The sequence below is a fragment of the Helianthus annuus genome, chromosome 8, assembly GCF_002127325.2.
Source record: "Helianthus annuus cultivar XRQ/B chromosome 8, HanXRQr2.0-SUNRISE, whole genome shotgun sequence".
Lineage (NCBI taxonomy): Eukaryota > Viridiplantae > Streptophyta > Magnoliopsida > Asterales > Asteraceae > Helianthus > Helianthus annuus.
This window is the reverse complement of record NC_035440.2, coordinates 1305816-1377904: the sequence shown is the minus strand read 5'-3', so window position 1 is coordinate 1377904 and position 72089 is coordinate 1305816. Positions and strand designations below refer to the sequence as shown.

General features: G+C 33.7%; 3 protein-coding genes, 3 long non-coding RNA genes and 1 other non-coding gene across 17 annotated transcripts; 1 reads left to right on the top strand and 6 right to left on the bottom strand.

Moving 5' to 3' along the window:
- Positions 1-6378: 6378 nt before the first annotated feature.
- LOC118481140 lies at positions 6379-8641 on the bottom strand. The gene is made up of 3 exons (XR_004864556.1): positions 7165-8641; positions 6677-6723; positions 6379-6565 (listed from the first exon to the last, which is right to left on the bottom strand). It is a non-coding gene; the product is annotated as an uncharacterized LOC118481140 (long non-coding RNA).
- Positions 8642-27275: 18634 nt separating this feature from the next.
- LOC110871651 lies at positions 27276-31772 on the bottom strand. Of its 3 annotated transcripts, none has more exons than XM_022120368.2 (15): positions 31668-31772; positions 30933-31045; positions 30733-30838; positions 30436-30573; positions 29764-29868; positions 29587-29670; positions 29382-29497; positions 29203-29304; positions 29006-29122; positions 28835-28891; positions 28473-28539; positions 28337-28390; positions 27895-27969; positions 27776-27811; positions 27276-27709 (listed from the first exon to the last, which is right to left on the bottom strand). In XM_022120368.2, exons 2-15 carry the CDS (start codon positions 30989-30991, stop codon positions 27572-27574), a joined length of 1254 nt encoding a protein of 417 aa, XP_021976060.1. In that variant the 5' UTR covers positions 30992-31045; positions 31668-31772; the 3' UTR covers positions 27276-27571. The 3 variants fall into 3 exon arrangements, with proteins under 3 accessions (XP_021976060.1, XP_021976061.1, XP_021976062.1); XM_022120369.1 differs by lacking the exon at positions 31668-31772 and adding an exon at positions 31578-31662; XM_022120370.2 differs by lacking the exon at positions 28835-28891.
- A 3339-nt stretch (positions 31773-35111) lies between these two features.
- Positions 35112-39356, bottom strand: LOC110871652. The gene is made up of 14 exons (XM_022120371.2): positions 39176-39356; positions 38971-39076; positions 38489-38626; positions 38287-38391; positions 38103-38186; positions 37898-38013; positions 37725-37826; positions 37522-37638; positions 37340-37396; positions 36819-36885; positions 36682-36735; positions 36251-36325; positions 35630-35665; positions 35112-35546 (listed from the first exon to the last, which is right to left on the bottom strand). Exons 1-14 carry the CDS (start codon positions 39214-39216, stop codon positions 35409-35411), a joined length of 1236 nt encoding a protein of 411 aa, XP_021976063.1. The 5' UTR covers positions 39217-39356; the 3' UTR covers positions 35112-35408.
- A 1207-nt stretch (positions 39357-40563) lies between these two features.
- Positions 40564-46913, top strand: LOC110871654. 7 transcript variants are annotated; one of them, XR_004864551.1, is made up of 7 exons: positions 40565-40876; positions 40960-41053; positions 44569-45069; positions 45172-45207; positions 45386-45702; positions 46422-46546; positions 46683-46913. It is a non-coding gene; the product is annotated as an uncharacterized LOC110871654 (long non-coding RNA). The 7 variants fall into 7 exon arrangements; XR_004864552.1 differs by having other exon boundaries at positions 45386-45460; positions 45547-46913; XR_004864553.1 differs by lacking the exon at positions 46422-46546.
- Positions 41850-44738, bottom strand: LOC110871653. 2 transcript variants are annotated; one of them, XR_004864555.1, is made up of 6 exons: positions 44026-44587; positions 43855-43911; positions 43314-43683; positions 43126-43197; positions 42992-43054; positions 41850-42323 (listed from the first exon to the last, which is right to left on the bottom strand). It is a non-coding gene; the product is annotated as an uncharacterized LOC110871653 (long non-coding RNA). The 2 variants fall into 2 exon arrangements; XR_004864554.1 differs by having other exon boundaries at positions 43314-43911; positions 44026-44738.
- Positions 46914-53765: 6852 nt separating the features above from the next.
- LOC110871649 lies at positions 53766-59168 on the bottom strand. Of its 2 annotated transcripts, XM_022120365.2 has the most exons (15): positions 59030-59167; positions 58300-58412; positions 58103-58202; positions 57134-57271; positions 56403-56507; positions 56242-56325; positions 56053-56168; positions 55880-55981; positions 55695-55811; positions 55514-55579; positions 55297-55363; positions 55168-55221; positions 54276-54350; positions 54152-54187; positions 53766-54025 (listed from the first exon to the last, which is right to left on the bottom strand). In XM_022120365.2, the coding sequence occupies exons 2-15, from the start codon at positions 58356-58358 to the stop codon at positions 53888-53890; spliced, it is 1257 nt and encodes a 418-aa protein (XP_021976057.1). In that variant the 5' UTR covers positions 58359-58412; positions 59030-59167; the 3' UTR covers positions 53766-53887. The 2 variants fall into 2 exon arrangements, with proteins under 2 accessions (XP_021976057.1, XP_021976059.1); XM_022120367.2 differs by lacking the exons at positions 53766-54025; positions 54152-54187; positions 54276-54350 and adding an exon at positions 54366-54477 and having other exon boundaries at positions 59030-59168.
- An 8108-nt stretch (positions 59169-67276) lies between these two features.
- TRNAH-GUG lies at positions 67277-67348 on the bottom strand. Its single transcript has one exon. It is a non-coding gene; the product is annotated as a tRNA-His (tRNA).
- Positions 67349-72089: the final 4741 nt, after the last annotated feature.

Below are 72089 nucleotides of genomic sequence, written 5' to 3'. Positions count from 1 at the left end.
CTAGTTTTTTTACGCAGCGCGTTGCGGCGACCGAGCAAATGATAATGTAAAACAAACGTGATTCGAAAATAAAGCATGTTGTCTAGAAAGTCAAACCGTTAGAGCAGTTTAGTTTATCATCGTACCTTTTTGTGATACCAAATAAATACTTTATTTTGAGTACAACTTCGTTTTTAACAAAACTTCTAACAGAATGTCAAGGGGAAAAATCAAGCACAACTACGTACTTAAGTTTTTAGAAAAAAGTTACATACATAAATTATTAAAGAAGTATCAAATTAATTGATAAATTAATATATATTCTAAAAAAAGAATTATTAAAAAATGGAAAATGAAATGTATGTATTTAGAAAGAGAAAAAATTAAAAATATGTTATTAAAAGCAAATATAATAATAAACTATTATAATATACTAAATAAAAATAATAATAAAAAACTATATATTATTATAAAAATAAAGTTACTATTCATCGAGCTTTATCAACAATATATATATATATATATATATATATATATATATATATAATGGCTTTATCCTTTCTTAACCAATATTTTATTCATGTTATTTATACATAAATTTATATTTTGTTTTTATGTCTAACTAGTAAAAAATTTAATAGGTTAAAAACGTTCGTAAAACCGTGCCAAGTAGCACCAATGCCACAACGGCATCGACTCTCAACATCGTAAAAATAAAACAGATAAAATGGTAAAAATTACACTGAACGAAAAGGAGAATAAAATCGTTGAACCACGCACACCCGTTACAGTGTCTTAATGCGAAGAAATTAACCAGAAACGTAAAACGTACAAAATAATGACTTAGTCGATTAGGACCCGCCCGTTGCGGGGAAGTTTTCAAAAGGGAAAAAATGGACGCGTTGCGAGGGGTCTGTCAAGTATGAAAAAATTGAGCAAAAACGTTGAACCTCACTTGCACGCTACAACATGTTAACTCGCAAAATTTAGAACGAAACGTAACGAAAACTTGCGAAAGATAAAAAGTATGGAGGACCAAAGTTGTAAATAATAAAGCGTTGTGTTAAAATTACAAAAGATGAAAAAGTTTGAGTTAAAAGTAAAAATTTCAAATGGGTTAAAATGTAAAAGAAAAAACTTTAAGGTTGAAAGTGAAAAATCAAGTTTTTTTTTTTTTTTTTTTTTGAAAAAGTCCCCAAGCATGAAGTACAAGTCATGATACACAAAAGACTTGCTAATTTATATATGGAATAACTAGTTTAGTTATATTTGTTGTGTTTCATTTACAAGTAGATTATAACTAGTCAACATTTATACAACCCTTCAACCCATTTAATCTGTTTAGATAATTAGGTCAAGATGGTTGTGTGTGAGTTACATAGTTTATAGCGGCGTCGATAATTTAAAATTTAGGTTCAACACTTCTTGTTTTGCTCCGCATTTTGTTATGGATTGGAATAGGTGGATCTCGGAAAAGGTCAACTTCTTTATGTGGAAAGCAGAAATGGATCGGATTCCAACTCTTGTGGCATTAAGGAAAAGAGCATTAACATGGGCTCGGTGGCTTATAGGTTGTGTGGTGATTATGACGAGTCGAGGGACCATCTTCCTACATCTTGCTATTTTGCGTAGTTAGTATGGCACTTTGTATGTAATTGATGTGGTATTCCTCCTATATTTGCATTCTCGGTCTGGGATTTGCTTTTTTTGCATAAACATGCTAACTTGGGTTGTCGAAAGAATAAAGTGTTTCAATGGGTTGTTCTCACGACTGGTTGATGTATCTGGAAAGCGAGGAATGTTCAATTTTTTTTTTCGAACAAGATGGCTCTAGTCTCCAAAATAATGGAAGGCATAAAATCGCTAGCCTATCTTTGGATTAAAAAGATCCTCATTTAAGTCTTTGGCGTGGAAAGATTGGTATAAATTCAATTTGTAATCTTTATTGTTGTTTGTCTCTAGCGTCTTGCAAGTTCTTTTTAATGAAAGTTGTCGATCAAATATATATGGTTTGGATATATATATATATATATATATATATATATATATATATATATATTGAAAACCATAGTGAGGTACGAAACCTACAAACTTATTACTAACCATTGATATCTCATCAAAACATCTTATACAACTTTGACCTTTAGATTTACTTTTATTGTTTGAAGTAATAGAAGGGTATATTAAGAAAATCATGCACCCAGGGCCGTCCTCCAGAAACCTAGAAACCTCGAAATGTATTGAGCATGGGGCGAGTAAAAATAGCGGGCCCTCATGAACATTCAACTTTTAACTTTCAATTTTCAAACATCAATAATTCAAATTCAACTTTCAAGTATCAAATATCAATACCTAAAAGATAAGAAAATATCAAAATTAAAATAAAATAAATCATTTATGATTATAGTTTATATATAAAAATATATTAGTTATTTTTCAATTTAAACAAAGTACATGACAAAATTTAAATCGTATATTAAAAGTAAATAAAATAAATGGGACAAAATAAACAATAATCTCAATGCTTTATAAGGTTATTTTTTCTATGATGTTAACGAGATAAATTACTAAGTATTTTATATTTCTTTTATACACCTAGGGTTGTAAACGAATTGAACGAACACGAATAAGGTCTTGTTCGTGTTCGTTTGTTAAGGAAAAATAAACGTGTTCACGAACAGTTCATGAACACTTACCGAACAAGATTTTATGTTCGTGTTCGTTCATTAGGAAATGAGTGTGTTCACGAACACAAATAAATTTGGCGAACGCGACGAAGGATAATTATAAAGGTATGGCCCAGAGAGTAGCACTAGAACTTGAATCCCTTATTGTGGAACGGATGTCGATCGTATTCGTCGATGTAAATAATGAGAAAGGAAAGGGAAATGGTACATCGTATTCGTCGATGTAAAGAATGAGAAAGGAAAGGGAAATGGTACATAAACAAGGTGAAATAGAGTTTCCTAGTTTAATTGATAGGGTAATAAAATAAATAAAAGTTTAATAATATAAAAAGTATAGATAAAATATATGAAAGTACAAAAGTCTTTAATTAAAACACAAACATACGAACATAAACGAACGCAAATGAACGAATGTTCACGGACACGTTCACGAACACCTTACCGAACGTTCACGAACACAGTTGAACGAACGAGACCCCTGTTCATGTTCGTTCATTTAACTAATCAAACGAAATTTTTTGTTCATGTTCGTTTGTTTATTAAACAAACGAACATAAACGAACTTCCCGCCGAACGGTACACGAACTGTTCGCTGAACGTTCGGTTCGTTTACAGCCCTGTATACACCCCCATGTAGTACACAGGATTCTATCTTAGTTGGCAGGGGCGGACCTACCTTGTAACAAGGGGTAACCTCCGTTACCCCTTGACAGAGGCTCTGACGGTAATGTAAATTTTTGGAATAATTTGACGTTTTTCGATCTCGTTACCCCTTTTTTGAAACGTTGTCTCTATAAGGGATTCTTAGACCCGCCACTACTAGTTGGAATTTGATTTTTAATCTAGGTTGGTGATGTTTCTTGATTGTGTGATCACAGTCATTAAAGCGGATTAATCCGTTTAAATAAATTAGTTATATGGGTTATATACATTTTATATATTTTTAAGTGTGTTCGGGTTATGATTGATGTACGTTTTTTGACACAAATAAATATATAGTCATATTCGAATTCAATAATTTCAACCCGCCAACCTAATGAACTTTCTATCACTAATTATTACAAATCTCAAAACATTATATTCATGTAATATTGATATAATATAATTTAAACTTACATTAATTATATCAAAAAACCTAAAACAAAATTGACATGCAAAGACAAAAATTTATAAGGTTAGTAGAATCCCGCCAAACGACAGGGAATTAAAGAAATTAGCTGTTCAGAAAAAAAAAAAAAAAAAAGTAGATTCCCGCCAAACTAATATGTTGCTTCAAAAACGTGTTTTAACTTTCAATTATGTAGGCTGGCCAAACAAACCAAAGCCACAACCCTTAAAATAATTAAAAGGTTGGCAGCCGAAACCTTCAATCATATTAATCTAGAATATCAAATACAAGAGTTATAATATATATCAATTGATAAATACTAAAAGAATATTAGAATCAGATTCAATGACTCTTTTTCATCATTCATCAACATAAACCTTCACAAACTCGTATTACGTATATAAATACGTATCATGAGTTTAACATAACTTCATTTAATTCATCAACCAACTATTTACAAAGGAACACCATCGATATGTTGAATACTCACAACAAACACCATCCTCACCACCATCATGACTCATCAAAGAAGATATTGAAGGAAATGCCACACAAGTTACGCGACACACCTCCTTATTCTGACATCTTTTTCAATGGAAATTGGTTCGAGAGATACTCAAACCGGCCTCAAACGAACACTAGAGTCGCAAATTACCATGGTCGTAAGCACACGTACGAGTTTATGCAAAAGGAAGAGGATATAGATGCGCAAGCTGCGGAATTCATTGAGTCTAGACATAGAAAGTTTGAACTAAGCAAAACAATGTCTATGATGGGAGACTAGGCCTTACATATTTTACTTTATCTATGTTTATTACTTGTATATTTTGGGAAATATTTGTTGAATAAGTTTGTATCTTTCATTTAATTGGATATATGTTTTTGTGGTGTGAAATTAAATAAAAAATTGTTATTGTCGCATCTTTTTATATAGTCTAATTTAGTTTGTTGAAGGTGGATTAGATTTTACAAATCACACGAACCTAATTTTTTTCTTTGAACAGCTAAATTTCACCTAAATAATACCTTACCCTGTCTTCTCCAAAGAAGCTTTGCCTTTTAACACTGGGCTATAACCCAAGTGGCATCACACAAACCTAATTGAGTTTAACAATGTAATGTAAAAATGTTAAATGGTAATTAATGTGCAATAATAATTCTACTCTTAACTTATATAATAACTAGTGGGTAGGCCCGTGCGATGCACGGCATGACCAACAGTTAGTGTCCTTCATTTTGTGGTGCGTTCGGGAAAAATGTTTATGCATGGATAAAAAGTAATTAGCCAAAAGACAATGTAAGAGAAGCCATACAAAACGTCATAAGAGCTTGTACCATAAGCCGGCCACACAAAATTTAAGGCGTGCATAGCACAGGAAACTTTGTTTGCGGAATGTGTTTAAGAACAAACATGTATGCCAAGTCTAAAAACATACATTACAGAAAAAAAACTTAAAGGAGTTCATAAAGTTTCCGGTTTTATTCAATAATTCACGAAGTCTTCTGCCGCTAATGCATGCCCATGTAGTCGCCCTTCCCCTTAGTAGTTTCTTGTCTACAACAGGTTTAAGCAAGTAAACATAAGCAACGGCTATGAGTTAGTCAAATCAAATATCTTAACATATGTGCACGCATGACTCTCCATACATGACTAACCCATAAAAATCATTGAGAGAACTCACTACCATATGAAAACCTTAAATCATATTACAATATGCAACAATAAATTAAATAAAACCAGACTAAATTGTAACTGCCTAAACGCAATCAATCAATCACTTCTTAGCCACCTATCTATATGTATGGGAATAACGATAACGATAACGACCCACGCGTTGGGAGGGTTTATAAATTCTTTAAACCAATCTTACCGAATTAACTAACTGAATAGCAGCACATGCCAACTGAAGCAACTCGTCTTTATTCAACACAGAATTTTCCGAAAGCAATGTCGACAAACTATCCAGCATATCCTCGAGCCTAGAACAGACTCCATTAAACGATCTACAATCAAAACATCAACCCGTTAAACCAAACAATCAAAAACCTCATTAATCAAATCAGTCATTATACATCTTACTTATTCGCATCATTAACCGTTGTACCCTCTAACCCGATCCGAATCACATCAATCCACTTCTCAACATCACCCCCTGCAACAGAACTATCATTGAGGGTAAACTAAAAAAATTCCCATAGTAAAACCTTTCTTTAATCTAACATAAGAGAATTCTAATCAGTCAGAATTTACAAATTATCTTTCTACGTGAAAGGTGTGATTTTTTGGTCATATTATCAATTAACTTCTTAAATAATATTAATATTTTTTTGATAAACCCTCAAAAATCTGATTGTTACAACCTCAAACACCAGAAACACATCAAAAACACTATCTTGTTAATTATCCATATCACTTTATCCCTTTCAAACCATAAATCCAAACACCCTTTACGCGCTATGCTCACAAAAAAAAAAGATAAGAAACCAAAACCAAACCCACATAAACACACACACATATATAGAGAGAGAGAGTGAGATGACTTGGGCGTTTACTGCTAACTCTCCGAACTGAAGATCGAACTCTTGCAGCTCTTGTCATCCAAAGTCTCGCCTGACAAACAAAGTTGCGAAGTAATAGTAAATCAACAAACAGATATGAAACGAAAAACCAAAGAACAAAATAGAATAAAGTGCATAAAGGGGTAACGACCATGAAGTGGGAGTGGTAAATTAGTGTTATCCGGTCAAACGTAACAGTAGCCGGAACAAAAATCAAGGGCCGTCGGAATACCTGTATCACCGGTTTTATGACCGGATGTTCAAGGAAGAGTAGGGATATCAAGGATCAGTTTAGGGTTAGAAATTGAAATAATAAATAATAGCTATGTCACAGAAAACCGACCTGATTAAAAGTGTGGTCGCCAGTCACCGGAGCACCAAACGCAAATACTGATTTCAAACATCAGAACGCCGATTAGCGAATTTAGATACAAATTTCGATTAAATATCTACAGATTCAGATCAAATATAAGTTGTAATCATCTGTATTGAAATCACAAACACCATCAAAATACGGAATTGCTTCCGAATATACACTCAACATGGGTAAAAAAAATCAAACGGTGGTTACCTAAAGATGCGATAGAGAGAGAGTTCTGGCTATCGATACGAAAAGGAGAGCGAGCGGCTTTGGCTTGAGAGGATGCACGCGCCGCTGTAAACTCCTTAAATAAACGGCCAAAACTACCACATGTATTGAAAATTATGTGTGATACTGAAAACATGACTTTTTTCTATTGATGATGAAATAATATTTGTTGTACACTTGTACAACTTAGTCTAATTTTAAATTTTAAATAAGCAAAAGCTTAAATACGGTGATGAGATTACCAGAAGACTAACAAACTTCTTCCCGCCTTCTTCACTTCATTTTCATCATGGTTTTGTTGCACGTGTGGGCTCAATCTCGGCCCTTGATCACCGTTTTTATCTAACGGTGGTTCTTGTGGTGGGCCACGAGACGATTCTATAACAGCATCCTCTCGTTCACGAAGAGTTTTCGTGATGAGCGTCTTCATAAAGTTCATTACTTGAACTGCGTACATCAATGCAGTCAACGGATCCGCCATCCACAAAAAAAAGTCAACTAAATTTATACAGTTCCCTTAGTTCTTTCTTCACACACACATCGCAATCTTCTCGGCCTTAGCAATAACCTCATCGATTCCACCAACCATGTAAAACAATTGTTCGGGTAGATCATCGTACTTTCCATCCAAAACTCGCTGAAAAAGACCGACACGATTTTGAGCAAAATATTAAAAGCAAATCACAAGAAAATGCAATGTACTGTGCACTTTTTACGGATATATAACATACTTTTTGTTAACTAATTAATGTGACATACTTTACCATTTATAACCAAATATGCCAGTTTTAACCATTTAATAAGCAACATACTGGCAACATGCTATGTTTTAGCATTTCCTGTCGTTCAAGACTCAAGAGCTTCTTCATATCAAAATATTTTTCTGGTGGTGTTCAAAATATATTTATTACATTTTTATGAAAATCAAGCTGATACTAACACCTAAGATTTAAAGACTGGCCCAAACCAAATCTCACTGACTTTCTTCTCTTAAGCTTGTTTAGGTTCAAGTTTAGACTCGTATAACTTAAGAGAGTTATCGACTTGTTTCGAACTTTATATTTAAAGCAAGGGGAGATGGCAACAATTTGCATAGACAATATACAAAAGTGAAATACACACTGAAGTTTTTTTTTTTTTGGTAAAATAGTTTTTTTATTTATACCAAACACTAATTGACGATATTTGCTAGTTATCTAAAAAACTGAAAACGGAAATCATATATGGATATCACCTGGGAAGTATCGCTAACAATCTGAACCTTCAGCCTATCACAAACAGATATGAAACGAAAAACCAAAGAACAACGATATTTGCAAGTTATCTAAAAAACTGAAAACGGAAATCATATATGGATATCACCTGGGAATTATCGCTAACAATCTGAACCTTCAGCCTATCACAAACAGATATGAAACGAAAAACCAAAGAACAAAATCAAATAAAGTGCATAAAGGTGTAACGACCATGAAAAGGGAGTGGTAAATCAGTGTTATCCGGTCAAACGCAATAGCAGTCGGAACAAAAATCAAGGGTCGTTGGAATTCCTGTATCACCGGTTTCTTAATCGGATGTTCAAGGAGAGTAGCGATATCATGGATCAGTTTAGGGTTAGAAATTGAAATAATAAATCATAGTTATATCACATAAAAAGTTTATCTACCGTCATATCACCAACCTGATTAAAAGCGTGGTCGCCAGTCATCGGAGCACCAGACGTGATTACTGAATTCAAACATTAAAACACCAATTAGAGAACTTAGATACAAATTTTGATTTACATAGGATATGGGGTCACTTAGATTAGAACATAAAATTGAAAAATTAGGGTTTAGGAAAACGGACCGACGACTGAGCTTTGATCAAGTGAACAACCACCACACACGTGACCCATCGAGCAACGACACAATCGATACAGATCCACCCAACAACACTGATAAACAAATCCAAAAACTCAGCAACCTGTAAATGTAATTCAAAACCAATCGATTAACCGTATAATAACAGATCCAGGAACTCAGCAACCATTTGTAGAAAGCGAATTACGTGATTCAGCCAAAAAAATCACGAAGAGGAATCATGGGCCGATTGTAGGTCTCTGATTTGGATTCAAACGCAACTGAGAGGATGATTGATTAAGGTAGGAAACCCTAGATCGATATATAATGGGGATGGGAGTGGAAACGAAGGGGACGTCTTCAATTTACAGGCTTTAATGAATTTGCATTGGTGAAATCCCTATACTAACCCTGAAGTGTCTTAAAACTTTGATTCCACCCCCTCTCAAATGGCTTGATGTATCTTGTATATAATGCTTTAAAGTTTGTACATGTGATGAAATTACATCCATGTCCATCACTTTTCCTTTTTATAATAGTATAGATTATTGATTATAGATTATTTTAATTAATATTATTTTAAGTATTGCATTTAAAACATCATAAATGTTGATTTTAAAATAGAACATGTAACTAAATTTTAGATTATATATAGATAACTGCATTTACTTAAGAAATCCAAATGTGGCTCGCCACTCTTCAAGTAATTGTGACTCGTTACCCATTTGTTTCTATTATTATTGATTTTATATCATTCTGATCTTTTTTGTTTGTTTCTTTTGGCTTTATTATTATTACTATCATTATTGTTTTGTTATAATAACTATTTCTAATGTTTTTTTATTTACGTTAATAGAAGCCCTTATTGCCTAGCACGGGTCGATATGCTGCTACAACTTTATCTTTTGGTTACCCGGAGCTCATTTTTTATAATGAAATTTAATATTTCATAAGTTTTCTGTTGCAACACGTTTTTGGTTACCTGGAACACATTTTTTATAATTAAATATAATATTTCTTTAAATATTTTTTATATAAGTTTTCCGTTGCAATGCGTAGAGGAAATCACCTAGTTATGAATATATAATGCATAACATTATATCATATAATACATGATATCATTAAGTTGTAGGTAAACAGTGAAGATGACTTATAGTCATGTACGTTACATAAGCTCAACTAGTTGTCAATAGAAAAGTGAAGTCGTCTTAGAATTTTAAAAGTGGCTACAAAAATGTACTTAATTACCAAGACCACAAAAGAGGGCATGAATACATTTTTTTTTGAAAAAGGGCGGTATATTATAAAAACCTTAAGCAAGATGCTCAAGCATAGTACAAACAAGAGAAAATAAAAGTACGAAAATACAATACGATTACTCTACAAGACTAAAACTTCTCCATTTATCCCATGATATATCCGAGAGCCTTGACCGATTACTAGCCCAAGTGTACGAAGTTGCTTTAATATCTCCAATCAATTTTGCAAATACAGGAGATTTGTTTTTGAATATGACTTCATTCCTCGTCAGCCAAATGATCCAACAAGTTGCCGCCACCACTGTGTACACTGACCTTTTGAATTTCATTACGCCTTTATAAGAGTCGATGAATTCCAGCAATTGCACCACACTCAGAATATACCGCGGTAAGAGAATCTTCATCCATTGAAAAACCACTAACCAAATCTGTTAAGCCAAATCGCATGTAATAAGTAGATGATTGATCGATTCCAACTCCCAGTTGCAAAGAACGCAGTTCGTGGAGGTAAGGTGAATACGTGAATCTGGAGTGCTTCTTTTGTCGCAATACGATCCAAAACAACTCTCCAAAGGAAACAATTAACCTTTTTAGGAATCCAGTGCAGCCAATTGAGTACCTTTGTTTCGTTGATTAAGCTGATTTCATCTAGTTCCACCCTTACCAAACTGACCTGAAATACCACATTCTTTTCACCCTGCTTCCATAGCCAAACATCTGATCTTGATCGAATTGTTACTTTGTTTACGGCTGCCAAACACTCGGCCCATTCATTCATCAGTACATCACTTGACAAAGTATTTCTACTGCCCCAGAACCACTCGATACTTCCTTGATTTGTTTTATATTGCTCCGAAACACGGCAACGTTTTTCACTTTCTAGTTCATAAAGGTTTGGAAATAGTTCACTTAGCGGTCTACTCCCCACCCACAAGTCTAACCAAAAAAGAATTTTATCACCAAAAATGAATCAGTCTCTCATGCACAATTATAGGCTGATTTGCGGTAATTCGACTCATGTTAACAATCGCTTTCCATACTCCGCCTATAGAACTTTTTAGTGGAATGGAGGATTGACTTCTTGGTCCACCATGTATAGCCGTGACTACCCTTGCCCATAGAGGATGTCTCATTTTTATATCGCACACACCATTTAATCTTTAATCATGAGAGCTTTGTTTGTTGATGCAATACTACCTATACCTAACCCACCTTTGTTTTTTGGAGCTACGACTTTAAACCATGGGACCTAACTAACTTTGTTTCTATCCATGCATCCGCCCCACAAGAATTTACGACGAATTTTTTCAATTGTTTTACTACTTGAATTGGAGCACAAAAAAGTGAAAGATAGTAAGTGGGAAGATTACCTAGAACCGCTTCAATTAGTGTCATCCTTCCACCGAATGATAAAGTTCGAGCCTTCCATAGTGTGAGCTTTTCCTCAAGTCTTTCAACGATAGGCTTCCAATTCTTAACTAAAGTCATATTTTCCCACCCACCAATTCTTAATTAATCTATTAGATATATTCTATTAATTTAATTATCATGGCAATAAAAATAGATTAATTATAGAAAAAAGATTGGATTATTAAAATAAACATAGTGATGATATGGAAGTGTAAGTATTGATAAGTATGCTTGTAGGGTTACAGAGAAAATTGATGTTTTTGATGCATTTGTGGAAATCTGATTTGACAGCTGACTGAACATATTTATAGGTGCATTTAGCACCTTGTATCGGTGATGGTCTTAACACTTATATAAATGTGAAGTTTTGGGATCGAAAATTAAAATACATACAAACAGTTTAAGCTTTAACTAGTAAATAGAAGGTGAAAGTGTTCAGTTACTTTAAAGGTTAATGTTGTCAAATAGTTCGAATCATGATAAATGATTATTGAAACTTGTTGGAAAATATTAATATGTAAAAACATGTTGGGATAATATTCCAAAACAAGTATATGTCTGTAAACAAAACATGTAACTTACCAATTCAACATGAATGTTTTCATTAACATCCAAAATAAAACTCCATAAGTATACCCAAATGATTGGCAAGATGATTCTTTTTCACATCATAGGTATTTATCTTTATTAAACATATATAATTTATAATTTATATATGAATATATGAACCTATGAAGGGGACCGCTAAAATGAAAACCATCTCCAGTTGTAAAAACCATGAGAACTACACCGTACGGAGCGAGTTGGACCAAAAATTTTTTTCATAAACGTAGATGCGTGTATTAGAAACACATTTGTAAAAAAAATTCAAAAAAAATGTCGTGTGTGTAGTTTTGAGCACCACAAGTTTGTGTTTACGGGTACCGTAAATTTTATTAAAATTTACGGTAATAAAATTTACGGTACCCGTAAACACAAACTTGTGGTGCTCAAAACTACACACACGACATTTTTTTTTTAATTTTTCTTACAAATGTGTTTATAATACACATATCTACGTTTATAAAATTTTTTTTTGATCCAACTCGCCCCGGATCAAAAATTTCTCATGGTTCTTACAACTGGAGCTGGTTTTCATTTTAGCGGTCTCCTATGAATATATAAAGCATATATAAATATATAATAGTTGAATTCCCCGCCGTGATGCAGCTGAAATTTAGTTTCGGTCGGTATCAGTTCGGTGTGTTAATGGTACTTGGTACAGCAACCGAAAAGAAAAGAAAACAAATAAAATAAAAGTCGTGATTTGCTCAAAAGGATACCGACATGTGTTGACATTGATCGAAAACTATAAAAACGGATACCGGTACTAGTTCCGATAATACCTGCTACCGATGTCAGTGTCGATTTAGTTCGTTACGGTACCGACGATAACTATAGCTTACGATACCAAAAAATAGTCTACTTTGAATAAAAAATATAAAGATTTTGGATTTCCTCCTTCCGACTTACAACATGAAAAGAGTGAGATTTTGGATTATTACGTCTAACTTGTTTACACAAATGGGTCGTGTTTGGTTGTACTAAAATTAAAAAAGTCATTCCATTTAAAATTCAACTGAGCGATAATTTGTCCACCTCTCAACTCTTTTGCTAATTGTTTACAACCCACTAACTGGCTTAATGTTTAGATAAATGTGTTACATGGTTGTGTTTGGGTTCAACAATTTCAACCCGCCAACCAGAAATGATTTTTATCTGTAATGTTATAAATTTCTAAGAGTTACATGTAAATGTCAAAATAATATGGTTTAAACATATTCAGATAATAAAATGTTATATCTCTCAAGAAATCTTAAGAGATTTATATTAAAACTCAAATGCTTGAACAACAAACAAAACATATAGACAGGCAATTACTAATAAATTAAACATAGTTTATACAAGATCTAAAGAGATTCAGACACCATAAAAGTTAATAGATTCCCGCCAAACTAAATGTTGTTTCCAAACGTGTTTCAAATATTGGAGGCTTGACGTGCCCAAACAAATCAAAGCCACAACTTATAATAATTCAAAGGTTGGCAGCCGAAAACATCAATCATATTATAGCTTCAAAAACGGCTAATAAGGAATCTTCCTAGTATATTAGTAAAATACAAGACTTTTATATTATATCAAATTGATAGAACACATAAATAAGCAAAAGGATATGAGAATCAGATTCCGTGACTCCTTTTCACCATTCATGTACATAAACCTTCACAAACTCGTATATAAATAGGTGGTATGAGTTCAATATAACTTCATCCAATCCATCAAGAAACCATTTACTACTAAACAACATCAATATGTCGAATACCTACGAATCAACCACCCATCACTACCACAACAATTACCATCATTACCATCACCATCACCAGCATCATGACTCGTCAAAGAAAATATTGAAGGAAATGCCACATAAGTTACATGACACGCCTCCTTATTCAGACATCTACTTTAATGGTAATGGGTTTGAGAGATACTCCAACCAACCTCAAACAAACACTAGACTCGCAAACTACCACGATCATAAGCACAAGTACGGGATTATGCAAAAGGAGGAGGATATAGATGCGCAAGCTACGGATTTCATCGTGTCTAGGCACAAAATGTTTGAACTTAGCAAAACAATGTCGATGATGGGAGGCTAGGCCATATACATCTTACATTATATATGTTTTTATTTGTATATCTTAAGCAATCTTTGCTGAATAATGTTTATCTTTCATGTGGGATATATGTTTTTATGGTGTGAAATTAAATAAAAAGTTTGTTTTTATTTCATCTTTTTATCTACCGGAAATTGTCAAAGGTAGATTGTATTTTACAAATCACAACCTAATCGAGTTTAACATGTAGAATAATGAAAAACCCTACCAGGTGTTATGTTTTATTGATCAACTAATTATAGGATTACAACGAAAATAATTCCAAAGGAAACCTAAACAAATAATATCTTCTAACTATTATAATTATACGAGAATAAACCATAATATTATGATGTAGTGTCAAGATGTTAAATGTAATGAACAATCATAATTCTACTCTTAACTAGCATAATAAAATTTGCATCAATAAACCTAGACGTGGCTCTTCTAGTAATCGTACATGACTCGTTTGTAATTAACTAAAAAAACTCAAGTAAATTCAGTCCAGGCTAATATTATTAATAATGATAAACATATATGATTAATGTTATGGGTTGAAATTCTGGTCTGGTATCCCGAGTTTTAGTTAGGGATCCTGGATCTTGAAGAGTGGTATCCTCATACGCAAATAATAATTATTTGATACTTAAACTAATTATTTTATTGTATCTTCATAGGTATTCGGTGAAGATTAAGTTAATACTAAATAACTGGAGAATCGTTAGAACCATTTTTGGGAATCTCGAATCCTGAAGGATCTCGGTATCCATCCTCTGAATATTAATGCTACTAATTGTTATTTGTTTTATTTTGATTCCCACTTGTAGGAATGATCATACACCCAAATCGTGGCCTAAAGAGTCGCATTTATAGTTGAAGTGCACGTGGGGAAAGAGTTGATCAAGTCTACAACAGTCACAAGTGAAGCCCAAGTAACATCTGGGATTCTAAGAGAGCTAGTTAGGTTTTTTCTTATATTTAAAGAGCTAGTAGTTCGACTAGAAACACACACCACTCTCTCGCAACCACTGTAACACTTAGCTATCGATATGTCACAGCTTACATTGTACTCTTTATTTTATTAATAACAAGAACTGCGGCAACACGACATTTAGTTGGCGCCCAAGGTTTTATGCCAGAGATACTCAACGATCAAGGGCTTTCCTTGTAATATCCTGAGTTGTTCATCGCTTTATTACACACACACACTTTGTAGTGTCATGAAAAGCACACAACCTCACAACTAAATTTGATCACTAAATTTCTCTAGTAATTTTTGAACAAAACGATTAATAGGACCGCAACAATAAATAATGAGCTTTTGAAATAGTCATTACACTTTCAATATTAATGCTCAATTAGTGAAGTACGTTAGTGGCATAACCCATCACATTCACGTTGGCTGGTGTAGGCGAAGAGTAGCCACTGGGTGTTGTGCTACAAGCGGTTCCCAACTAAACTAAAGGGAAAATTTTATAGGATTGTAGTTAGACATGCTATGTTGTATGGGATAGACTATTGGGCCATCAAGAAGACATATTTGTGCAAGATGGAGGTAGCAGAGATGTGGATACTAAGATGTATATGTGGGCATACAAGGCTAGATATGATAAGAAATAAGGTTTTTAGGGAAAGTTTAGAAGTAGCTAGTATATCGTAGTAGATTAAGGAAGGGAGATTGAGATAGTTTAGGCATGTGAAGAAGAGGCAGACAACATCGCCAGTTAAACAGTGGAAACCTTCATTGTGTGTGTGTGGGGGGGGGGGAGTAAAGGCAGACCTAAATTAACCTGGGATGGGCGGGTTAGACATGATTTGATAGAGTTGCGCCTCGATAAGGACATGATCCAAGAAAGGGGTTCGTGGAGATGTTGGATTAAGGTAAAGGACCTTTAAAAGATGCACATAGGTAGCCTAGCTTTGTTTTTAAGGCCCTTTTAAGAATGGAATTAGCATAGGATTGCCTTTATGCAAATATGTAGATATGTTGCTTTATGTCATTATAGATGTCTATGTGCATGTTTATTGCACTATGGCCTCTCACTCCTTTTGTTATTTGGTAACTTCCTAACACTGTAGTACCCATATATTTGTTTGTATGATGTCTGTTTACTTGTATGCTTTCTGATTTATGATCCGGAGGTCTCTCTAGAAGCAACCTAGAGGTAAGGTTTGCCTACATGTAGGATATATCAGGTACAGTTGTTATTAGCATATATCGAGTACAATTGTTATTGTTTATAATGAGTTTCTTTATATCTTTTAGTTTTTTCGAGTGTGAAGCACGTACTTGAGATATGGTTATTCTCACTCTAATTAATGTAAATTCACATATCGTCGTCTCTCTAATTTTAAATAGTTTCTTTAGTATAACGTTCTCTAATCCTATTATGCATTACAATGCACGGCGTTGTAAATATCTTTTAGTTGTAGGAAAATGTTGTTACTCCAACTTTGGTTTCTAGATTAGGGATAACTTTTTTATCAAAACATCATAGTATTTTGATACATACATTGAATACGACATATAGTCATGATCTTATCGTCATGATGTACGTTACGTAAGCTCGACTAGTGGTCAAACATCGACTTATAAGCTTTATCCGCGAACCTTTTTAATGACTGAAAGATTGGCAGTAGAAAAGTTGAATCATATTAAAATTTCAAAAGTAGCTACAAAAATATACATACAAAGACCACAAAAGTGGACCGAATATATCATATGTCAATTCTCAAATGATAACCACCAATATCATCAAAGGGAGGTGGGAATCAGATTCCGCGAATTAGTGTATTAGAAAATACTATAAAGAATGTATGGTGAGGTGTTGCTTTGTGATTGGCTCCACCAAATAATAAATATTATTAAAAAAACCCATGTAGCACCCTATCACGTAAAGAAGACTCGTGAGCCAACTCACGCTCAAACCCATTTTCACATTCAGAAACCTTATCGCGCGGTGTTTATGTGTAGTGATAGGGATAGTGACAGTGACAGTGACATAGTCTCACGTTCAAGGACCATAACACATGGTCTTAAGTAAAAAAATAGAAAGCTTGGGACAATGGGACTACTGGAATCGAATTGCAGTTCATTGAAAGTGACTGAATTCAGTCCCAAAGTAAACTAACTGGATTGTCTCAAACTAGTGCCGCACCTGTATATATGTGTGTGTCTGCGCATATAGGAACCTAGCTTCCCATTTTATATAATCATTGAAAACATGCCATAATGTGCCTTTCAACAAGACCACCATATCAAACTCCTCTGTCCTCAGCGAGAGAAATGACATTCTGTGTGTCGCACAGGCTACCGCCACCTGAATACATTAACAAAAAATCCAAGTAGTCCTAAAACTCTAAGGTTCCCTGAAATTCCATGGTACTTCCACAGGTGCCTCACCTATCAACCCTACATTAAACAAAAGGATACCAGTTATTAAAAAATGACTAGCTTAATCCATAATGTTGTAATTTTAATAAATCACTGAACATTGGACCATCAAATTCATAAGAAAAGGTAAATATAACTTATTATCGTAATGTTTAAATTATTAACCCCTAATATTATTTTTATTATTGTGTATCTTTTAAGTATAACTTTTATTCGGTGAAAATAAAGTTATTGGTATGTCATAAATTAAATTTGTTATTCTTATTAATAGTTGTTATGCAAATTTATTTGATAATTAGTTATTATCAAATCATGAAATAAGTTAATGGTGTATATTTGATGAATAAATTATTTTCATAATTAATTAACGGTTAATTTACTATGTAACAAATGGTAAAAAATTTTCAATACTTGCCAAGTTACATTCAATTTATTTTATTTAAGGTAAAGGAGGGATAGGAACAAAAAAATGGTGAGGTGACATATGGTGTCCAACTTTATAATAATTTCTAGAAGAATGTTAATGGCTTTACTTAAATCAAAAGGCAATGACTAAAAGTAAAATTTATACATAGTTTATACATCATCTAAAGGGACTCAAACGCCATAAAGGTTAATAGATTCCCACCAAACAAAATGTTGCTTCAAGAAAGTGTTTCAGTTTTGGAGGCTTGACGTGTGGCAAATAAACCAAAGCCACAACACTTGGGTTGGCAGCCGAAAACGTTAATCATATTATACCTTCGAAAACAGATTATAAAGGAATCTTTTCAGTACATCATATCATGTATAATTATATAAGACTTATAATATGTGGATGGATAAATGATAAACACCTAAAGTATAAGAATCGGATTCCATAACTCCTTTCAGTGGCGGATCCAGCGAGATTTTCACTGGGTTCCTTTTTCCAAATCATACAAGGTTTACACTACACAAAAAACGTTTTTTTCCAAATCATACAAGGTTTACACTACAAAAAACGTTTTTTTCCAAATCGACTGGGTTACTGGGAAACCGTAAAAAGGCTCTAAATTCGCCCCTGCCTTTCACCATTCATCTACGCAAACTTTCACAAACTCCGTATATAAATACGCGTTATGAGTTTAACATAACCTCATACAATCCATCAACCAACCATTAGGGAATGAGATGCCACACAAGTTACGTGACACACCACCTTATTCTGACATCTTCTTTAATGGAAATGGGTTTGATAGATACTCAAACCAACCTCAAACAAACACTAGAATCGCAAACCATGATCATACATTATCAAAACACCGGTACATGTTTATGCAAAAGCAAGAGGATATTGATGCACAAGCTGCGGATTTCATCGAGTCTAGGCACAAAATGTTTGAAATTAGCAAAACAATGCCTACAATAGGTGGCTAGGCTATATATATGTATCTTACATATCTGTGTTTATTATTTGTATATTTCGAATAATCTTTGTCAAATAACGTTGCATCATCCATTGGAATATATGTTTTTGTGGCTTGAAGTTAAAAAACTCATTGTTTTTGTTTTATCTTTTTATATAGTTTCATTTGTCAGAGGAAGATTGGATTTTACAAATCACAACCTAATCCAATATCAGAATGTTAATAGTAATTAATGTGTAATCATAATTCTACTCTTGATTAGACCATGTGTAGTGGTGAGTGAAAGAAATACCCCACCCTTGGACATGAAGCGACAAGTGGCTCCTAGTCAGCAGACTTGAAGTTAAAAATGGGTGTAGTGATGAGTGAAACAAATGTCCCTTGCAATGATTACACATTGAAATTGAATTTAAATAAAAAACCCAACAAAAAAAATTTCATTGGCTAAAAGTTCAACATTCTGGCATTTTTTTGGCCACGCCCAACAATTTTTTTTTCGAAAAAATGTCCAGGGGCGGTGCTGGGGCGTTTTTGGGCGTGAATTAGGGCAAAAAACGCCCAATCCCCCCCCCCCCCCCACTACACATGGTCTTAACATAATTACATTTTATCTTAAGACACCCACATGTTGCTCTTTAAGTAATCAGGACACTCTCTTTTGTAAGTAGCTCGAAAAACTCAAGTAAAGTAAGTTGTGGTTAATTTAGTTTTAGCCAAGAAACCTCACAGGTTCTTAGATATGAAGGCAACACAAGTTACACAACACACCCCTGGTGTGGTTCAACTTTATCTCCTTGTCCATGATACATTAATCGGAAGATTCTTCGGCTTTGCATTATTAGTTACAAGTTGCATGAAAAATGGTGGCAAGTGGTAATTAAGACGCTACTCACTAGTTACAACTTAATCCTAAGTTGAAACTAATCGGCGGCATCTTAATCCACGGGTAAATTCAAGACCGCTCCCGAAAATGATAAAAAGAGTTTTGGACCTCATGCGAGACAAAAAAAACTTGAGCCCCCTCCCGATAATATACACTTATTAATTATATATCAAAAAACCACAATACGACGATTTGGGTAAGTTAACATTAGGTAAATTTGAGTTTTTTAGCCTTTTATTATACGAAATATATAACAACTTTTAAAGATTTGTCGGGCCTTGGATTTTTGGGGCTCGGGCCATCACCTGACTTGGCCGGCCCAATAGCCCCCCGACAAGTTCATAACTTAATACTAAGGTGGTGTCTTCAGTAGAAAGTAGGTTACTACTTAAGAGTAAAAAGTTGATGAACATTAATTAGTAACATTGCTCAGTACTAATTCAGAGCAATAATATCTCACTGGTTTCAACAAAGGTTTTAATTTATTTAGTTAAATTGTCGTATCCTTTCACCAAGAGTTGCAATGCTTCAATGAACTCGTTTGGTTTGTTTAACATATGAATTTATAACTTCGTTTTCACAAGGAATACATCCTCGTTATTTGTAGAGAGTTCCCGGGGTTCAAGTATCGACATGATTTGGTTAGGGATGTCCTTTTTGAAATATTTAGACGCGCTGTGCTAAGAAAGAGGCACCTGTTAATTTCTTAACTGACCTATTTGGAAGGGAGATCTACCCTTAGACTAGCCGACATTTTGGTCTTTGGATGGGTAGGAGGAAAACATGCATGTGTGGATCTAACACGGGTTTCCCCGCTTGTGGGTTTAGGGGGTAGGGCTTTCACGACGGGTCAGGCTGCTTCGGGTAAAGTGACCAAACACGAGAAAGCGTGCCTTGACAACCAGCATACGTTGTCCATTTGCTTTTGATGCTTTTTTGGTTTCCTGGCGCCAGAGGCCGTGGACCAACTTAGCCGAGTTCAAAGGGTCATGCATAGTTATGACCTCAGATCTATGGACGTAGTATTTAAAAGATTTAGTATGTTATTCAAAAAGGGGTAGCGGCCCAACTTGTTGCCTATTTACCATCTATCTCAATGTAAATTGATAAGATGTGGAGTTTTAATACCAACAAGAAATTATTGATCTCGTATATACAAAGTACTATAATCTAGAAGTGAGTCCCACATGATTCAGAAAACATCTATGATAGTTAAGAAATATGAAATACAATACTATAATATGTAATAATTTCTTAAAAAAATCTCAAGAGCTTTACAAATACTTAAGCAAAAAAAAAACTAGACAGCCAATTACTAAAATTTACACATAGCAATGATCTCTTGGCCTAGTAGTTAAGGGAAGGTGGGAAGCTTTGCTTCTCTTAGAGTTCCTGGGTTCAAGTCCAGGCATTGGGGGGTTTTAATACTAAGTTGGTGATACTAACCCGGTTAGCGATATCCTAACCATATGCCGTTAAAAAAAAAACTAAAATTTACATCTAAAGACTTCTAATAATTCAAAGGTAATAGATTTCCGCCAAACTAAAATTTTGTTTCCAAAAACGTTTCAACTTTGGAGGGTTGACTTGTGCCAAACAAAATAAGGCACGAGATTTATAATAATTTATTCAATGGTTGGAAGCCGAAAACTTTAATCATATTAAGGAATCTTTATAATATATTAATATATAATGGTTGGAAGCCGAAAACTTTAATCATAGTAAGGAATCTTTATAATATATTAGATATAAGACTTATAATAATCAAAAGGGTATGAGATTATGAGAATGGGATTCTGTGACTCCTTTTACCATTAATCTACATAAACCTTCACAACTCATATATAAATAGGTGCTATGAGTTTCATGTAACTTCATTCAATCCATTAACCAACCATTTACAACTAAACACCATCAATATGTCGAATACCTACAACAATCTTCACCATCATCATGACTCGTCAAAGAAAATATTGAACGAAATACCACACAAGTTACATGACACACCTCCTTATTCCGACATCTTCTTCAACGGTAATGGGTTTGAGAGATACTCAAACCAACCTCAAACAAACACTACAATCACAAACTACCATGATCATAAGCCCAAGTACGGGTTTATGCAAAATGAGGAGGATATAGATGCGCAAGCTACGGATTTCATCATCTCTCGACACAAAAAGTTTGAACTTAGCAATACAATGTCTATGATGGAAGGCTAGGCCATATATATATATATATATATATATATATATATATATATATATCTTACATTATCTATGTTTATTATTTGTATGGCAATATTTGTTGAATAACTTTGTATCATTCATTTGGATATATGTTTTTATGGTGTGAAATCAAAAAGTTAGTTTGTTTTTATTTCATCTTTGCATAGTGTAATCAAATGTGGCCTAGCTCATTTGTAACTAGCTCGAAAAAACACTCAAGTGTATTGGGTTTGGGTTAGTCTGGTTTTAGCCAATTGGCTCTTATGAACTTTCAATCCAAGTGCGACTTGATATGAGCTTGTTCATTGAGTTAATCATGGAAAAAGCACATCTAAATAACCTTGGAGAGGCTTACCACTGCATTGGTGTCAAATTCATGTCGGTGTCTGTCATTTCATATATTGACGGATCTTGAACTTAGTTTTTTTGGAAAATCAGGAGGGTCGGACTCAATACATTTAAAATTTTTCAAAAATTTTCAGAAAAATGTACACTATCTAAGCGAAAATACAGGGGTCAGGGACCCACCTGGCCCAAACAAAGCTCCACCCCAGGTTTCACACCACTTAACATAAAAGGTGACATGTCTATCCATGTGAGGGACCATAGGTGTTACATCCAAGTATAATTTGGGACCAATGATGTACCTCTCATACTTAAGGAACAAATACAAACTTTTAACAAACCACATAACCATTTGAGTACTTTTTTTCTAAGCTAATACATGACTCATGAGAAGATGATTTTAAAAGTTAAAAGAGATTAAGCTTATAATATTGATATTTCATGCATAGTTTTTATTTAATGTTGCAACCGTATTAATCATATGTGCTTAATTTTATTCGTTTACGTGTCTAATACTGTAATAGAATAATTTGATTTTTGTTTTATAAGTAAAATTTACTTATGTAGTAAACGAATAAAATTAAGCACATATGATTAATACGGTTGCAACATTAAATAAAAACCATGCATCAAATATCAATATTATAAGCTTAATCTCTTTTAACTTTTATATCTACTTTTGATTTTAAAATACGGTTATTTCCATACTATACATATTATCTGATGGCACACATTGAATACGACCGTGTGTCGCATGTACATTGCGTAAGCACAAGTGTTCAAAACTCGCCTTATAAGCTTTATCTGTGAACCTTTTAAACAACTCAGATGTTGGCAACAGAAATGTTGAATCGTATTAATTTCAAAGTGACTACAAAAATATACTTACCGTGACCGCAATAGAGGACCGAATATATCATATGACAATTCTCAATTGATAACCTTCAATACAATCAAAAGGAGGTGGGAATCTGATTCCATGACTTATAAGAATACGAAATTGAAGGTTCCAAAGATGGGTTTGAACCCTCTGAATTAGTGACTCGTGTTCAGTCGTACTAAAACTAAACAAGTAAATCCATTTTAAATAAAGAGAGCCGTTCATCACCCCGAAACTCTCTTACGACCTATTATAAGTTGAATACAACCCGTCAACTAGTTTGACCTGTTTAGATGAGTGGGTTATACAGGTCGTATCCGGGTGACATAATTTAAAGTGTTTCATTTTTGTAAATATCAAAATAATATAGTTTAAACATATATGGATAGCAATATGTAATAATTTCTTCAAGAATATTAATGGTTTTACTTGTATCAAAACCTAAAACACTTCAAGAAAAAAAGAGGCAATGACTAAAACTTATACATAGTTTATACATGATCTAAAGTCAATTTTCGTTGCTCTTCGTTTGCTATGAAAATGCTCTGAAATTGATCAATTTTCAGTTCGGGTTCGGTTTTAAAACAAGCCAAGTACGTGCAAAGATACGCTCGGCTAGGTTCAGCTTAAATGATTTTTTAATTTATTATATATATATATATATATATATATATATATATATATATATATACTAGGTTATAACCCCGTGTATTACACGGGGTTGAATAAATAAATTTTATATACTAAATAATAAAACAATATATCTTTAAAAACCTCATTTATTATACGGGTTGAATAAATATAATTTTATATATTAAATAATAAAAAGTTATATCTATAAGAACCGTTTGATGAGATTTTTTTTATGAAATTTCACAAGTAAAGGGCCTGAAATGTAATTTCTTTTTAAACTCTAACTTTATAAAAGTAAAAATTTACATGTAAAACAAATTGTAGAATTATACATAGGCCGATTATGGTATCTTTAACTTCCGTTTTGACGAATTATACTTATATGCTCTGGAGTATTACAGTCATATGCCTATTTTTAATATATTTATCCTTTTTGCTTATTGATAAGAAACATGTGAATATCACATTCTAAGTGTTCTTAGTTTCATGTTTACTTCCTCTGTTTCCTCTTATCCCTCTCCATTATATTTTGTAAACAGAATATCATCATGTGCTAATTTTACAAATTTATGAAACCGAATATAATCATGTCCTAGGTAGTCTTAGTATTATTGGAATTTCCAATTTGATTCATGGTTTCTGTTAGTTACTTCGAATTTCCTTTTCTATTTTCTGTCTGAGTTATGCGTGTATCCCAAAAACGTGAAAGGTTGAAACCGGTAACCACTTCATTTAGCTGCAGTGTGATGACAGTTTAAACCCATTTAGTTTTTTTTCCTTTCTTTCTTTTTTTTTTGTTTATGATCAACCCAACTGTAATATGAGTTCAGCTAATATGTTCAGTTTAATTTATTTCATTACGTACAGGTCGATACATAAAAGGTTTTGTTGAAGGGCATATAGTGATGGGTACTAGTCGATACATCTTAGTTTTATATCTATTTATGAGCATTACACGGTGGATGTGAGTAACGGTGTGAGTGGTAGTTGATGGTTTGTTTTGAAGGTTGTAGACAGAGAAAGCAGAGGGTAATGGTTTTAGGTTTAAAAAGAAATTACATTTCAGGCCCTGTACTTGTGAAATGTAAAAAAAAAAAAAAAAAACCCTCATCAAACGATTGTTTCTAACCCAGTTAGGCATTTGGATGAAAATGACAAAAAGTTACAAACGTGGGGGGCTATTTGGTACAAAAAATCATTTTGGACGAAAATGGCAAACATGCCCAAACCTGAGGGACGATTTTGACAATTAACTCTAATAATTATCCATAAGATATTAAACTAATAATATTTAGTAGGAGGATTATCTATAATATAAGATATTAAACTAAATAATATCTAGTAGAAGGGTTATATATAATTAATTAGAAGAGATTAAACTAATATTACAATTATCTTTAAGAGATGGTCTAATATGATGACAAGTGTTCCAAAGTGGTTTCTTTTATTATATAGTATAGATATATATAGTACAATCATATTTATACATAATAGCCTAATAGTTTACAATTGAAAGTAAAACCCTAAGCCACGAACCGGCAGTCTTTGACTTGGACAGTTTGCTTATAGCCTCATTGTCTCCCGCTCTCACCCTAATTTAATCGCCTCCCACTCTCATCATCATCGTTCTCTACCGTCTATTCATCGCCTCATTAGCCACAACATTTTCATTCATGAAAAATATTATACTATGAAATTTGGCTGCTTTTTGAGTCATAAAAACTCCATACCCAACATTGTTAGTGTCACTCTCTACAAATTTAAACCGGATGACACTTTCTCAGAATTTTAATGCTTGGAAATAGTAAGGTTGTCCAAATTACTCACCGCTCGCTCGACACTTAAGAATTTAATGCTTGGAAAATGCTCGTTAGAACTTCGGCTCGGCTCGTTTGTAAAACGAACCGATCGACTAGACTTTACTTGGTTTGTAAACGAGCCAAACACAAGCAAAGGTCCGCTCAGTTCGACTCAGCTCGTGAAAAAACCCTAATATAAAGAGACTCAAAACGCCAAAAAGGTTGATAGATTTCCACCAAACTAATTGTTAGTTCCAAACGTGTTTCAATTTTGGAGGCTTGACGTGTGGCAAACAAACCAAAGCCATAACACTTGTAAATAATTCAAAGGTTGGCAGCCGAAAACATCAATCATATAATACCTTCCAAAACGGATTGTTAAGGAATCCTTTTAGTACATCAAATATAAGACTTATAATATGTGGAGTGATAAATGATAAACACCTATTATATAACACATGGATATAAGAATCGGATTCCATAACACCTTTTCACCATTCATCTACGCAAACCTTCACAAACTCGTATATAAACACACGCGTGTTATGAGTTCAACATAACCTCATACAATCCATCAACCAACTATTACAACTAAACACCATCAATATGTCGAATTCCCACAACTCAACCAACCATCACCACCATAACAAACACGATCCTCACTACTATCATGACCCGACAAAGAAGATAGTAAATGATAAGCCACACAAGTTACGTGACACACCACCTTATTCTGATATCTTCTTCAATGGAAAGGGGTTTGCGAGATACTCAAACCAACCTCAAACAAACACTAGGGTCGCAAACTACCATGATCATAAGCACCAATATAGGTTTTTGCAAAAGCAAGAGGATATTGATACGCAAGCTGCGGCTTTCATTGAGTCTAGGCACAAAAAGTTTGAACTTAGCAAAACAATCCCTACGAGAGGAGGCTAGGCTATATATATGCATGTTACATTATCTATGCTTATTATTTGTATATTTTGGGCAATCTTGAATAATGTTGTACCTTTCATTTGAATATATGTTTTTGTGGTGTAAAGTTAAATAAATAAATTGTTTTTGTTTCATATTTTTATATAGTTTCATTTACCAATAGATAGATTGGATTTTACAAATCACAACCTAATCGAGTTTAAGAATGTAATGTCGAAATGTTAAGTGATAGTTCATGAGAAGTTATAATTCAACTCTTAATTAATACAATTACATTTTATCTTAAGAAACCAATATGTTGCTCTTCAAGGAAATCAAGACTCTAGTTTGTAACTAGCTCGAAAAAACTCAAGCAAAGTCAGTTATGGTTAGTTTGGTTTTAGCCCGTTGGCTTGTATAAATTTCCTAGCTAAGTTTGAGCCGATATAAGATCGCTCGTTGAGTGGGGTAAATGTTGTTACACCAAATTTGGTGTCCAGATTCCGGATAACTATAAAACACCAAAGTTAGTTTTTGATACATATGTTGAATACGACATTATAGTCGTGAACGTTACGTAAGCTCGACTAGTGGTCAAACCGCCTTATAAGTTTTATGTGCAAACCTTTTTAACCACTCAAAAGGTTGCAAAAGAAGACCAAATATATCACATGTCAACTCTCAGTTGATAACCTCCAAAATAAGATGGGAATCAGATTCCATGAATTATATAATCAAAGATGGGCTTGGGCCCGCAATTTAGTGACCATCATTATAAATGGAGTCGGGCCTAACCCAATAGCCAAGAATAAAGCCCATAGGGTATAACAGATTGAACCCGCCCAACCTTATTACGGAACCAATTTATCCTTTACTAGACCTAACCTAACCCGACCCAACGCAGTCAAATTGAAAGCCTAATCAATTGCCTTTTTCCCTTGAATATTGCAATATAGCAAAGATCTATAACAAGTAACCATACTACTGAACTTTATCCATATTCACCCAATTCGCTTCAGGAACCATATTTTCAACACCAATCGATTTGTAATAATCTTCGTCTGCTTTGTATACGCGGTCCTGAAACATTTTCCACTCGTTTTTGCACCTCTCCCTCACCTGTCACAAATAAAGATTTGACCACCAAAAGTTAACATTTGTAATAAAAAGAGATCCATTTCATACCCCTCTCCATCTAGCTTTCCCATCATCTTCATTTCCCTATCAAACAAAACAAGAAATATTAGAGCATGATGGTAAAACAAAAATATTACAAGGACAATTTGGGAACTTTCGCTCATTACCTGGTTCCCGAGTGAAGGCACGCCTTGATGAACAATCCATTGTGCATCTACTACTCCAATTCTTTCGTATGCGGGCTTTTAAGAAGAAAAAAAACATTCTCTTATTAACACTTTGAGCTTCTTTCGAAAGACAAGCAACAATGGAATTTAAATGCCCGTGTGAATAGGTTGATTTGGGTTATTTGGGTTATTTTTATCTCTATCGGGTCAACCTGTTAATTTTTTAAAAGTAGTTGAAAAAGAAACGAGCGGAAGTCACAAAATTGTTTTAATGCATAAAACCTCGTAAATCACTTTATTAGAAAAAATAGACAATTTTTGAAATAATATAACTTCTCTAATCATATTTTGACAATTTGACATACCAAATTGTGACTTAAAAAGTTCAATTTTTGGACTAAGTGTTAAATGATTTATGGTAAACAACACGAACATGAATTACCTCGACACATTTTTGTAGGGCAAAGTCAAGACCCCATCCATGAACCAAATCATTCTACATTTATAACCAACTGAAGCATTGAATAACAGAAATAACACATATTTTTTTAATAATTTGATCATGGTATATGCAATACCTGGATTAAGTACCATACACAACGCCAAGTCTCTCTAGAAAACACAGGAGCCATGATCTCCACAAATCTGTACCCGTAACCGTACTTGGTAAAGTCAACACTAATAAGTAACATTTTTTTTGGCAGGTTATCATGATCAAGTTACTTATTAATTATTATCCCTTGACATTTAATTCATATCGCACTAGTCAAACACTTAACCTAAACTATAATGGATAGCCATGCTCAAATGGGCAGGTTGGATAACTGATCAAAATGGTCAATTTAGTAAGGGTTAGCATGGGCCGGGTCAGTTTGGATTGACCCATAAGCCTTTTTCCCCATTGTTATGGAATTTTATATGAAACAAAATATGTTCATACGCTGCGCATGGAGGCAAATGTGGGTAAGTGCACCAGCGCGGTTTCCCCTTTATTTTTCTGCGAAACCATAAAAAAATGAAACAAACATAAAAACACCACTTCATTGATTAAAATACATACAAAAAGGTTTAATGTTTAACGACTGAACAGAAGGTCGAAATGTCGACTTACTTATGAACTTCAAGGTCTTCTTGTCTCTTGGTCATATGCCATGTCAAACCCTTACTTTTTAGATCCAATCCGGGCTGTGATATCTCCAATTTGTGCTTCTTCACAAGTTTAATGTATCTGAAAATGTAAAGATTCAAAGATCATGTCAAAGTCAAAGTCAAACATTGACTATTTAAAAAGTCTTCATAGACACTCACTCTTCAGCATCAAAATTTTCAACTCCGAGATCTTCATCCCATATAAATATGAAGTCGTACGGTGCAACAATATCCGGATGCAGGAATCTTTTAGCATACCACCTATGAAATTAACTTAAGGTCAAAGATACCACCTGAATCTTAACCAATAAAAGTATAAAGCGGTTAAGTTCCTTTACCATTTAGTTTGCTTTGGAACACTTATGTGAATGGCTCGTTTTGACCACGCAAATTCATCCCATTCGGTTGTTCGGCCATCATAGTGGAACAAAAGGATAGTGAAGTTGTCTGAAAACTGTAGAGTCAATTCTCAAACACCATTAGAGGCGGAGATATAAGGTGGCAAAGGGCGGAGAATCCGGAGATAAAGGAATAAAGTTTGACCTTTTTGACTGCTTGGTCAATGTTATCTTTCTGATCATAACCAACAGTGAAAGTCACAAGATACTTTGGTTTGAATGTTGGGTCCTGCAAATCACAAGGAGATTAAATGTATTAAAATTTAAGAAGTCTCCAAGAAAGTCAAACCAAAAAAGCAAGTTTGACCACAGATTTGCTGACCTCACTTGGTCTGCCGTATAATCTTCTAGGATAAAAATCTGATTCGGAAGCAACTATAGCTGGAGGTAATCTTTCCGCACCGCGAGGGTTAGTTGGGACGAAAATCTGCATAAATGACAAATTATGAGTAATAATCATACTTTTAGTTAAGAGTAAACTGCCATTTTGGTCCCTGTGGTTTGGTCACTTTTGCCACTTTAGTCCAAAACTCAAACTTTTTGCATCTGGGTCCCTGTGGTTTCAGTTTTGTTGCCATTTTGGTCCAAAAATGAAATCAGGTCATATTTGTCTTATAAAATCCTGCTATTTTGTCATTTTCCGTAGGGGCAAAATGATCATTTCTTTTTTATAAATAAATACCATATTTTATAAGACAAATATGACCTGATTTGCCCCTGAGGAAAATGACAAAATTGCAGGATTTTATAAGACAGATATGACCTGATTTCATTTTTGGACCAAAATGGCAATAAAACTGAAACCACAGGGACCTAGATGCAAAAGGTTTGAGTTTTGGACTAAAATGGCAAAAGTAACCAAACCGCAGAGACCAAAATGGCAGTTTACTCTTTAGTTAATATTGATGAAAGAATAATAATTTGAGTAAAAGAATCATAGTTTAACCAATTTAAGAAACCCTATAAACAACACTAAATTGTCAAACAATAGTACCTGTGATGGATCATCAAGTTTTTGAGCTTCGGTTGAGACATTGTCCCTTGAGACAGAAATCACATTTAAGATTGTTTGCGTAGAACGCCCCGAATTTTTGTCACCAATGTATGTATCAATCGAGGGTACGAGTTTGAGCTATCAAATTAAAACCATAATATAAATGCCATTAACATAATGCTTTAATTCAAATATGATATAAACAATTCAATTTAGTCCTCGACTCGTGTATTATACAAAGTAAATTTAGAAGTCTAATGACATGTTTTCAGGATATATGCTGAAAATAATGCATACCTTTGGTGGTGAAATATCCGGAAACGATACTCCAATGAAGAAACCGAAAACAATACCGACTATGATCGTTACAGCGGCACTCATCCATTCATTTGTTTTTTTGAAACTTGCATCATGAACAAAGAAGTATCAGATAATAATATTCCAAAAAAATAAGTTAATATCAAATTTAAGGAAAATGAAAATAAAAAGAAACAAACCTACGACAACTTCCCGGTAGCCTTAATATTCCCCTTCTTTTATAGTCTTCGGTTTTCATGATGACAAGCCAAATTAAACTCCAAAAGTAACTTGCATTCTATAGTTCCACAAACTGTTTTGAAAGTTATAAAAGATTTTTAATGCAAACAATATATCAACAAAAAGACAAACAATGGTAGTTTGAGGATCAAATTATAGTTTGCCAAAAGTGTAGCGTTTTCGCAGCAAATTAACACATTTAAAACGCGTTTAACCAACTGATCTTTGCCCGAATGCAATGACTTCAACTTGTTTTTTTTTTCCTCCTTATTTTTGAAACAATTTCTTACTTCAATAGAGAAAACAAAGATTAAGCACTAAATATCATTGCACCAAAATTAAAGAGATTCAAGAACAACAAAGAATCCTACAAAATTCTAGGAATTCCACACACACACACACACAAAAAAAAAAAAAAAAAAAAAAAAAAAAAAAAAAAAACATGTCACATACAGTTTGGGAATTAAGATTAGAATGTTACCCAACCCCAGAACAAAAAAACCTCAGAAACAAAAAAAAAAAAATATAATATTATGTATTAATAATAAAAATTGTTCAATCAATTCATAGTAGCATTCTACATATACATATAAAAAAAACCTTGCCTGCAGTACATATTTGCTTGTTTCATCAACTGACTTATATAGCAACAACAAAAAAAACCACAAAAAGTAATTGCCTTTTCCTAAGATTACCTAAAAACTGGTTTGTAGGATGAACCCACAACTATTTTTGAGGAAAACAATGTGGGTTTAACGACTTTAACCTTAGAGATTTCGTGAATGAAAAGGTTTTGCATGAGAATTGTGAGTTGGTTCAGCAAGAATAATGTGGGTTTCAATTCAACGAGTATTCTGTTTAGAATGATTTCAAGGTGCTCATGATAAAGACATTATGGTAAATCATTAATAAATTGAGTACATAGAATCCATTGATTAAATATATTATTTTACCCGATTTAGACGAGTTCAAACTCAATAGTTAATCAAAGTCAATTTGTATTTTAAGATGTTTATTACAAGTCTATGACCCCAATAGTTGATGGTAATTGGCTTTTATAAATGACGTGCCTCTAAACTTTTTAAGAATGTCAATAAGTAACACAATTTTATTTTACGTGGATGTCATTTTTTTTTTGTTGAACGGTAACTTTCTTAAGGTATTTACATCCCCAAGTCGGGGACCCTAACCAAATCTGTCCCAGACTTACGTTGTCTTAACCGGGTCCGCGCTGGGAGTGGTCAGACTTGGCTAACGGCGTTCGCCCGGAAACCGTACCGCCTCCACACGAGACACCTCGCTGGAGTAACGGCCGGATTAAAACCGGGGCGGCTCAGGCTCGAACTTGCGCAACATTGGCTTACAAGCACTTACCATCATTGCCTGGTCCCCACACCTTTGCTACACCCAGGAGTCGAACCGGAGTCTCCAAGGAAACAAACCGGCCCAACTCCCAACTGAGCTGGGGTGGGGGATTACAAAGGCATATCATCTTATATAATAAAAAATTTATCGATGGCAACATTCTTAATACTTACTAACGTCACTTCATCGAATCATGACATTGTTTACGGATAAAAGTTATTTTTCATAAAGCTTTGACAAGTACGTTAAAGTTAAATAATTATAATATACAAAAATTGGGTTAGATGATATAGATGTTAAGTAACCACTAATCAATCCTTCATATACGTTACTTCTAGAGAAGAATCAAGTACATAACCAAAGAGAAAAATGCGCAACAACCAGGATCCCTATGCAATAGACGGAATCGTGATGACGTGTATAGATGGAATGGGAATCCCTATGTAATAAGGTGATTCTATTTCATTGACCAACTAGACGCTCTCTTTGTTTTCATTACCCTTCGGTGTGTTATTTCATTCCCACACTTTTCACACCCTCTACCTCTTTCACAATAGCACACTTACTTCCCCTTCCCTAAAGCATTGTGATGGTCCTAACTTCTCAATTTTTTTAAAATAAATAAAAGTATTTAATAATAAAAGATATAACTTAAAACAAAAATGCATTAAGATAATAATTATAATTATAATCTAAATATTAATAAAAGACTACAAATAATGCCACATGTCATTCTCTCCTTCAACCACATAAATTTTATTTATATTTATTTATTTAATTAATATATTTCTTTTAATACTAATAACCAATATATATAAATATCACTTATCTTTATCTTTATCCTTATCTTTATCTTTATCCTTATCTTTATTTTAATATTAAAAAATCTAATTAATAATATTATAAATCTCTAAATCTAATATCTAATAAATTATTAATATCCTTTGTTTTAGACCCTTTGTTTTTTTTACTTATTAATATAAATAATATTACCCAAAACTTATATACTTTTGCAATTTAGACCCTTTGTTTTTTTTACTTATTAATCTAAAGCTTTTCATCTTTTCCAATTTAACCCCAACTCTTTTTAATTTTCAATTTTGTTCCACCATACTTTTCATCATTTCCAAGCTTTTCGTTTCGTTCTAAATTTTGTGAGTTAACGCACCGTAACATGCGTGTGGGGTTCAACATTTTTCGTATATTTTTCCCGTTTGGCCCGTCAAAACACATCTATTTTTCTCTGTTTGACACGTTCGTCGCAACGCACGGGTCCTGAATTAACTTAGTTATTTTTTTCTATGTTTTACGTTTCGATCTAATTTCTCTGCAACGAGCGTGCGTAATTCAAAGATTTTACGTCTGCTTTTCGCTCGGCTTTACTTTTTTCTGTTTTTATTTATTTTGTTTTTACGAGTTTTCCGGTGTTGGTGATCGCTGATAATGGTATAGCATTGATACTACTTGACACAATTTTACGACAACCGCTGCAACGCATGGGCTTAATACTAGTTACAAAATAAAAGAAAACTACATGATATAACAAAATAAATTAAACCAACTCCAAGTCTCCAACCAATAACTTTCTGCGATCTCCTCCTTTTGATGTATATCTTAATTGGATTAACCCTTATCTAATAGACGACATATTAGGATGTGATATTTGTTTCCGTTAGTTTACAGAGAACCAATAAAAATTATGATTGAATGCGTACCCTTTCTCATTCCTCAATCAAGATAAATGATAATATATAGCAGTACATGATCTCCTAATATGTCGTCTCTTATACCCATGTGGTCGAAGCGGGAGGTGAGCGAATGCTGAGACTGGAACAAAAGTCATCAAATAGGACGAGGAAGCAGTCGAAACTCTTGGGGACGTGGTCGTGGAAACTACAGTGGAGGTAATAAGCCTACTGTTTAAGGCTACCAGGTATGTGGAACAAGCAATCCGTGGGCCGACCCACAATGGCCCGGCCCACCTTGTCCCTATCCTACTATTTCTCAGCCTAATAACATGTAGGGAGGTAATGGAATTCTGGGCCAAGGACCGATCAGGCCCACATCACAGCCTACACTCCAACAAACATTGAGCAGACCCTGTTTAACATGTCTCTGAACTACCAAAACCCGGACGCTGCCATGGATACCAAGGCCACAACACATATGTTTTTCATTGGTATATATGTTTTTGTGGTGTTAAGTTAAATAAACAAATTGTTTTTGTTTCATATGTTTATGTAGTTTCATTAGTCAAAGCTAGGCTAGATTTACAAATTATAACCTAATCCAGTTTAACAATGTAATGTCAAAATGTTAAAAGGTAATGATTCTACTCTTAATTAATATAAGTACATTATATCTTAAGAAACCCAAATGTTGCTCATAAGTAATCGGGACTCTCATTTGTAACTAGCTCGAAAAAACTCAAGTAAGCTATAATTAATTTGGTTAAACCAGTTGGCTGGTGTAATGTTACTAGCTAAGTTTGAGCTGATATAAGCTCGCTCGTTGGGTTGGGGTAAATTTTATACCAAACTTGGTGTATAGATTCGGGATAACTATAATACATCAAATTAAGTGTTTTGATATGTTGAATATGACCTAATAGTCATGTATGTTACTAAAGCTCAACTAGTGGTCAAACCTCGCCTTATAAGCTTTATTTGTGAACCTTTTTAACGACTCAAAGATTGCAATAGAAAAACCGAATAGTGTTAGAATTTCAAAAGTGGCTAAGAAAATATACTTACCAAGAGTCCAAGACCACAAAAGAAGACCGAATATTTCACATGTCAACTCTTAATTGATAACCTCCAATACAATCAAAATAAGGTGGGAATCAGATTCCGACTTATCGAAATATGAAGTTAAAGCTTCCAAAGACGGGCTTGGACCCAGCGAATTAGTAACCCGTCATAAGTGGAGTCGGGACTAATTCAACAACCCAACCCAACCCAACCCTACCCAACACAGTCAAGTTGCAACCCTAATCAACCTTAAACATTTAAAAACAATGAAGATCTGCCTCAAAAATCATATACTATGTGGATCTATAACAAGTAACAATACTACTTATTTTTATCCATATTCACCCAATTCGCTTCAGGAACTGTATTTTCAATGCCAAGCGATTTGTAATAATCTTCTTCTGCTTTGAATAGGCGGTCGTGAAACATTTTCCACTCGTTTTGGGACCTCTTCCTCACCTGACACAAAAAAATGACCACCAAAAGTTAACGGTTTCCAAAAAACGACCGGTACATGTAATAAAAAGAGATACATTACATACCCCTTTCCATCTAGTTTCCCCATCATCTCCATTTCCCTATCAAACAAAACAAGAAAGATTAGAGCATGATGGTAAACAAAGATATTTGATGCGGGCCCAAGTGTGGAGGAGCGGCCCATCTTGTATTTGGAGGCCCAAGATCGTGTAACAAAAGGGGCTTCACTAAAATGACTCTAACATGGGCTACGGGGGTCCGTTTTGGGCGTGCGACCAGGCGAAACGAACGTGAGAATGAGCTCCATCTTGCTGCAAACGGCTACGGCGCTTTGGGTCATCGTCCGGGCCAAAAAAACGCTTATTTATATTAGTTATTTACGTTTTTTTATGTTTTTTGGAGTGTTTTGGGCATTTTGTTTTTGGGCTTGTGTTTGGCCCATTGTCTTTTTGAGGCCTATTTCGAAATATTGTTCCTATTTATATGTTTCTTTAGTAATTTGAAAGACCAGACTTGAATTTTGAATTAACTCATTTTCACTTCAAATTATGTGCCCTTTGGGTTGAATTTTGGGGGTTGGGGAAGAACTACACAGGTATTCGCAGAATCAACGTGTTTGATCTTCGTTTTCGTAACACACGCTGCATCAATATTACAAGGACAATTTGGGAAGATTTGCTCATTACCTGGTTCCCGAGTGAAGGCACGCCTTGATGAACAATCCATTGTGCATCTACTACTCCAATTCTTTCGTATGCGGGCTATTAAGAAGAAAAAAAAAACATTCTCTTGTTAACACTTAGAGGTTTCTTGAAAGACAAGCAACAATGGAATTTAAATGCCCATATGATTAGATTGATTTGGGTTATGTTTTTATCACTACCGGGTCAAATTGCAAAAAAATTATAAAGTAGTTGAAAGGAAACGGTTTGAAGTCATAAAATTGTTTAAATGCATAAAGACTAGTAAATCACTTTATTAGAAAAATAGACGATATAACTTCTCTAATCATATTTTGACAATTTGACATACCGAATTGTTATTTAAAACGGTTCAAATTTCGGCCAAAATGGTTTTAACAGAATTAATGGTTAAGAACAACATGAACATAGATTACCTCCACACATTTTTGTAGGGCAAAGTCAAGACCCCATCCATGGACCAAATCATTCTGCATTTACAACCAATTGAAGCATTGAATTACATAAATAACAACGAAATTTTTTAATAATATGATCATGGTGTATGCGATACCTGGATTAAGTACCATACGCAACGCCAAGCCTCTTTAGAAAACACGGGAGCCATGATCTCCACAAATCTGTACCCATAACCATACTTGGTAAGTCAACACTATTACACTATTTGGTAACACTTACTCAAATGGGCGGGTTGGATAACTGATTAAAAAGGTTCAACTTAGTAAGGTTTAACATGGGTAGGGTAAATTTGGATTGACCCATAAGCTTTTTTGCCCATTGTTATGGAATTTTATAAACAACTAATATATTATGTGTGGGTTAACCCATAAGCGTTTTTGCCCATTGTTGACTTCCAACCAATTTGACCCGATTTACTTTTAGCTAAACGTTTTAGCTTCAGCCATTTAACCTTTTAACCGTTGAGTGGTTGGAGATGAAATATAACCCAAATTGACCCATTTTTAGGTAAATGGGTAAATTGTCCCCTACAATCTCGAATTTCATACGAGCCCGTTTAACCTCGAAAGACAAACTATATGTAAAAGTTATATATCAAATAATATATGTTCATACGCTGCGCATGGAGGCAAATGTGGGTAAGTGCACCAGCCCGGATTTCCCTTTACCTTTCTGCGAAACCATAACAAATGAAACAACAAACATAAAAACGTCACTTCATTGATGAAAATAGTCAAATACACAGAAAAAAGGTTTGATGTTGAACAACTAAACATAAGGTCAAAGTGTTGACTTACTTGTGAACTTCAAGTTCTTCTTGTCTCTGGGTCATATCCCATGTCAAACCCTCACTTTTTAAATCCAAGCCGGGCTGTGATATCTCCAACTTGTACTTCTTCACAAGTTTGATGTATCTGAAAATGTAAAGATTCAAAGATCATGTCAAAGTCAAAGTCAAAGTCAAACATTGACTATTTAAAAAGTCTTCATAGACACTCACTCTTCAGCATCAAAATTCTCAACTCCAAGATCTTCATCCCATATAAATATGAAGTCATACGGTGCAACAATATCCGGATGCAAGAATCTTTTAGCATACCACCTATGTATTCAACTAAAAGTCAAAGATACAACATAACCAATAAAAAGTACAAATCGATTTCGTTTCTTTACCATTTAGCTTGCTTTGGAACACTTATGTGAATGGCTCTTTTTGACCACTCAAATTCATTCCATTCGTTTGTTCGGCCATCATAGTGGAACAAAAGGATAGTGAAGTTGTCCGAAAACTGTAGAGTCAATTCTCAAACACCATTAGAGGCGGAGATATAAGGTGGCAAAGAGCCGAGAATCCGGAGATAAAGGAATAAAGTTTGACCTTTTTGACTGCTTGGTCAATGTTATCTTTCTGATCATAACCAACAGTGAAAGTTACAAGATACTTTGGTTTGAATGTTAGGTCCTGCAAATCAAAAGAAGATTAAATCTTTAGAAAAAAAAAATTCAATATGTATCCAAGAAAGTCAATCCAAAATAGCAAGTTTGATCACAAATTTGCTGACCTCACTAGGTCTACCATATAATCTTCTAGGATATAAGTCTGATTCAGAAGCAATTATAGCTGGAGGTAATCTTTCCGCACCGCGAGGGTTCGTTGAGACGAAAATCTGCATAAATGACAAATTATGAATAAACATCATATCATATTTTTAGTTATTATTGATGTTATGATTATATTATTGGATGATTATCAAACAACATTACCTGTGATTGATCACCAAGTTTTTGAGCTTTGGTTGAGACATTGTCCCTTGAGACAGATTTCACATTTAAGATAGTTTGTGTAGAACGCCCCGAATTTTTGTCACCAATGTATGTATCAATTGAGGGTACGAGTTTAAGCTATCGAATTCATAAAATAAGTGGCCTTAACATAATGCTTTAATTCAAATATGATACAAACAATTCAGTTAGTTATCGGTCTCATGTATACAAAGTAAATTTAGAAGGCAACTATAGCTACTTTCAGTGGCGGATTTAGCCACATTTTGTGGGTTCCTAGGAACACAGTCACTTTGGAAAAAATAGTGAGAATTAATGAAAACCTTGTATTATTTGGAAAAAATAGTGATAATCTATCAAAAGAAACCCATTAGAAAAATTTATGAATCCGCCACTGGCTACTTTGACTCTCAAAAGTCAAGAAGAGATTTTTTGGGATATAATTTGAAATATCAAATATGTACCTTTGGTGGTGAAATATCCCTAAATGATACTCCAATGGAGAAACCAAAAACAATACAGATTATGATCTTTACAGCAGCCCTCATCCATTCATTTGGTTTTCTAAAACTTGCATCATGAACAAAGAAGTATCACATAATAATATTTCAAAAAAAATAAGTTAATATTAAATTTAAGGAAAAAGAAAATAAAAAGAAACAAACCTACCTACGACAACTTCCCCTTCTTTTATAGTCTTCAAATTTCATGGTGACAAGCAGCCAAATTATTTATTATTCAAGAAACTGTTTTGAAAGTTACTAGAGATTTTCAAAGCAAACAATATATCAAGAACAAAAAGATGAACAATATATTGCTTGTTTCATTAACCGACTGATATAGCAAAAGAAATTAAAAAAAGTAATCGAATTTGCATCAAAGATTACCTAAGAACTTGTTTTTAGGATGAACCCACAACTATTTAGAGGAAAACAATGTGGGTTTAATGACTTTAATCTTAAAGATTTCGTGAATGTAAAGGTTGCATGAGAAATGTGAGTTGGTTCAGCAAGAATCATGTGGGTTTCAACGAGTAATGATTTCAAGGTGCTCATGATAAAAGACATTATGGTATTTGGTTTGAATTAATAAAGGTAAAACATTAATAGTTGAGTACATAGAATTCATTAATTAAAGTTGAGTACATAGAATCCATTAATTAAATATACTATTTTACCCGATTTAGACAATTTCAAAATTAATAATGGCGCCTTTCTTGTATTAGGTTACTGCACTCCCCAAATTTAATATTGTTTTTTTTAACTGCACAAGTCTATCAATGTAAATCATAAATTCTGATAAAAACTTGTTTACATGGAAAATATCTTATCAAATTATATTAAAGTAATTGACCTTTTATAAATGACATACTTCTAAACTTTTTAAAAACTAGTGAGATTCCCGCGCTCCGCGGCGGGTATACGAACGGTATCAGCTCGGTTCGTTAAAATATCTCACGATATCGGTTCATTTCTTATAGAAACCAAAAGAGATACGCTTAAAAGTATATTAACACGTGTTTTGGATCGATCAAAAACTATAGAAACAATATAAAACGTCATATTCTATTACTCAAATAACCAAAGGGGTAAACGACTTATAAAACGTTATATTATATTGCTTAAATAAGGAAAAAGGTAAACAACATCATTTTATATTACTGTATACAACTCAGTTTCAAATATAACTTACGTCTAAAGGTAGATAAAAGGTAAACGACACCACTTTATATTATTGTGTACAATTCGTAATTTTACAAAATATTTAAGTTATAAGCAAAAAAACAAAGTATATTCAAAAGGAATTATAAGAATAAAATATTATAATAGTTGTATTAAAAAAAGAGTCATAAAAAAACAAAAAGCTTTTTTATGTACTCCATTTTAACAATCTAATCTAAATCTAATCTAATCTAAATCTAATCTAAATCTAATAATAGAGAAGTGAAATGAACAGTAAATTGTAATACGTGAGCCATGCTTATTGGGCCAAAAATTAGCATTCATGGCCTTCTCACGCGTGGTAAAAAGGCCACGCGTCTATTTTCTTGCATGAGTATTTGGAGAAAACAGAGAAAGGAAGACATCAGGGAACGCATTAGAGAGACATCAGGGCGGTGGTTGTTCAGAAGTCACCTACCACCGTTTACCATACCAACAGAGATTATCCTTCACTTTCATAAACGTTTTTCCAAGATTCACCCATATAGAAAAGCCCTAACATGTAACATCTTCTCTGGTCTCTGAAACGATAATGTCATCGACGATGAACGCAAATCAGGTGGCAGGTGACGAACACAGGCGATGAACTAGGGTTTCTTCACATCCTTTTTTGGAGCTTTGGGCAATCAATGTTGAACCGCTAAATCAGGTACACCATTAGTTGGTAGTGTTCTTTGCTTTGATTTGTTGAGATTTATAAACCTGAAGTCTTCAATTTCAGTGTCTGCAAAGTCGTCGTTCTATCCGAACCGTTCCCACGCGTCATCCTTCGACGGTCTGGCTACTACGGTTGTGAACAGCCAGCCGTCACTGTCCACTGCACCAGGTTTGTTTTTTACCTAATGTTTTTTATTTTAATTTAATTAAAATTAGATGTAATTATGTGAAATTCGGCGATTGAATTGGTTGTTTAAACTTGAAACTTGATTGAAAATTGATGCTTAAGAGTTGGAATCTTGACCATACTTGATCAAAACTTGAATACAACCCACTACCAATTACACAATTACTTTTCGATCAATATTGAAGACCATAACAACCCAGATCCATTTTGGAATGACCCCTTAATGTTTACCACTACAAAGCTACCTTTTCTACTGATCTACAGATGTTCATGCGACAAACCCTTTAACATTCTTTAAAAGATTTCTTTCATATATAGATTGTTTGAATAAACGATATATACCAGTTTGAATTTGGGTAGTTGTAATTGCACTTGATTTGCTCATGTAACTTAATGGCTATAACGTTACACAATTTTTCATTTTAATTTTTCATGCATGTTCTTATCGGTAGGTGTTTTATATATTGCATCATATCTCAACTAGTTCTATACCCGTCCGGTGGACGGGTATATTAATGATATGATGACGTAAGTATTTTATTATAAGGACCTATTGTAAAGTATTAACCCACAAACAAAGCAACCATCGCAACGACGTGATGATGTCTTTCCTTTTGTTATGCATATGATGTTAGCATGTTTTCAGCTTCTAACGCAATACCCTTGAAAAGCTGGACATCAAATTTATAGCTGATGAAGGGAAATAAAATTTCAAATTCTTATAGCTAATGAAGTGAAATAAAATTTCAAATTCCTACCAATTGCACAGTAACATTACTTGAGAATAAACATGTTTAGGGATCCAACTGCATTATTCTACACTAAACCAATCAAAACATGAAAGTAAAACCCAAAACATAGACATCTGGCCTTCTATTGTTACAAGAATATGAAATATTCATCTCAAGAAACTTACACATCTAAATTTAACAAAAAAAACTACAATTATAAGAAGAAAAGTTCACTAATAAAGCACTATTTACATCGTTTGTGTGTGTAATGTGAGGTGGTGTCAGTGTGAATTTTAGCCTCTAAAAGACTAAAAGTCAACAACCACCAACATGCTGACCAGATGCACTCCCATATCTTCCTGGTATTCTAACCACCATAAGCAATAGAAACATTATTCGTGCTGGGACAGTCTTTAGCCCAATCTTCATTATTCACCCTTTTGTTCTGAGCCCCCGCATTCTACTCGCCGAATAAGTATTAAACGAACTGAAGTATCATGCCGCAAGACAAAAAACTAACACTGCAGCCACAAAAAACCCTTATTTTGTAACTATATTGTTTTCTAGTCACAATTTACGCCTTGAATATTTATGTAAATGAAAAAAAAAAAAACGTGGTTGAAGGTCAGACTGGTCTTTTTTGACCCATATTCATGATAACGCGGTTTAACCCAAACCAATTTGACCGGTTACCCATCCATCTTGCCCAAAGTGGAAATTAAGTTTTGACTCATTCCCATATACCATGTTTACATTTTAGTTAACACTAACATAAGTGCATAACCCTTTTTTATATAACTATATTGTTTTGTGGTCACAATTTAAGCCTTAAATATTTGTGAGACTAAAAAGAAAACATGGTTGAAGGTCCTGGCCCATTTTGATCCATACTCGTGATGACCGGGTTCAACCCAAACCTATTTTGAGATGTTACCCACCTATCTTGCCCACAATGGAAACTACTTCATGTATCGGTTTTGACCCACTCAGCCCGACACTACTGTTCTTGTAATCACTATTTACGCCTTCATTGTTTATGAAAATTAAAAGAAAAGGTAGTTGAAGGTCAGAATGAGTGTTTCGGCTCATACTCATGATGACCCGGTTCAGCCCAAACCCGTTTTGACCCGTTACCCAACCCATGAATCTTGCCCATAGTCCGTAAGTATAACATGCATGTAAAATGTACCTAGTCAAGGAGGGCATCTATGTGATCCTCTTGTGTTTGGTCATCCAGTTATTCTTCTTCATTCTGTCACAAGAATAGAACTTTAGAAGTAATATTTGACCAAAAAATTGCCATTACTGATGATACATCAATACCTTAGAACCATCATATTCATCATGGGTAACTTTTTGTTCCACTTGTCTTTCTTCTTTCAAATTTATAGCTCCCTGCAACACCATATATGGTCATATTCAGTACCGATTATTACAGAAGACACCAATTAGCAGCTTACAATTAAAAAAATCAAATAAATTTAACCATATAATAGTACAAGAATTAATACCTCATCATCTTCTTGAGTTTCACTCTTTTTTCTGAAACTTCCCACCTGTATATTGTATATTGGTCTTTTTAGACTTAACAGAGCTGCCAGGTCTGTCACTTCTTGTCATCATCATCCAGTAACTTGTAAGTCCTAACCCAACCCAAGCTGACCCGTTTCTACCCGCACAAATCATCCATATTCACATATTTATAAATCCACATAAACGGATAATGACTGTGGGTCAGCTAGCCAAATCCAACCTACCTTACTTTTGACACATTACCCGACCCGTTCTTATAAAAGCATAACAATGCGATAATCCATATAAGACAAGTAGTTGACTCAATTGTTTCTTCAAAGCCAGCACAACTGACCCCCAAAACATCACCTGTCACCACAACATTTTTGTTAAACATAAATGATACTCCCCTCAACATTACAAACTTTATGTCTACAATCCGATATGGAAATTGAATAAGATTGTAAACAAAGAATTCAACTAAGCAATCGAATTAACATAATTTAGGGAACAACTTGATTAGAAAAGAAACTGTTAGACCTAGACAAAGGGGTGAGTTCCTGTGGATTTTAACTGTGAGGCGCAGCAAGCAACGACCTATAAAAAAATGACAAAACAGAATGGTAAAAATAGTTTCACTTCTTCTCATGCAACCAAAATAATTGGGGAAAACACAAAAGAATGTAATCAAACGAAGGGAACTGTCCTTACACAAAATCCCTGGTACTCAAATCGCTCCACATTCTCCGATTTATCGTTGCAGTGAACCCCATACGAAACTTCAAGAAAACCGACGAAGTTGACTTCAAACCTGCATTGGATCCTTCTACGGTTTGATCCGCATCACGTTCCAAAAGCTTTTTGTTCATCGTTAGGATCTCTTAAATCGACCACTAATCGTAGGGTCGATTAGGGTTAGGGAAGGAAGGCTAGAGATGTGGGGGTAGAGGTGACATCAATGTGGGTGTGGAGATTGAAAGGGGATTGAAGAGTGAGGGCAGTTGTTGCAGAACGTGGGTGGGATTTTAGAGGCGGTTAGACAACCGTCGCCAACCTCTGCTTCTAGAAGAAAATTGTGAATTTAAACGAACCAGATTAAAAGTTGAGTCTTTTAAACGATCAGGATCATTCCAAAAAACAGTTGAGATTAAGGGGAACATAATAATAGATAATTATTATAGGTAGTTTCCTGTAACAGAACATCAGTTGTAATATCAATATTGAAAAAATAACCGAGCTATCCAATTATTATAGTGGAACTGGATTGAAAAGGTGAAGAGGATTAGCAACACTGGACGACACCGATTAATAACAATCTGCGGGGTAGTGGAAACGGAAACTTCTACTTGTCGCCCTTGCCCGCGACGCCGGTTGGCCCGTTGAACGGTACCACTATTCCCCAATCCCTATCCTATTCTAAATGTGTGGCATAGTATTTTCCTCTTTGAGTTTATATTCATCCACCGAATCAACAGCCACGTAATGATGAGATTATCATCAGCTAAAAAATCTCATCAAAAAAGCTATTCTTTTCTCTCCACACCTCGAGCGTCGGACAGATGACAAGCACCACCCTCTTAGATCAAAACGGCTATTTCCACAACCGTCGCCATCTCAAATCAAAACGACGATTTCCATGGGCATTGGTTCCATTTTATCTCCAGCCGTCCGTCGAAGCCCCAAAGCGGCGGCGTTAGGGTTGCTTTGCGAACTGGCCGCCGAAATGCGACAACGCAAGTCATTGCCGGAGTTCAGGTGCATTATTTTGCCTCTTTATTTTCCTTCTTAGTTGTCAAATTTCCTCTTCGATTGTTTCCCCTTGCGTAATTTTTTCCCCTATGTCCATTGTTTTTGCAGAAGTAATTTGTGAAGAATATTTAGTTGTCTCTATAGGTAACTTTTATTTTTGAATTTGTTTTTCATCTGATTCGAACTTATACTATGTTTGAATGTTGAGATGATGATGATTGAACATATTTGTACTTACCTTTTCTTTTGGGGGCACATGTGTTGTTTGAAGGTTTAAATAATGGTGAGGTGGTTATACATATTTTGGTATTACATGTTGCAGTGAATTTTATAGAATGGTGACGAGAGGGGGTCCGCAGAACAGAGGTGGTTGAGAGCGGCGGGTTTATAACTTTTGGTAAGTTTATAGGTGGATAAGGGTTTTATAACTTGTGGTAATTTATAGATGACCGAGAAGGGTTTCGACGGCTGTGTTTTGTACAGTGTTATGGCGATTGTAGTGCCGGTGGTTGTTGAGATGAGGATGGCTGATGCGTCGGCTTCTGCGATTGTTGATTGAGGTTTAATTTCTTCTATTAAAGAGTCGGTAGCGGGTGGTGATGAGAGTTCTCGGTTCATTCTTATGCCTCATAAACACAGGTTAGGTTTTTAAATTTCTTTAGTTTTGGTGTTTAAATTAAGTCTTCTTACAATTTGAAGTCTAACTACTGTTGCATAAATTTTCAACTTAGATTTTTAGTATTTCTCTATCACTAAAGAATAATCAGACCAGTTTAATCCTCATTTGTGAAAAAACTTCATGGATCTTATTACTATTACAGCTTCTAGAAATGATCAACTGTGTGATAGCCTTGAATGCAAAGAGCAAGTTTAGGTTACTTAATTAGTTGGGAGTTTGAAGACCATATATGCTAGATCTCTAAGGGTTCTACTAAATTAGAACGGTCCCAATTTCTCAAATTCACTTTTAGCTTATCACAAATATAAAACTTTGTATGTCCCAACTCCTGGCAACAACCCAATTATAATTATTTATCGAGTTCAGCGTTAATCTGATTTTAGTAAGATTTTGTGGCGACACTGAGCTCTTCAATAATGATGGCCAAACTTGCCTTATTGTTGTTTAAACCTTATATCAGGCAATAAAAAGATGGAATTAAAGAACGGGAGCACTTTTTTATACCCAACTTATAGTCTAAACATAAAATAATTAGTTTCATCATCAACTGAGGTAGGGTTGTTAATCATGTCGGAGTGTTGACGAGTTAAATCGTTGAACCCACGGACAACATATATTTATTTGGTTTATTTATTTTCTATATTGTGTGGACATATTCTCGGTCTTTTATTATTTGCAGATTTTGACTTATAATTATTAATCCAAAACGGACAACGTGGCTGTGGGTTGTCCTTTATGACAACAAGTAGCACATAGGCTACAAAGGCTGGTGGTGGTTCTTAAATCTACTTGCAACACACTAAGGTTTTGTCTGAACTAAGTGTGTCATAATTGTTGTATGATATGTGTTTCAAGTCATTAGGTCACCTATGTACCATTATCATGGTAATAACACTCGCTTTTATATATGAGAAGTTCTAAGTTTATTGTTTGATTGTAGTTACGCCATCAAAAATTATATGGTTAGCATTGGCGGCTTGAAGACGCTTCGCGAGTGGTTAGAAGTTGTCGTTGGCCAACCGTTAGAAGTTGTCATTGGTCATAGGTAAGGTAGGTGGTGTTTGATGGAGCTGGTAACAATTTAGAAGTTAGTGCATTTGTAACTATTTAGAAGTTATGTATTTGTAACAGTTTAATTTAATAGATTTTTACAATATATATATTTTAATTTTAAGAGTGTCTATACCACCACGAATCATAATGAACCGAATCGAACCCTGCTAATCCCTAGGCGCAACGCGCCGGGTTGAAAGCACTAGTTTACTAAAGAATAATTAAGAATACAAAACTAAAAATTAAAATAATAAAATATTTTATTTGAGCGTTGTTCAAGTTCTTTATAAATGTAAGATACTAGTAAGGTTACTCGTGCTACGCAGCGGGGTTTCGCTCGATATCTATCTTGGCACTGTATAGAAACCGAAAAAAATATGCTTAAAAGAATATAAAGCATGTTTTTATCGACTGAAAACCATAAAGATAAAATTTAAATTAATTGTCAATGGAAATATAAACTCTATCTTAAATATAACTTTAATGAAAAAGGAACCTTAAACTAAAACACTAAATATAAGAAAAGTAAAAAAATAAAAATAATAAAGTAAAAAAAAATCAAGAAAGAAACAAAAACGCAAATAGGATGAAAGCACTTTTCACACAAATTGCTAATTGTAATTTACGTCAAAACGTAGACCAACTTGAATTTATACTAACACGTGCATAAAAATAAGCACATAAGAAAACATTTACGACACGTTGCAGTGGTGTCGGAACGTAAAATGACTCGAATTTATACCGCCTAATGAAAACGTATTATATTTGTCCAACTCGTTTCCGAACAAAATTTACGTCAAAACGTAGAATAATTGAAAACATACATAAAAATAAGCAAGAAAATGTATTATATTTAACCCGACTAATTTTCAGAAAACAAAAATTGCGTCAAAAACGTAGACAACTAAAAAGCGTATATAATAGTAAGTATAAAAACATATTATATTTGACATAACTCATTTCTGAAAAAAAAAAAATTTACGTCTAAATGTAAATGAATTTGAATTTATACCAACATATACATAAAAATAAACACGTAAAACTCGATTACAAATGTCTTAGAAAATTAACGGATTGTAAGTGTTAAAACTAAAATTTGAAAGGTATAAATATGAAAAAAAAACAAAAAGATTAAAAAAAAGACAAAAGCAAAAGAAAAAAGACACAAAAAAAAAAAACTAAAAGGTAAGTTACTGTACATGCCCTTTGTAAATGTAGGATACTAGGGGCATGTTTGGCTAAGCTTTTTGAAAAGTGCTTATTGACTTATTGGCTTTTTGAAAAGTCAGTATGAACTGACTTTTTGGAAAAGTCACTTTTCCCACTCACATACACCCTCATTGCCAAACACCATTTTAAAGCTTATGACTTTTCAAAAAGCCAATAAGTCAATAAGTTGTTACAAAAAGCTTAGCCAAACATGCCATAGGTGAGACACCCGCGCTTTGCAGCGGGATGTCTCGTAAGCAGGTGGTAAGCGCTTTTTTGTACTAAACTATCACACATACGACATAAAACAAAGAACCTACATTGTTTGTTTTATTTCTAATGAAAAATGTTATAACTCGAATACAATTCCGAGTTCAATAAACTTTATATCTGAGCGTTGAGAAAAAAATTAAACGCGTAGATTTTTTTAATAGAAAGAAAACGAAAACAAACTTTCCAAAGTTCTCATAATGCACTTAGTTGTAATTTGAGTTTTTTTTTCTTATCGAATAATAATTTTGATACTATTTAAATAAGAACATGGCTAGAATAATACTAAATTAACGAATAACTGTTATCAGGGCCGGCCCTGAGAATTCGTGTACCCTGTTCGAGCTCGAAAAAATGTGCCCTTAGGCGTTAACAAAATTGGGTATTTGGCTCACTAAAGGTCTAAACCTAATGCCAAAGAAGTTAATAACTAATTTAAACCATAAAAATAGTTTTGTAAGGTGGCTATGTTGGTGTTTGTATGGATGTACCCGATTAAAAAAATATTTTACATATACATATCGGGTTTTTCATAAAAAAAAAGGTGCCCATTGAAATATCGGGCCCTGGCCGGTGGTCCTCCCCGCCCACCCCCAGGGCCGGCCATGACTGTTATGTTGGATTATTGGTGCAAATGTCATTCGGTCGGAATCGATGCGGTATGTCAGGGTCTCGGCACGGTCCCACCACTCGACAAAATACTCTATTTTTAATATAAGTCCATTGTTAATAAAATTTATACCAAACTAAACACACTATGTATTCATTTTCTTTTAAATTAACTAATGCAACCTACAGAAAAAGAAAATCAAATTAAATGAACTAAAAATGTATATTATTTATAATATAAAGAGTAAATAAAGTAATTAGTAATATAACAGTTTGTTAAAACATATATAACAAATATAAACTTTTACCAAAATATTTGAAAAGTGTAGAAATGAAACTACCAGAATTCTATAACACAAGTTTACAACGCGACAATGAAAAATTGTATAATAAAAAATGGACAAAAAGAAACTTCAATTGAAACCATTATGTACGGTTTTGGATGAGTGTATACGTGATAACCAATTGAGCTCCTGTATGTCTTTCAAATAGTTAAAATATGTTAGTTGTCCAAATGTAATAATTAAAATATAACATTATTCATGTCCCTTGAAAATGTAAAAGAAAATCTATTCAAAAGAAATTATAACAACAAAAAATTATAATGATTATATTAAAAATAATTATAAAAATAAAAAACGTTTGATGTACTCCATTTTAACAATTCATTAAAAATTAATTAAAAATTAATTAAAAAAGCAAAACTAAAAGCTAAATTATGTTATTTGTCTACATATAATAATTAAATTAAATTATAACACTCTTCAACTCCTTTGAAAATGTATTTTAACAATTCATTAAAAAGTTAATTAAAAAAGCAAAACTAAAAGCCAAATTATGTTATTTGTCTAAATATAATAATTAAATTATAGCACTGTTCAACTCCTTTGAAAATGTAAGATATAAGAAAAGAATAGAATGTCTATTAGTTTATAAATGACATACTTCTAAACTTTTTTAAAAATGTCTCTTAGTAACACAATTTTTTTCATAGATGTCATGTTGACTCTTTTTGTGACGTTAAATTTTAACTACTTTAATTACAAGGGCATATCATCATCTTATATAATCAAAAATTTATCGATGACAACATTCTTAATACTTACTAACGTCACTTCATCAAATCTTAACATGTTTACTGTGACAACCTTCAAAATCCCATGTATTCCGTACAATTTATTAATAATAATTAATGTGCTTGACGACTGTGTGGAATTACGTAACTGCTTTCTGATATCTGTGTTATATTTACATGTGCATGTTGACACACTAATAGTGTACAGAAAAGTCATTAAATAGTCTGTTATGACTTCCTGAGTGTTAAAAATTAAAAACGTTGCAAATATATATATAGGACGCTCTACGGAATAATTAAGCACTTTAACGAAACAACACCGAACCGAACAACCGGACTTTACCCGGGACACCAAAATAATGCTAGAAGCATTGTTTTTATTTTTCTGAGCGAGTTATGGTTCCTGAACATCATAACACACCATAAAAATATCTAGTAACTAAACATCCTAACTAAACACTTGGATTTGAACTAGGATGAAACTAGATTGTAACTATTTAGTTTAACCTATGCTAGACCCCCCCCACCTAATCTATGGCCATCATGGCCCCTACACAACTTGATTTTATTTCATTTGTTTATTAGATCATGTCCCCCCCTACATGACACATTACACAAAGGATTTAGTGGAAACTTGGTTATAAGTAATGCATGAAAGGTTTAGTGTTCATTTCTCACATTTCACCAACACACACCAAAACTCTCTCTTCCCTCCTCCCTTGGCTTCGGCCGAACCCAAGCCACACCACCATCACTATCATTCATTCATCTTCATCCATTCTACAAGCATACAAGGTGTAAGAGGCCCAACAACGAAGCTCGGTGCATTCGGAAGTGGAAGGACCTTCTCTATTCGCTTTTATCCACCACTTTTACGCCTTTGATCTTCCCCAGGGGCGGACCTACCCTTTGGCTAGGGTGGGCGGCCGCACCCCTTAAAAAATAAATTTAGTGTATATTTTAGGCAAAAAATCCGATCGCACCCCTTGAAAATATGGTTGAACACCTTATCCGCACCCCCAGCAAATAATTTCTAGGTCCGCCACTGATCTTCCCTAGCCTCGAGCTAGTAGTAAGTGACTCTAAACCCCTTCTTGATCTTGTCTAATGTGGTTAATAAGAGATTCGTCGGATAAAAATCATAAACACTTAAGAACCTAACATAAAGTCTTGGACAAAAGATGAATAAGTTGGATAAAGAAAAGTTATGTGTGTAAATCATGTAGATCTGGTGTGGATATGATTATTGCTGATTTCCTTGATAATTTACTGGTTAATATTAATGTTTGATGTTGTTGTGATCACTAAACTTGTTAACGGTATCGATCGAACACGATTTAGAAGGCTAAACACTGAAAATCAGAATCTGTCCAAGTTTTACAGCCAACTTCAGTTGGCTGTAAACAGGTCATAAACTCAACGAAAAACTGATATTTTGAGTCTAAAATGTGATATTATGAAATACGATTCTAATGGCACCGGAATCATAATTTTTGGACTTCTTTAACTATTTTTAAAGTGTTAATTTGTAACAGCAACTTAAGCTGAATTTTGACAGCAATAAATGGGTGTCGTACTTTCAGTCATAACCTGAGTTTTGTGATGAATCAGACCATGAAATTTGTACAGTAGATGACAACCGATGCATGTGTAATTACCCCACTGGAATTTCGTAAATCGGACACTCGATGAATTTTTAATAAATTGTTCCGTGGACTGTGGTCAGAAATTCATAAATCTGAGTTCAGTCCGGAATATGATTTTTTATAAAATATTGGTAGTGAACCGGACCCCGATATTTTTACACAATAAAATATGGAACGTTTAAGACATCTTGTAAAAATTTGGGAATTTTTGGAATAATTTAACTATTTTATTAAAACGTCCGAAAACAGCCGATTTTGAATGTTAATGCTGAATTGATATAAGTTGTGACTTGCGTGTCTAAATGTCGAGTATGCTATCCGTGAATGATCTAACATGGTATATATGTTGTGTGCATCATCGTATGTTTGATTTTGAGTGGGGAATGGATGGGAAACTTAGAGGGGCATAAACCGTTAAAACGATGCATGTTGTGTGATAGATACGTGTAGGAACTTTGTGTTCTATTTGAAAGCCACTAAATGACTAACTGGTAAATTATATTAGGACGTGATTGACCGACCTTGAGTGTTAGCTATATTGAGAATCTAACCGAGCAAACCGAGGTGAGTTCACACTCTTTCTAAGGCATGGGATTCCCAGGGGTTGGGAATGGGATTGATTAACTACTTGTACTATCATTTCTATTAAACTACTTTTTTACTGTCCTCGGATTGAAGGGCACGTACGTAAAACCTACGTACACGATCATAAGACCATCAACTCTATCACTTTAAGTCCCTCATTTATCGACTTAATCGCCGAGGCCTATGGCGAGCGGGTCATTAGTTAATAGCGCTATTATGTTTAACAAACCTCACACCGTGCCAGTCGGACGGGCGTGTACTAATGGACTATGGGCAAAGGGTCAATGCTGATAGACATTGACTTAGGGCACCTCTTATATTTTCGTAGCAGTCGATACGCGTGGTCTAGTAACACATGGGAAACTCCCACTAATCTTCGCAAACATGTCAGAAAGACCGCGATGCAAACTTATACGATACATAGTTTTCAAAACGAACAAATGATTTACGAAACAAACGCTATAACTAAACAACCAACTATGAATTCACTCAACTTTGTTGTTGACTCGTTGTTACATGCCTTACAGGTCGTTAAATGCTTGGGAGCTTACACGAGAGGAAGGAGTCGTTGTGGGATACGGACTGTCACGTTCCGTAATAAACACTTAATCCTTATGAACTTATTAAACTTGTGTTTTGAACTTTAACTTATAAACTATGGACTTATATTTTGGACTTACGTTTATGCTTCCGCTGTTTAAATTAAAACTTGGTTAACTAGCTTTTGGTCACCAATCGTATTGTGGTTGGTTTTAATTACTTAAATACGTAGTTCAGTATGATTGGTGGCTCGATCCTGGTCATGTCACGCCTCCAAGCGGTAGTACTCCGCATGATGGATTTTGGGGGTGTGACATTTACGGATAAAATAGTTTTTTAATAAAGCTTTCACAAGTACATGTATATGAAACAAGTTAAATGATTTTAATGATGATACAAATGTTAATTAGCCACTAAACAACCCTTCGTATGTTACTTCTAGAGAAGAATTAAGTGCACAAAGAAAGAGAAAATGGGCAACAACCAGGATCTTAATTTGGTGAAGTCAATTGGCTCGTATAATTTTCCTAGCTAAGTTTGAGCCAATATAAGCTCACTCGTTGAGTTGGGGTAAATTTTACACCCAACTTGCTGTTTAGATTCAGGGTAACTATATAACATCAAATTCAGTGTTTTGATACGTTGAATACGACCTTATAGTCATGTATGTTACCGACTAGTTGTCAAACCTCGCCTTATAACTTATAAGCATTATATGTGAACCTTTTTAACGACTCAAAGATTACAATATCAAAACCGAATAGTGTTAGAATTTCAAAAGTGTCTATAAAAAATAAACTTACCAAGAGTCCAAGACCACAAAGAAGACCGAATATATCACATGTCAACTCTCAATTGATAACCTCTAATATAATCAAAATAAGGTGGGAATTAAATTCTATGACTTATTGAAGTATGAAGTTAAAGGTTCCAAAGACGGGCTTGGACCATGCGAATTAGTGACCCGTCATAAGTAGAGTCGGGCCTAATTCAATAGCCCAACCCTACCCTACCCAACACAGTCAAGTTGCAAGCCTAATCAACTACCTTTTTACCATTGAATATGTTTAACATACACTCAATAATGACCATAAACTTTTACATATAGTAAAGATCTTCCTCAAAAATCATATGCTATGTGGATCTATAACAACCATACTACTTAGTTTTATTCTTATTCACCCAATTCGCTTTAGGAACCATATTTTCAACACCAATCGATTTGTAATAATCTTCTTCTGCTTTGAATAGGCGGTCGCGAAACATTTTCCACTCCTTTTGGGACCTCTTCCTCACCTGTTACAAAAAAAAAAAAAAAAAAAAAAGAAAGAAAATTGACCACCAAAAGTTAACATTTAGTAAAAAAAAAAAAAAAAAAAAAAAAAGACTGGTGCATGTAATTAAAAGAGATCCATTTCATACCCCTTTCCATTTAGCTTTCCCATCATCTTCATTTCCCTATCAAATAAAACAAGAAAGATTATAACATGATGGTAAACAAAAATATTACAATTTACAATGACAATTGGGAAATTTTGCTCATTACCTGGTTCCCGAGAGAAGGCACGCCTTGATGAACAATCCATTGTGCATCTACAACTCCAATTTTTTCGTTTGCGGGCTATTAAGGAGGGAAAAAATATTCTCTTGTCAACACTTCGAGCTTTCTTGAAAGCAAGCAATAATGGAATTTAAATGCCCATATGAATAGATTGATTCGGGTTATGTTTTATCTCTATCGGGTCAAACTGCAAAAATTTTAAAAAAGTAGTTGAAAGGGAAATTGTCTGAAGTCACGAACTTGTGTTAATGCATAAAGCTTAGTCAATCACTTTATTAGAAAAATAGATGATATAACTTCTCTAATCATATTTTGATGCGGGTCCAAGTGTGGAGGAGCGGGCCATCTTGTATTTGGAGGCCCAAGATCGTGTAACAAAAGGGACTTCACTAAAATGGCTCTAACTTGGGCTACGGGGGTCCGTTTTGGGCGCGCGACCAGGCGAAACGATCGTGAGAACGAGCTCCATCCTGCTGCAAACGCCTACGGCGGTTCCGGGCCAAAGAACACTTATTTTTATTAGTTATTTATGTTTTTATGTTTTTTAAAGTGTTTTAGGCATTTTGTTTTTGGGCTTGTGTTTGGCCCATGGCCTTTTTGTGGCTCATTTGGAATTTCTGTCTTTATTTATGTCTTTCTCTTGTAATTTGGATGGTCAGACTTGAATTTCTAAATTACTCAATTTTCACTTCAAATTCTGTGCCCTTTGGGTTGAATTTTGGGGTTGGGGAAGATCAACACGGGTATTCGCAGAATCAACGTGTTTGCTCCTCGTTATCGTAACACACGCTACATCATATTTTGACATACCCAATTGTTATTTAAAAAAGTTCAAATTTTGGAATTTATGGTAAAGAACAACATGAACATGGATTACCTGGACACATTTTTGTAGGGCAAAGTCAAGACCCCATCCATGGACCAAATCATTCTGCATTTACAACAAATTGAATTACATAAATAACAAGGAACTTTTTTAATAATTTGATCATGGTGTATGCAATACCTGGATTAAGTACCATACGCAACGCCAAGCCTCTCTAGAAAACACGGGAGCCATGATCTCCACAAATCTGTACCCATAACCGTACTTGGTAAGTCAACACTATTCCACTATTTGGTAACACTTATATTTTTGCAATCTCTAATTTCATATGATCCCGTCTGACCTCAAAAGTCAATCTATGAGTAAAAGTTTAATATGAAATAAAATGTGTTCATACGCTGCGCATGGAGGCAAATGCGGGTAAGTGCACCAGCCTGGTTTCTCTTTTTTCTCATTTATTTTTCTGCCAAACCATAAAAAATGATACAAAAACATAAAAAACGTCACTTCGTAGATTAAAATACATACAAAAAGGTTTAATGTTTAACAACTAAACCGAAGGTCAAAGTGTTACTTACTTGTGAACTTCAACATCTTCTTGTCTCCTGGTCATATGCCATGCTAAACCCTTACTTTTTAGATCCAATCCGGGCTGCGATATCTCCAATTTGTGCTTCTTCACAAGTTTAATGTATCTAAAAATGTAAAGATTCAAAGTCAAAGTCAAACATTGACTATTTAAAAACTCTTCATAGACACTCACTCTTCAGCATTAAAATTTTCAACTCCGAGATCTTCATCCCATATAAATATGAAGTCGTACGGTGCAACAATATCCGGATGCAAGAATCTTTTAGCATACCACCTATGAATTCAACTAAAAGTCAAAGATACCGCATAACCAGTAAAAAGTACAAATCGATTTCGTTTCTTTACCATTTAGTTTGCTTTAGAACACTTATGTGAATGGCTCGTTTTGACCACTCGAATTCATCCCATTCGGTTGTTCGGCCATCATAGTGGAACAGAAGGATAGTGAAGTTGTCTGAAAACTATAGAATTCAAACACCATTATAAACGAAGATATAACGAGGCAGCGGACGGATACAAAGGAAAAAGTTTGACCTTTCTGACTGCTTGGTCAATGTTATCTTTCTGATTATAACCAACAGTGAAAGTCACAAGATACTTTGGTTTGAATATTAGGTCCTGCAAATCACAATTAAAATTTAACAAGTCTCTAAAAAGTCAAACAAAATAGCAAGTTTGGCCACAGATTTGCTGACCTCACTAGGTCTACCATATAATCTTCTAGGATATAAGTCTGATTCAGCAGCAATTATAGCTGGAGGTAATCTTTCCGCACCGCGAGGGTTAGTTGAGACGAAAATCTACATAAATGACAAATTAAGAATAATAATCATAATTTGAAGGGAAATTGGCCTGTAATAACATCACCTAGACCTTGTTGACCATTAATAATCCCACCTCAGAATATTCCCCCCACCAGTCCCACCTTTCACATATTTTTCCTACAATGATCCCCCGTTACAAAAACTTAACAGGGTTAAGCTTTTTTTCAAATTGCAAACAGATTTTTTTGGGCTTTTGATTAGAACGACAATACGAGTCCATTGATGTAAAACTTGCCTCGAAACGGTGCTCCAAACGATGAAAACGGCGCTTCAAATCGGGTATTTAAATTTCCAATTAACCAAAATCAAGTCACTTGGAGCACCATTTCGAAGTAAGTTTTACATCAATGGACTCGTATCATTGTTCTGATCAAAAGCCCTAAAAAAATCTGTTTGCAATTTGGAAAAAAGCTTAACTCCGTTAAGTTTTTTTAACGGGGGACCATTGTAGGAAAAATATGTGAAAGGTGGGACTAGTGGGGGAATATTATAAGGTGGGATTATTAATGGCCAATAAGGTCTAGGTGAGATTATTACAGGCCAATTCCCCTAATTTGAATTATAATTTATGTTGTGATCATACATTTGTCAAACAATAGTACCTGTGATGGATCATCAAGTTTTTGAGCTTTGGATGAGACATTGTCCCTTGAGACAGAAATCGCATTTAAGATTGTTTGTGTAGAACGTCCCGAATTTTTGTCACCAAGGTATGTATCAATCGAGGGTACGAGTTTGAGCTATCAAATTAAAACCATAAATATAAGTGTCATTAACACAATGCTTTAATTCAAACCAAGGGCGGACCTAAGCCCAACCCAAGGTGGGCGGGCGCACCCCCGGGAAAAAAAAAAAATTAGTGCTAAATTCCGTCGAAAATCCCGTCCGCACCCTTGGAATTTTTCGTCCGCACCCCTTGGAATTTTTCGACCGCACCCTTGAAATTTTTCGTCCGCACTCCTTAGGTAAAAAGTGATATCAATTTATATTTTAAATTTTTTTTTGTAAACTCTTATTTAAAAAAAAATACTACCTAAATTATATAACTTTTAATACCTAACTAACTAAACCCAAATACCCATACCTTTACCCACTTATAATTCCTAAATAGCTAGCCCATTAACCAAACCCAACAATATTTCAAACTATAATAAAATAATTAAAGCTCAAAACCTTTAGAAATTCTCTCCCGCTCTCTCTCTCTTATGTTATGATTTATATGGCTTGAATAGTTGAAAATTAAAATTGAAACATTATGTTATGGAGCGATGAACTTATGTTATATAGAGAAAAAATTGCTTAAGAAATTAGTTTCAGATGATATTTTGGATAGATTTCAAAAAATGAAAACCCGTAGGGCGTCGACGTTTTAATTATGTTTGTAACAAGGTTTGACATGTTTTTGATGATTATATAAATTTAGTTTGATGTTCGTTTATTTTACATGACCCGACCCAACCCGATACGAACCGATTTTTTTACTTATATACCTAGGGGCCTAAAATTTTTAAAAATGTTCCGTATCCCCATGAAAAAATTCCTGCGTCTGCCACTGAATTTCAAACATGTACCTTTGGTGGTGAAATATCCGGAAACGATACTCCAATGAAGAAACCAAAAACAATACTGACTGTGATTGTTACAGCAGCCTTCATCCATTCATTTGGTTTTCTGAAAGTTGCATCATGAACAAAGAAGTATCACATAATAATATTCCAAAAAAAGTTGATATTTAATTTATGGAATAAGAAAATAAAAAGAAACAAACCTACGACAACTTCCCGGTAACCTTAATATTCCCCTTCTTTTATAGTCTTCCATTTTCATGAAGACAAGCCAAATTAAACTCCAAAAGTGACTTGCATTCTATTATTCCACAAACTGTTTAGAATTAGTTATAAATATTTTCAATGCAAACTATGTATTAATTAACAACAAAAAGACAAACAATGGTATTTGAGGATCATATTATAGTTTGGGCAAAAGTTTATCGTTTCGCGGTAAATTAACACATTAAAAACGCGCTTAACGAATTGATCTTTACCCGAATGCAATGACTTCAACTTGTTCTTTTTCCTCTTTGTTTTGAAAAAAAATTATCACTTCTATAGACAACACAAAGATTGAGCACTAAATATCATTGCACCAAATATAAAGAATCCTACAAAATCCTAATTGCAATATGAGATTCCAAAATAAAATAATAAAAAAAAACCCCAACAACTCATATACATTTTGGGTATCAAGATTAGAATGTTCCCCAAAACCCAGAATCGAAAAAAAAAAAAAAACCTCAGAAACAAAAAATTAAAAAAAATAAAAATTGCTCAAATAAATTGATGAAGCACAAAATCAAACAACAAACTCAAATGATTACATTCAATTTATAATAGCATTCCACATAAACATATAAAAACTTTGCCTGCAGAAAAAAAAAAAAAAAAAAAAAAAAAAAAAAAAAAAACACAAGAAGAAATCAACTTAGCATTTAAGATTACCTACAAACTGGTTTTTAGGATGAACCCACAACTATTTTTGAAGAGAACAATGTGGGTTTAACGACTTTAATCTTAAAGATTTCGTGAATGAAAAGGTTTTGCATGAGAATTGTGAGTTGGTTCAGCTAGAATAATGTGGGTTTCAATGAGTATTCTGTTTAGAATGATTTCAAGGTGCTCATGATACAGACATTATGGTCTTTGGTTTGATTTATCATGGTAAATCATTAATAAATTGAGTACATAGAATCCATTAATTAAATGGTAAATCATTAATAAATTGAGTACATAGAATCAATTAATTAAATATATTATTTTACCCGATTTAGACGATTTCATTGTAAATCATAAATTCCGATAAAACTTCTTTACATGGAAAATATCTTATCTAATCATATTACAGTCATAATGAACTTTTATAAAGTACATCTAAACTTTTTAAAATTGTCAATTAGTACTAATTTTTTTTATGTTAATATCATTGAAATTTAACTACTTTATGTACAAGCGTATATCATCTTATATAATAAAATTATGTACAAGCAGGGGCGGATCTAGGAATTATTTGCTAGGGGTGCGGATGAAATGTTCAACCACATTTTCAAATGGTTCGGTCAGACTTTTTGCCTAAAATATACACTAATTTTTTCTTCAAGGGGTGGGACCGCACACTTTGGCCAAAGGGTGGGTCCGCCCCTGTGTACAAGCACATATCATCTTATATAATACAAAAAAAAATATCGACGACAACATTTTTAATACTTAGGTGTGTCACATCTTCAAATTTTTATCTGTTTACGGATAAAAGTTATTTTTCATAAGTATGTGTATATTAAACAAGTTAAATGATTTTAATATACAAAAATTGTGTAGATGACATGGATGTTAATCAGTCACTAAATAATTCTTCATTTGTTGCTTCTGGAGAAGAATTAGGTACACAACGAAAGAGAAAAATGTGCAACTAGAATCCCTATAGCATTGCTTCTCTAGTTTTTTTTTAAAAATAAATAATAAAAAATATAACTTAAAAAGAAAATGCATTTACGTTAATAACTTTTTGTCATTTGAACAATTATTTCATTCCAATCATGAGGGCAAATTATATAAGAATAACATAACAAAAATGGTAAATTAAACCTACTCTAACACGTAACTTTATGCGATCTCTTCCTTCATTTGATGTATATCTTCATCGGATTAACTTGTAACGTTCATATCACTCACCATATATAGCCTTCCACTTTGAAACCAGTTGGCAGGTGCTACAATCTTTTTTCTCAACCTACTAGCACAAACTATTTAAGCACTCGTTTCCGAAAACCATCTGCCTTTGTTGGTTTCTAGTCACTAGGTCTTCAGAAATATGGATCCAAGCCTTTGCCAATGTGAGTTTGTAGGGAGAAATATGTGTAGAAAATGTTGGAAAAGGCTAGTATTTACATTATTTATTTTGTTTTTCTTTAATTCTTTCTGTTGGGGTCGGTGACACTTTATTCAATCGGTATAGTTGGTGGAAGAAGGCCGCTCATCCCGCTCCCTTCTCAAAACCACTCATGTGGGGCACTGTTCCCGCATATGGAAATGGCCACGTAGGCCTCCCCTTCTCGTTCTTTGAACCACAATGTCCACCCTAAGGGGACATATTAATGTCGAATAATCTTTAAATTACAGGTCAAATGGTTATGTTATGATTTTTATGAAATATGATTATTTGTATATATATTTGTGAATTAAATGTATTATTGAATGCCAAACTATTAAAAAACTTTTTCATTTATATGATTAGGTACCCTATTTACTAAATTAATTAAGTTTCATATATAAATTTAATTGGGTTACTCTGAATGCACCATACTTTATTAAACTTAAATAATTGGTCCAATAAAATTGATTCTCTTTCATATTATTAATTATCGTCTTTATTTTTTTATTTTCCTTTTTAAATATACAACTTTTTTTTTTTTTGAAAATTAACTTCATTAACAAAACGTCTCTGACCCAAAAGGGCAAAGACTAGGGGTGTTCAAGATCGGATAATCCGGTTTTCGGATATCCGAAATTTCGGATAGTGAAATATTGACATCCGAACCCGAATCCGAAATTTCGGATATCCGATTTTCGGATATCCGAAATTTCGGATTCGGGTTCGGATATCTAATCGGATATCCGAATATCCAATTTTTTATTTAATTTTTATTTTTATTATTTTTTAATATTTGGAACCAGATTTTTCGGATAGTTTCGGATATCCGAATATAAAATTCGGATATTTTTCGGATATTTCGGATATTTTTTTCGGATATTTCGGATATTTTTCGGATACTTCGGATATTTCGGATATTTTTCGGATACTTCGGATATTTTTCGGATACTTCGGATATTTTCGGATATTCGGATATCCGAAAAAAATAAAAATTAAATTTTCGGATATTTTCGGATAATCCGATTATCCGAAAATTCTCAAAATCACTATCCGAATCCGAATTTTCGGATTATCCGATTTTCGGATATCCGAAAATTCGGATATTTCGGATACGGGTTTTCGGATATTTCGGATTCGGATTTTTTTGAACACCCCTAGCAAAGACCATTACAAAAAACGACCTCGACCCAAACGGGCAAAGGACAAGACAATTACAACATGTACAACGGACATTTACACCACTCCATCCAACTTATGGATTTAAATAAATACCTATTCTTCAACCATACGTAACTTCTAGATTTGATTTATCCCAGATATCTTGTGTAGTAACTCTCTTGTTATCAAACGTCATTTCATTCCTACCTTTCCAAATGCACCAGCAAGTAACCATTATAAGGCCATGAATTATCTTTTTTCCTTTAGATCGTAAGTTAAGAAAAATGTGAGCCTCCATAAGATCTCGAAATGCAAAAACATACAATGGGGGTATGCTGCCAAGCACTAAGAGTCATCCATATTCTATTCGCAAAAAGACAAGCCGTAAACAAATGTTCACACAACTCTTCTTCCTCCTCACGGAATAAGCATGAAACCGAAGTAATATACAACTAATATAAGTTTACATGAAATTCACTTTAAAAAAAAAACTAATATAGATTTTCATTCTCTCTATCATTCTTAAAATGAACTAGTTTTTTTAGGTCGCGTGTTTGCGACGAAACCGAGCAAATGATAATGTAAAACAAACGTGATTTGAAAATAAAGCATGTTGTTTAGAAAATCAAACCATTAGAACGGTTTAGTTTATCATCGTATCGTTTTATGATACCAATAAATAGTTTATTTAGAGTACAACTTCGTTTTTAACAACACTTATAACAGAATGTCGGGGAAAAAATCAAACACAACTACGTACTTAAATTTTTAGAAAAAAGTTATAAACGTAAATTATTAAAGAAGTATCAAATTTATCGATAAATTAATATATGTTCGAAAAAAAGAATTATTAAAAAATGGTATATGAAATATACGGTTTTAAAAAAGAGAAATAAAATTAAAAATATGTTATTAAAAGTAAATATAATAATAAACTATTATAATATATTAAATAAAAGAAAAACAAAAAACTATATATTGTTATAAAAATAGAGTTAACATTCATCGTCCTTCGTCAACAGATACCAAATAAATACTTTATTTAGAGTACAACTTCGTTTTTGACAAAACTTATAAAAGAATGTCGGGGAAGAATCAAGCACAACTACGTACTTAAGTTTTTAGAAAAAAGTTATAAACGTAAATTATTAAAGAAGTATCAAATTTATCGATAAATTAATATATGTTCTAAAAAAAGAAAAAAAGAGAATTATTAAAAAAATGGTATAGGAAATATATGGTTTTAAAGGAGGGGAAAAAATTAATATATGTAATTAAAATTAAATATAATAATAAACTATTATAATATATTAAAGAGTTAATTGCTCGGATGGTCCCTGTGGTTTCAAGTTTTTTCACGTTTAGTCCCCACCTTTTGAAAATAGCATGTATGCTTCCTATGGTTTGTCATTTTGTTACTTGGATAGTCCCTGAGTAGATGTTAGTTAGTTTGAAAATAGCAGGTATGCTCCCTATGGTTTGTCATTTTGTTACTCGGATAGTCCCCAGAGTAAATGTTGGGGGACTATCCGAGTAACAAAATGACAAACCATAGGGAGCATACATGCTATTTTCAAAAGGTGGGGACTAAACGTGAAAAAACTTGAAACCACAGGGACCATCCGAGCAATTAACTCTATATTAAATAAAAAAAACAAAACACTATATATTGTTATAAAAATAAAGTTACTATTCATCATCATCATCCTTGGTGAAGAGATACCAAATAAATATTTTATTTAGAATACAACTTCGTTTTTAACAAAACTTATAACAGAATGTCCGGAAAGAATCAAGCATAAATACGTACTTAAGTTTTTAGAAAAAATTTATAAACGTAAATTATTAAAGAAGTATCAAATTAATCGATAAATTAATATATGTTCTAAAAAATGAGAAAAAAGAATTATTAAAAAATGGTATAGAAAATATATGGTTTTAAAAAAGGGAAAAAAATTAAAAATATGTTATTAAAAGTAAATATAATAATAAGCTATTATAATGTATTAAAAAAAAAGAAAAAGAAAAAACTATATATTATTATAAAAATAAAATTACTATTAATCGTCCTTCGTCAACAATATTTATATAATTATTAATCCTTCAGAAACTTATATATATTTTTTAATATTAACTTGAATATTCAGTAAAGTTATTGTGTTGTATAAATAAATTATTATATCATTAATTTAGGTTTAATTCAATAAGATTATAAGAAGAGAAACAACCAACTACTTAGCAAATAAATATTTTTTAATTTTACTATTATACGTTACATATTTCAATAACTTTTTCAGTTTTGATAAAAAAAAACATTCACTTTTGAAAATGAATTTTAGAAAATAAACATTTAACCTTTTCAACTACTTAGCAAAAAATTTCATTAACTTTCTTAGTTTTGATATAAAAAAACATTTTCTTTTCGCAAAGCAATGAAAAAGGCTATAGAATTAACTGAACAAGCAGATACAAAAAGAATTCAAGTGCAAGTTGCAGGACGTATCGACGGAAAAGAAATTACGCGTGTTGAATGAATCAAAGAGGGTAGGGTTCCACTAGAAACCATTCGCGCTAAAATTGATTATTGTTCCCTATACAGTTCGAACAAACTATGGGGTATTAGGCATCAAAATTTGGATCTTTATAAAAGGGAATAATAAACCTTTATTTCCCTTTGTATTCTATCCAGCGATGTAACAAAAATTGATAAATTGGTTTCTTCTTTTTCTTTTTTGTTCAATAACAAAATGAACAATAATAATTCTATTATAATTCTATAGGGTTTAATAAAAATTGAATTCATCTTTTGATAAAATTGCTATGCTTAGTGTGTGACTCGTTGGTTTTTGAGGGTTAGTATTAAAAAAACAGCCCCATAGTATAAAAATATAAACAAATAACTATAGAAGTAATAACCAACTCATCACTTCGTATTATCTGGATCCAAAGAACCAGTCAAGATATGATATATTGTTCATATTGTTGTAGCAACTGAATCTTTTTTATTAAAAAATATGCTTCTAAGTTGTCAATCGAAATAAAAAAGAAAGGGTATGGATAATTGGAAGGATGAGAAAAAGAAAGAAAAAAGATATTGATGATATATAATTCCAATATGTAAGGTCTATGAGTCATCTAAGAAAAAATCAGCGTAATAAAACACCAATACAGATTCATCATTAAATGGATCTGCTCGTCGAACAAAAAATAAAGAGCTTCAAGCCAATAAAGACTAAGAATATTGAATCAAGAACTAATTACTTTTGAAAATGAGTTTTAGAAAATAAACATTTAGTGTTTTCTATACTTTTTAAGTTCTTTTCATTTTTAATGAAATCGGTCTTCTAAAAAAACATATTTTTAACATCATGTGTGAATTAATTATGTATTAGGTTAAAGAGGGGGTAATGGTTGGGACATGATTCGCCACCTATGAACATGAATGGAAGACTGCACCACTCCTTGCTTGATCCACCATGGTCCTCCTTTACATTTTTCAAGAAATCATTTCCTTTTTCTTTAGATAAAGATACATTAAAATAAATAAGGGGCTAGTGGTTTGGGTCATGACCACACCCTTAGGGTAGTGGTTTTGGGTAGTGGATTAGAGGTGAGTGACATGGCCGGCCCTGGGGGTGGGCGGGGAGGACAACCGGTCAGGGCCCGATATTTCGAGGGGCACATTTTATATGAAAAAAACCGATATGTATATGTAAAATATTTTTTTGAGTAAACTTCCGTTTTGCTCCCTGTGGTTTGGTCACTTTAACGATTTTGCCCCAAACCTTTAAAAATAGCCATTTTACTCCCTGATGTTTTGGTTTTGTTGCCAGTTTGCTCCCTGCGGGGAGCAAAATGGAAAAACAAACAATTTGGATGGAGTTAGAGGCGGGGAGCAAAATGGCAAAAAAACCAAAACATTAGGGAGTAAAATGGTTATTTTTAAAGGTTTGGAGCAAAACCGTTAAAGTGACCAAACCACAGGGAGCAAAACGGAAGTTTACTCTATTTTTTCAATATGGTACACCCATGCAAACACCAACAAAGGCCCCCTTACAAAACTATTCTTATGGTTTAGATTAATTATTAACCCCTTTGGCATTAGGTTTAGATCTTTAGTGAGCCCAATACCCAATTTCGTTAAGGCATAGGGCATATTTTTTCGAGCTCGAACAGGGTACATGAATTCTCATGGCCGACCCTGATGAGTGACATGACACGGACGTAGAGGGTCATGGTGGTGATGAGGGTCATGACCACATTCTATAGCCTTATTGAATGTCAAATGATTAAAAAGTTTTTTTCATTTATATGATTAGGTACCCTATTTACTAAATTAATTAAGTTTCTTTTATGTAAATTTTATTTTACTACTTTCCATTTAAAATCGAAATTGAAATAATGAATCAGGTTGTTCAAACTGGACAAGGAAAATATTAACAAACAAGAGGGCCTTGGATTTTTACTATGTTTTAACTCTCCAAAATAACTAAACCGCCCATGCATATAGTTTAAGTATATACTACATAAGTAATAGCTTAGCAATGACCAAGTACATTTCATGGTATTCAAGAAACAGTGTCGGTCCTGAGATTTCATATACCCTATACAAGCTGAAAAAAGGTGCCCTAACGAATTATATAAATTATTTTTTTAAACAACGATTCACATTATAGCAATAAAAATAGCAAAATCATAGTATTGAAATTATATACCCTATAATGTATGGCATATTTTGCAGCGCATGTTCCACGAAACTAAGGCATTTGAAGATGAAGAAATCAGTTGTCGATGATGGAAACTCTTGGCATAGTTATGACAAGATTGAGAAGAGTGAAAGCATGAGAATCGAAATAAGAAGCAAGAAAGCACATAAACTTATCGAAGAAACCCTCAGGGTAGCCAATCATTCTACGAAATCAACCAAAACCTACTCCTTTTAAACCCGAAATTCTTCATTGTGGTTCATAATTTTTTTGTATAAATTTAAGTTGTAATAGCATGATCATAAATCTATAACTATGGTAGCCAACCATCGGTCACTTTTGTTGGCATAGGGTTCCATTTCTTATCTTAAATTCATGGTTGTCATTATGTGTAGATTACCCAGCCAATCGGCCATTAATGTGAATTAAGTAGATATGTAAATGAGCCAAGCCGCTCGCTAGCTACTCGATCGCTTAAAGCTTGATTCGAGCAAGCCCAAACCTGAGCTTCACTTACCGTGCTCAAGTTGTCTCGTGAGTATAAACGAACCTATTATTTTATAGTTTTTATTTAATTTATCTAGTACTTACATAATAGTTATGGTTATATATAGAATTATGATAAAAACAACTAAATATTATATTGTATATACATTATAATTAAAAAAATATTTAGAAAATAACTATAATTATAGATGTATAAATTAATTATTAAAAGAATAAACGAGTCGACCCGAGCCAAGCTCAAAGTTGAGAAACTACTCATGAGCTGAGCTGCGGTCAGGTCAAGCCGAACTCAAAACAAGTAAACTCATGCTCGAGCTTTCATAAAATTAAGGCAGCTAACCAGCAGGAAATGGGCCGGGTTCATTTATAAAAGCCAGCCAGCAGAAACTTGCCAATCTGGAACAAAATCTAACCAAAAATTAACTTAAAAAGTAACAAATAAAAAAGGGATGTGGCTGCTGGGATTCGAGCCCAGGTCTCCACGGCCACAACGTGGAATTCTTACCACTAAACTACAGCCACACGATGTTTTCTAGTCTCACTGTTAATATTAAAGTAATAATAATATCATGTAAGGCATATGAATCTGTTTTGGTTTATAGTGGTTTATTTATCGTTATAAGTTTATTAATTATTGAAATAATAATTAAACTAACCTAACCGAACCATTATTAAAACAACTTTTATAACTTTATTTTTCATAAATACTAAAAATTGCATGTTGATACAGCTTGGAATAATTTTATAGATTATGCTTGCAAGAAAGAAAGTGTAAACATGTGTTTCCAGTTGAGTAATACTTTATTATCTATTTTGGATTAGGTATTTTCAAAAAGCTCGCAGCTCCCTCGAAGTTTGTTTGAAAAAAGCTCGGCTTAAAATCGGCTCAGATCGGTTTGTAAACGAGTCAAGCCCAAACCAAGCTAGGTTCCGTTTGCGGCTCGCCCGTTAGTTGGCTCATTCGCTTGACTCGGTTAAATCGAAGCCCAAAGTATACACACCCAAATACATATATACACAGGTAGAGGATCCTGTAAAAAGTGCTCAAAGTGTGAGAAGTGTATTATAACACTATATATAATATTATATAACACCATATAAACACCGTATAACAATATGTAACACCATATAATACCATATAACACTATGTAACACTATATATCATTATATAACAAATATAACACGGGAAATTGGCCTGTAATAATCTCACCTACACCTTATTGGTCATTAATAATCCCACCTCAGAATATTCCCTCCACCAGTCCCACCTTTCACCTATTTTTCCTACAATGGTCCCCCGTTAAAAAAACTTAACGGAGTTAAGTTTTTTTCCAAATTACAAATAGATTTTTTAGAGCTTTTGATTAGAACGGCGATACGAGTCCATTGATGTAAAACTTGTCTCGAAACAGTGCTCCAAACGATGAAAACGACGCTTCAATTCGGGTGTTTAAATTTTCAATTAACCAAAATTAAGTCACTTGGAGCACCATTTCGAAGTAAGTTTTACATCAATGGACTCGTATCATCGTTCTGATCAAAAGCTCTAAAAAATCTGTTTGTAATTTGGAAAAAAAACTTAACTCCGTTAAGTTTTTTTAACGGGGGACCATTGTAGAGAAAATAGGTGAAAGGTGGGACTGGTGGGGGGAATATTCTAAGGTGGGATTATTAATGGCCAATAAGGTTTAGGTGGGATTATTACAAGCCAATTCCCCAATATAACACTATAGATTGTCTGATAGCATGTCTATGATAGATGTATAGTGTTATATTTGTTATATAATGTTATATAGTGTTACATAGTGTTATATGGTATTATATGGTGTTACATATTGTTATACGGTGTTTATATGGTGTTATATAGTATTATATATAGTGTTATAATACACTTCTCACACTTCTCACACTTTAGGTCCTTTTTACACTATCCTTACCCTATATACACATATATAAAACTTAAAATTCCAATATACTTTTAAGCATGGTTGTAAAAGTCCCGCCTAGGCTCTGAGTACTCCCCGAGTACTCGCTACAAGGTAGGTTGTCGAGGCACGAGTACTGGTCTCCCAGGCCAATTACTCCCCGAGTAATCTCCGCCTAAGCCGAGTACTTCCCGAGTACTCCCGAATCCGACTAGGGAGCGCTTAGCGACTTTTGCAACCAATGCTTTTAAGCAATGGTTTTTAATATATTTTTAAGAAGATGTTCTGAATAAATAAGTTGTGTTTGATGGATTATGATATTTTTTTACGCTCGGGATTATATGTTAGAATTCTATAGTAAGCTCCAAATAATGAATAAGAGGGTTTTTTTTTCAAGCATGATAAGAGATGTTAGTTAACCCACACAAATAAACATTTATTCCGTCACTTCACATAAACTAAAGGCTTTCACTGTTGCATCTCTACATCTTATTCTCACACCCTTTTTCACTCTATCTCTCTCTATATATACTATGTGTAGAAAGAGATAAAGAGGACGAAAAATAAAGTTAATATATGCCAACCAAACTAATATGTTGCTTCAAAAACGTGTTTAAAACTTTGTAGGCTTGATTTGTTGTCAAACAAGCCAAAGCCACAAAACTTATACCTTCCAGAGCCAAAGGTTGGCAGCCGAAAGCCCTAGCCACATATACCTTCCAAATGGCTACATCAATCATTTCACAAACCGAACAAAAGTCATGATTAGAAGGAGTTAGTATAGAATATGTTGAATAATCAAAGTAAACATATGTTACTTCTAATAAGTTACTAAAAATGGCTAGAGGAATCCATTGCCAACCTCATAAAAGAAAGCCAAGTGAAACCATATATTTGAGAACTTGATTCCATGTCAGGCACCTTCCCATCCTCCACAAACTCGTATAAATGTGTTCGGAATTCATCATAACTTCATTGAACCCATCAACCAACAGTATGCAACTAAAAGCACATTTGAAGTCAGCAATCCACAGTTCAACTTCAACTGTACATCGACAACACCACTATCGTGCTTCCTTAAAGAAAAAACTAAAAGAAATGACACACAAGGTACTTGATACGCCTTCTTATCCTCGAATTGGTAATGGCTTTCAGAGACTTCCAAGCCTCCCACAAGAAATTGTTAGAGCCACGAGCTACAATAACCGCAAGCACATGTCTAGTTTCTCCCTAATCGAAGATGATATAGATGTGAACGTTGATGAAGAAGCTACGGATTTTATTGAGTCGATGCACAAAAAGTTTGAAATTTAGCAAAGAAATATCTATGAAGGGAGGCTAACCATAATGTGCATTGTCCACAACTTATACATTTGTATTGAAACTAGTGTTATGCGCTGCCCGCGTTGCGGGGCACTAAACCGAATATTTCTTAGTTTAATAACATGTACGCCTTTATTTCGGTTACCTATGCATGCTACTTATAACACGATCTCAAAAAAAAGATACATCGAGTAAGCCAATTAAACCAAAATACTACCACAGTTTTGCCAAAAAAAATAACTAAAATGATGGCAAACATGTAATTTAGAGCTGGAGGGCAAAACAATAATTTGTTAGGACCAATTAGCTAGTGTTAGGTAGCTGTTTAACACGAATAAAAACTACACTGAGTCAACCAAGTTAAATAAACATTATCATAGTTTTCTCCAAAACAAAATGATGGCAAGATTGCAATTTTGAACTGCGGTAAAACCGTAATTTTTAAATGGAGACAAAATCATATTTTGAACTGAGGGCAAAACAATAATTTTATTTTGAACTGGGGGCAAAATCGTAATTTTTAACTGATGGCAAAATTGTAATTTTAAGTTGCAGGCAAAACGAAAAATTTATTTTGAACGGGGGCGAAACGGTAATTTTAAACTGGGGATAAAATCGTAATTTGGCAGGAACATAGCTGGGGCAAAAACCATAGTTTTATGTTCAACTGGGGCAAAATCGTAATTTTTAACTGTGGGCAAAATCGTAATTGTAAGCTAGGGGCAAAACCAAAAGTTTATTTTGAATCAGGGGCAAAATCGTAATTTAAACTATTATATGCTGAGAAAAAAAAAACCTGTTGGTTGGCGCCATCTTTGGCCAACCAGAAAAGAAAACTATTCCCCAACAGGGAAAATGTAAATGTAGTAAACTAGTTGATGCCCCGCCCGCGTTGCGGGGCGATAGCCGAATAATGAGCGAGTGTTAAGCAGCTCATTGACACGGAAAACAATTAAATCGAGTCAAGCAATTAAAACAAAACACTTTTATAGTTTTGAAAAAAAAACTAAAACAATGGCAATATTGTAATTTTTAACTGAGGGAAAGTTGTATTTTTTGACTGGGGTAAAATCGTAATTTGCCAAAAGCCTAAAGTAATGGCAGTACTGTAAATTTGAACCAGGGGCAAAGTTGTATATTTTCACAGGGGCAAATTCGTAATTTTGAAGTTGCGGTAACAGCGTAATATAAATTTGAACTAAGGGCACAATCGTAATTTTAAGTTGGAGGCAAAAGCACAATTTTATTTTGAACCGAGTGCATAATCGTAATTTTGAGTTTGGGGAAAAATATAATTTTATTTTGAACTGGGGAAAAACGTAATTTTGAATTGAGGGCGAAATCACAATTTTTTAAACGGGGAAAAATCACATTTTTTAACAGAGGGAAAAATCGTAATTTTTAGATAGGAGCAAAAACATAATTTTATTTTGAACTGGGGGCGAAAAGGTAATTCTGGGTTGAGGGCAAAACCACAATTTTATTTTGAATGGATGGAAAATCGTAATTTTGACCTGGGGACAAAATCGTAATTTTATTTTGAGCTGGGGGCAAAACCGTAATTTTAAAGAGGGAAAAAAACTTAATTTTAGAATGAATATAAAATAATAAGCTGGTTGATCCAATGAGGGAGTGCCAGGCAAAGTCGTAATTTTGAATTGAGGGCAAGATCGTAATTTTGAGATGGGGATAAAAAGCGTAATATTATTTTGAGTTGGGGGCAAAAACGTAATTTTAAAATGAATATAAAATAATAAACATGTTGGTCCAATGCGAGAGTGCCAGACAGCTGCCTGGCACTATTCCCCCAACTTGTAAACGTATATGTTAAAATTAGGGAGATGGAAGAGTTTGACCCTAGATAGGTGGATGAAATTTGATGTAAACTTGTTTTAAATTTTCCACTGATGTAATCTTTTGGCTTCTAGCATCTTGTTGGTTCGCCTTCTTGTTGATAATAAAGCGTTTCCTGTCTTGTTAAAAAGAGGGCTTGTAGGTTGGTGATATCAAGGAGT

Excerpts from the sequence above, each read along its gene's own strand:
- LOC110871649 (XM_022120365.2), bottom strand. The coding sequence starts at position 58,358 with ATGAAAATGGAAGACTATAAAAGAAGGGGAATATTAAGGTTACCGGGA. Across the intron at positions 57,272-58,102 it reads CGGATATTTCACCACCAAAG|CTCAAACTCGTACCCTCGAT; the intron begins GTACATGTTTGA and ends TTAATTTGATAG. Across the intron at positions 55,812-55,879 it reads GAAAATTTTAATGCTGAAGA|ATACATTAAACTTGTGAAGA; the intron begins GTGAGTGTCTAT and ends TTACATTTTTAG.
- LOC110871652 (XM_022120371.2), bottom strand. The coding sequence starts at position 39,216 with ATGAAATTTGAAGACTATAAAAGAAGGGGAAGTTGTCGTAG. Across the intron at positions 36,886-37,339 it reads CATTTGCCTCCATGCGCAGC|ATTTGTGGAGATCATGGCTC; the intron begins GTATGAACATAT and ends TTATGGGTACAG. Across the intron at positions 35,666-36,250 it reads TGCCTTCACTCGGGAACCAG|GGAAATGGAGATGATGGGGA; the intron begins GTAATGAGCAAA and ends TTTGTTTGATAG.
- LOC110871651 (XM_022120368.2), bottom strand. The coding sequence starts at position 30,991 with ATGAAAACCGAAGACTATAAAAGAAGGGGAATATTAAGGCTACCGGGA. Across the intron at positions 29,671-29,763 it reads TATACGGCAGACCAAGTGAG|GACCCAACATTCAAACCAAA; the intron begins GTCAGCAAATCT and ends TGTGATTTGCAG. Across the intron at positions 28,391-28,472 it reads GTGTATGGTACTTAATCCAG|AATGATTTGGTTCATGGATG; the intron begins GTATTGCATATA and ends TTATAAATGTAG.